Below are 53,076 nucleotides of genomic sequence, written 5' to 3'. Positions count from 1 at the left end.
GTGCAGAGAAGACCCACTTTCACACCCAACAAAAACTCTTCCCATTCCGATGACTCTGGGTCCAGCTCAAGCAACCCTGGCTCCAACAACTCCGATATTTGTCCCCTCTGTAACTGCTTCTTCACCCACTTCACTATGTCCTCATCTTCCGTGAACATCACCGGTTTCTTCCCCGTTAGTATCTCCAACAACACTATCCCAAAGCTATAAACATCACCCTCCTTTGTCGCCACCCCACTCGATACAGCCTCTGCTGAAACATACCCCAACGTCCCTACCGGAGTCGACGACGACGACGCTTCTGCCGGTGCTGCTACCGTCAACCGCTCCAATCCAAATTCAGACAAATGGGCTTCAAAATCCGCATCAAAGAGAACATTTTGAGGCTTCACATCACCATGAACGATTGGCACCGAGTGCAAGAAAGCTAGCCCTCGAGCAATTCCCAGTGCAATGAGGTGACGCATTGGCCAATTCAGAACATGGCCATCTTGCTGAGACGCCTCTTGAAGCAGTGTGCCGAGGTTTCCATTGGGCATGTAGTCATACACAAGAAGTCTCACATCGGGTGGACCTGCATAGTAACCACGCAGAACGGTCAAGTTTCGATGCTTCACTTTGCCCAGTGATTCTGCTTCCCTGCGGAAGTTAGCCTCGTCTAAGAACCCATCAACGAAGCGACGAATGGAGAGAACCATTCCATCTTGGAAGGAGGCTTTGAACACGAGGCCATATCTTCCCCGGCTTAACACGTTCTCTTCATCGAAGTTTCTCGTTGCTTCCAATGCCTCCGCGTACGTTATCTTGTTGTTGAACATAACTAACTTTGGTCCTCCGTTTTCCCCACTCCCTCTGCTACCTGCACTTGTTGAGGGGCTCCGTTTCTTCTCACCCGTCACCCCTTCTCGAAGCTTCTTCCGCCACCTCAAGAGGCTGTAAACATACCCACAACAACACAACGCCAAAAGGCACAAACCAGCCACTCCCACGCCTATCAACATTATTAACCTTCTCTTCTTTCTCCTTCTCACCTTTGCACATTCCCTCTGCAAGGGCTTCCCGCACAAACCTTGGTTCATCGCAAACACGGAAGGGTTACTGAATCTGGCACCAAGCACGTTTGGAATCTCACCCTCAAGATTATTACTAGACACGTTTAAATACTCCAAACCAGATATGTTTGACAGTTCAACCGGAATTTCCCCTTTCAAAAGATTTGAAGAAAGGTTCAACACGGTCAAATTAGACAGTTTTGACAAGGAACCGGGAATGCGACCCGTGAAGTGATTACCATCCAACAAGAGTGAACTCAAGGCAGAACACGCTGATATCTCATCTGGGATATCACCTTTCAACCTATTGTGCCCCAAATTAAGCTCCTTTAAATGGGATAGCCGAGAAATGTCCCCGGGAATGTTACCCTCTAGAAAATTTGACTGCAGCTGCAATACTTCAAGTTGCGAACAACCACCAATCTCGGGCGGTATTTCACCAGAAACACCATTGTGAGACAGAGAGAGAGTCGTTAAAAACTGAGGAACCCGTAAGTTATTGGAATGTCACCGACATATTCATTAGAGCTGAGATTAAGATATCGCAGACTAACTATGCTGCTGAACCCCTCGGGAACTTTACCACTCAAACGGTTCTCTTGAAGTGCCACAACTTGCAGGCTAGGTAACCCAAAAACCTCAAGGGGCAACTCACCCGAGAGGTTCTGCTTGCTCAAGTCTAGAACCGTTAGTCTCAATAAATTCCCCAACGAAGCAGGAACCTTTCCTGAAAACCCACACTGACTCAAATTAAGAACTTGCAAACCCGTGATGTCCCCAATATTTGACCAAAGTTGACCCGAAAACTTGTTATTGCTGAGATTCAATTCACTCACGTTCCCCAGTTTCATGATTTCCTCAGGCACCACACCGGTCAACTTATTGTCACTCAAATTAAGCGTTTCGAGCGCAGAAAGTGCTCCAAAACTAGAAGGAATCGAACCGGTAAAAAGGTTACCAGCAAGAGAAAACTCCTTCAGGTTTCTCATATCCCCGAGAAACTCAGGAATTAACCCAGAGAAGCGGTTCCCCTCAAGATCAAAAACCTTTAACAACCTACAATTCACAATGCTAGGCGGAACACCACCGGATAACAAATTATTCGCGACTCTAAGCTCTTCCAACGCCAAAAAGTTACCAATATCAGCAGGGAGAGAACCGGTAAAGAAGTTTCCCGAAAGGTGAAGCACCTTCAACGATTTTGTAGTCCGGGTCAACCACGAGGGAAACCTTGTGGGAGCAATGTGATTTCCTTGAACATCCAAAACTTCTAAAATACTATTGCATTCTTCACTTTGAGGTGCAGAAAAACCCGTAAAGGAATTGAAACCAAGATTCAAGCTTTGTAGGTGAGTGTTGCAGAAAACGGACTTGGGAACCAAACCGGAAAGTTGGTTCCGTGAAAGTGAAAGCACCTGAAGTTTTGGTATGGTAACTAAGGTAAGAGGAAGAAGTCCGGTCAGAACATTGTCCTCCGCACTAAGGTGTACCAGAGAGGAACAGTTGGCAATGGCAGAAGGAAAAGTTCCATAAATATTGTTGGAGTCTAACCAAAGATATTCCAGATTTTGCAACTTTCCCAGTGAACCAGGTATTCCTCCACTCAACCTGTTGTAAGAGAGATTCAAGAGTTGAAGCTGGGATTTGGACGAGAAATTAGCTGGAATGTCGCCGGAGAAGGCATTATCAGATAGGTCTAAAAAACGCAGGGAGATGGAAAGTTGGTCCGGGATTTTTCCGGTGAATAGGTTGTGCGCAAGGTTAAGAATTTGGAGGTTGGTGAGGTTGAGAAGCTGCCGAGGAAGGTGGCCGGAGAGGCGGTTGTTGTGGAGGTAAAGTGCGCGTAGGAAGAGGCATTGAGAGAGGGAGGGAGGGATGGAGGAGTTGAGATTGTTGGAGTGGAGGCTGAGTTTGCGGAGTTGGAGGAGATTAGAGAGGGAGGGAGAGATTTCACCGGCGAGTTGGAGACGGGGAAGACGGAGGTGGTGAACTCGGTTGTTGTGGCAGACAATGCCGCGCCAGTCGCAGGGTGCGGCGGGCGTGGAAGGGTCCCAACCGTCGAGGGAACCCAGAGGGTCATGGAGGTTGCGCTTGAATGCGGTTAAGGCTTGAATCTCCAACGCAGTGGTGTTCTGCGCAGCGGTTGTGGTTATGGTTAAGACGGCGAAGAAAGCGACGAGTCTGAGGGTGAAAAATATAACCGTTGTTGCCATTTGGGTGTTGGTGACGGTGGTGATGATGGTGGTGATTGTGAGAGGTTAAAGTGAGTTTTTAGCTTCAGGGGCTGACACCATTTGTTTGTTTGGTAGTGTTGTGTTGTGTTTTTTTGTGTACTTTGGAGTTTTGAGAATAGAGAGAGGAGCGTTTGTTAGCGAGCCATGTTCCCCGCAAATGACAAGCCTTTAAGTTATGTTATGGATTGCTTTGGTCGCCATTGCTATTTTATTCCTTAAATGGTTTGATTTGAAGGGTTTTTTGGAACCATGGTGTGTGTGTCTGGTGTGGTCCACGCTCACTCCTACTCTTACCTTACCCTGTTACTGTTTCTTAGCTGTTTTCTGCACCTCACCTCGGACTCGATGTTTTTTTTTACTTATTCATATCACACATTTTCGTCTTCCACCATAGAATTCTAAATAATATATATCACAATGTTATTTTAATCTCTTTATTCAAAAATAATTACTTTCAATGTTTTGTTTCGAGAAGGAAAATGATTTTTTGACTGCTAAATTTTGACAACTTTCTCAGAAGATGACACTTCATGTTGTAAGATTTATTTTTAATATTTAAAAATAAACTACTTAAAAGATGACACATCATGTTATAAAAGAAAGTTATCAAGATTTAGTTGTCAAAATATTATTATTCTTCTGAAAATAAAACAACTTAACGCGTTCATAATGTGAGTATTCTTCTGAAAATAAAATAACTTAACGCGTTCATAACGTGAGTTTGTTAATACTATCGTTCAAACACGTATTGCTGTTAAATTTTAATTTGAAATATATCATTAAGAGGAAAAGTTCTAAACATTTTAAAAATTTATGAATGTTGTCCAACGTTACTTTATACAAGTATTTACAACTTATGATATCGATGTAAGTTATAGTATTTCCTTTTTACTAATTAGTCGTGAATTTATTTTTTTAGAAACAGTAGTTAAAAAGTTAAAGAATATGATTTCGATAATTTGAAATATATATCACATAATTAATGTTCTTAACTGAAAACTTGTATGGATTATTTTTTTTTTCTTCTATAGATGTAATCCACAAAGTATTTTAAAGTTAGCGACTAATGATTAATATATGCCGTGGGAACGTGACTTCTACCGTCTTAACATCATTTTAACAACGAGTTAATATAATTATTTAAAAAGTAATTACTAGAGTTAAGACATCTTCTCTTAAATGTTTTCTTTTTAATTTATTTATGTTTAAACATTAACGATAAATTAAATCTTAAAAGTTATGAGTTTTGATAAATGATATTTCATATTATTTTACATTATAGAATTATTGAAGATTATAAAACTTACTGTTGTCTTTGGACTTGTCGCTTACTCGTTGTTCATAGTTCACTTTTTTAAAGTCTTTTGATTTGTCTGGTCGGTTAATCTAATTGACTAAGGTATTTCGATACTCAAATTATTACTTAATTAAAACAGGTCAAAACAAATGTAATAAATTTAAAAATATTAAATATCTTATCTACATATTTATAGACCTTAAATAAATTTTTACCTTAATACTGACCTTATAATAATCCAATAACATTTTAATCTTATTTATTATAATAATCTCATAATTAATTCTAACTATCATCTATTAGTACTTGATCGGTCCCTGCTCGGTCTAATACATAATTTTTCTAATTTCATAGACAGTACGTATATTTAATGTCTAGATTAAGTATAGATTGTGTTTAAACTATTGGATAATAAAAATTATTAAAAGTGCATTAATGATTATCACTTGTCTTTAATTAAAAATATTTTCATTGATAACAAAAATTATGATACGACCGGTTATTGGATAATGTGATAAATGCATCACACTAAATATAATACACTAATTTATATTCAGATACATGCATTAATTTAAAACTAGAAACTGGTTGATTATAGGCACGAGTAGTTGTGATGTGAATAAAATTTAATATTACGAATGGTAATGTAGAGTACCAAAATAGAAATGGTTTCGTGAAGATATGAATTAACATTCAATATCATGAATGAAGGAATGACTTAGTAGGAGGTATAGGGTTTTATTAGCTTCCGTGTGAAGGATTATATACTATGTTTCTTATTTTCTTAAATGAAATTATAAAACAATTTTTTAGATAATGTCATTAATGCGAAGAATCTAATTGTTGTTGAGTAATATTCTTCGAGAAAACTTGAGGTTTTCCTCCTAATTGTATTTTTCATCAACATGATTTAAAGCATAAACTTTATCTAAAGAGACTGAGTTTAGTAAAGTGTAAATTAGGGTTTACAAAATTTTGTATTTTACTTATTATGTTTTCTTATCATTTGTCACTTAAACTTACTTTATCTCATCGTATATGTAAATGTAAATTATAATTTTACATTATTGAATATAAAATGTTTAATTAGTGGATGGTACTCATTTTCGTTCAAATGTGTTAGTTTGGTACCCACTTTTAAAAATGTATCAATCTAGTCTTAATTTTTGAACAAGTGTCTTAATTAAGTCCCCTTTAGACAAAAAATTACCGTTAACTTAATGACTTTTACCACTAAATCTTGATATCTTGATATAAATATCAATACATAATTTTGTAAGTCATTTTAAATATCAATATCGGTGTTAATAATTTTTTATTGAAAATGACTTAATTAAGACATTTTTTAAAAGTTTAAACTTAATTTACATCCTTTTAAAAATGAATATCAAACTAACACATTTAAATAAAAGTGAGTTCTATCCAATTAAACACGTACGTGAAGATGGAAATATGAAATTGATGAAGATAGGTGGAAGAAGCGCGTGATCCGTAATATGCAGACCAAACTTTTTTTATTATGCTCGTAATTGGAACAGTGAATAAACAAAAGGAGAGAGAGAAAAAGAGAAAGGTATCTCTTCATAAAGATCGTTAAGTGAATGCATATATTACATTATCCATTGTTCATTCATTTCAGGAGAAATGATGAACCTCACTTTGCTATGAAACCTTTTTTTGGTAGTTTTATTCAGTAATGTGTAATTAAAAAAGGTACAACATCACACTCACTTTAAAGATCAACAACACAAGAGTAATTTCAAATACTAACTAACCATTCAACATTTTTAGGGTTACATTTGTTATATGATATATTATCATTTAATGCACAAAACTGTTTTTTAAATGATGATAGTTTGAGTAGTTCAAATTTAAGTTATAAATAGGGTTAAATATGTTTTTATCCCTTAAGTTTTAGTAAATTTTGGAATTAGTCTCTCTTCGAAACTTTATACCATTTTAGTCATTCATCTCTAGAAATGCATGGATTTAGTCCATTTTAACAAATTTTATAAAGTTTATTTGACATTTTAAACGCATTTTATGATAATATTTGAGTTAACGTTGAAGCAAAAATGTGTTAAACGGTGTAAATAATTCAAATACTATCATGAAATGTGCTTGAAACGTCAGATAAATTTAACAAAATTTGGTTAAAAGGACTAAATTCACGCATTTTTAAAGATAAAAGGCTAAATTGATCAAAATTTTTAATAAAAAACTAATTCTAAATTTCGCTGAAAATTAGGAGAGAAAAACATATTTAACCCTTATAAATAATTTGAACCCTCCTTTTTCAATAAAGGAAATGAGTATGGTTTTGTGAGAAGTTGGTGAGTTGACTTTATTACTGTATCCTCCAAATATAAGAGAGATGAAGACACAGACAAATAAAACTGCATTTATAGTGCAGTCGATACAATTCCATGAGCAGACATATTTTTGTCTTCAAAATGTTTGGACCACATATCTTTTATAAACCAAAGAAACACACTTCTTCTCTATTAAATATGAATATATTTGTAATTATTTTTACTTCTAATTTTAATTAGGACAATGATACTTTAATCTACTTTTTTGACTCACTTTTAACCTACCACTTCAATCACCATTAGATCATCACATCGTATCACTAAAAAAAATAAAAAAAGATGATCTAATGGTGATTAAAGTAATAAGTTAAAAATGGATAAAAAAAAGTGGGTTAAAATATTATTTTCCTTTTAATTAATATCTGACATTTGGTTAGACTAATTTTTAAAAAAATTAAAGAATCAGTAAAATTTAATACAATTGATTGATTTTCTTTACATTCAACTTAAATAAAAACAAAATTAGTGTATTGTGAGGAAAATAATCTTACCTATATCTAAAATATATGCGTAAATTTGGGGGAGGGATGGGAGACAAATATTTTATTTACACTTTTTTACATCTATGTGAAATTATTTGATAAATAATCTATTTTATTTTATTTTTTAAATTTTAATAAATTTGCACATCATGACTAATAATAAAAATAATAATATAATTTAAATTAAATTAATTCCTCTAGCAAATGTCTCATTCTAATTATGTATGGAAAATTCCTGAAATCAATGAGTCACAATATTTTAAATCATAAATGATGGCACTAATTATAAAGGAAGGGACTTCATGGTTCACCCACCAAAGAGAGGGCGTTGGTTCTTGGAGACTTGTATCATAAATATATGGGTGTAGAGGGTAGCCAGCATCGTATTCAATTCATGGATCAATCAACCCATTTTAATTGTGAACACAATAAATAAGTATAGTTGTTATATTAGGAGGTCCTTATTACTAGAGTTAAAGTGGATTAAACATAAATAGTTATATTTGCTAAAGTCAGACAACCCAATTTATATGGAGTTAAAAAAATATATGTTCAATTATTTGAATAACAAATTTTGTAATCTACTGAATCGATGGATTATTGATCTAACTTTCCTAAAAATAGTCAAAGTGTAACCTATTTTACTAAATATTATTATAAACATAGTTGAGAACTAAAATATGAATTATATAACTTAACAAACAAATAAATTAAACATCTAAATTATGTAAACATTATTGAATATCATTATAATATTTTAAAAGAATCAAATTATCTAAGAAAAGTAAATTTTTTATTTGAAATTGACACTTATCATGTATCAAATGATTCTCTAAAACAATCCTCCTTAACTCAAGATACAAAATGAGGTATTGGAAAATTGAGTTTTATGAATTGTAATGATATTTTGCTGTCTTGTAGTGAATATGAGAGAAAATATCAAGTATGAAGATGAGTCACAGGCATTAACGCTGAGTCATGGAAGTAAAAAAGACAAGACAACATATTTTGACTTTTTGACTGAGCACAACAAATTGAAGCTAAGCCACATGAGAAAATCTTCTTTACAAGGAAATCTGGAGCACTAATCCATAAGAATAAGCAACCAAGAAAAACTTCCCAAAAAGGAATAGTCAAGTGCTAAGCACCAGGACAAGAGATTGAGCTAAGAAAGAAACTCAACTGTGAAGAAAGCCATGTGGATGAGCACCAAAAGAACGGTTGAACACTGTCAAAAAATTTCTATTATGAATAAATACCTCATTTCCTGGTTCTAGGCACTGAGTGGGAAATTAGAAATGTAGCAATAGAGTATAAAATGGTATATATGTGAGACACGAAAGAGATACTCTTATTGTAAATTATGTAAATCTTATGTTTAGATGTTGTTGAAGTTGTATTGTAATATTCTACGAGTAGTTGAACTCTCTTATATTCAGGTTTGATGTAATTAACTCTTATTCTCTTTACTCCTACTTATTGGGGGGTATTTATCTATGTTTTCATTCAATAGTTTGTGATTTGATTTATGTTTAATGGTGAATTGACAACTCGTGTTCAGGTTTGATGTAATTAACTCTAATTCTCTATACTCCCATTTATTGGGTATTTATCTATGTTTTCATTCAGTAGTTTGTGATTTGATTTGTGCTTAATGGTGAATTGACAACTCACTTATTTTACTGGTTTGTATTGAGTTAGAAGACTAGTCTCAAACTAAGGTCCAATCAAACCATCACATTCTTGCTAGAGGTTTCCACAAGATCTAGAGGGTGTACTAAATGAAATAATCTTGCACCGTAAAATAAGGATTCATTCAAGTAGAAGTGGAGAAATCGTACTGGATTAGTCCTTAGATTATAGGCCCATTTATCTACATAAAAAAAGTACTTCGAGGACATTGAACGATTTACATATTGAGTAAATAAGATAGTAGTGGTACAGTAAAAGAATATGAGATGAAATATAATCATAGTCTCTACTTCACACAATCTATATAATTACCACTATTTATATTTACATGTATTCTTTATCAAAATCAAAAAAAAATCCAAAAACTAACTATGAATATACTTATTGAATTGTGGATACGGCACTGGTTGATACTACTATACACTTATGCATTTGTTGAAAAATGATTGTTAATTATAAAAAAAACTAATAAAAAATTACTTTTAATGAATCATGGGTCAAGTTATCTTCAATTCGGCTCAAATCGGTTTACCTCTTATAAATTAAAGTGAACTTAATTTTGGTTGGCTGACGGTTATAACTTATTTTTATATCTCTATATATTTATTGTACTTTTACAAATGTTTAATTGAAATTTTTTTCTTATTTAATGTTATTTTCAAATTAATATGTGGTTTTAGTATCATGAATTTGAATGAAATGTTATCTTATAAGATATCGACAAGTTCGTGTTTTAGTTATCCGATGAAAAATTTATATTTAGCGTGTATTATAATATTAAAGAAGGAAGATACGACTTTACACAGTGTTATTTCTAGCTAGAAGTGGTGAAAACTAATATTTCAATAATTAGTAAATAATCTCATTGAAGAATGGAAGACAACTCAAATAGACTTCATGAAAACACTTTAAAAAAAATTGATTCTATTTGATATGGGAAAATTAATTTTGATTGATGGAAAAACTAGAAAGAGTTGTTTCTTTTTTATGTGAATTTTTCATCTACAATTGATTTTGGATACCTCCAAACAAATTATTAACATGAATTGATTTTAGAAATTTATTTTAAGTGTTTCCAAATAAAACCAAACATGCACTAACTTTAGGATAATATTGGTTATAAAACCTATTGACAAAACAAAGAAAGTGAAATTATTGATTCAAACCTATGATGCACAAATAATATATATATATATATATATATATATATATATATATATATATATATATATATATATATATATATATATATATATATATATATATATATATATATATATATATATATATATATATATATATATATATCGGATATGACACGTATCCGATACGTCGATATATTTAATTTTAAAATAATAGGATACGATACGTGATAGATACGTGATATGTAAATCATGACAAGTGTACAATAATTCTTACAAAACATAATAAATAATAAGAGACCAATTATTTTGGTAGTCAAAACCTTGTAGCTAATGTTAGTAACCAATTTAAAAATCAATTCATTATTGAAACTATTTTAATTATCAATTTAGAGATCGATTATAATTTTTTGGAACTATTTTAGTTGTTAATTTAGTCATTATATATTGACCAATTATTTTTTGTTACTAAAATTGGTCATTATTCAAAGATTTTATTGTAATGTACTACTACTTTATAAATTAAATACTTCATTGATAAGGTATCGTTAAAGTATCCTAAAGTATCAGACACAATACGTGTTAGATACGGATACATAATCCAAGTTGAAGTATCGGTGCATCATAGGTTCAAACACTATTATTATGCCAAAATTTATAATTGTTAGTTAAGATTAGTTAAAATGTAATTTTTTTTCTAGTTAAAAACATAATACTTTAAATGTCACGATTCCATTATAATTTAATCTACGGGATTGATAGAACAACAAGATATTGTATCCTCTAATAAGAAAGAAACTTCTCTGAGTGTTATTCGGATGCCGGTAAAGAGTAGAGAGTTGGCTATAATTTTGAAAAACTTTCTTTTTATTTGGTAAAAAAGATGAATAGAAATATTTTATAATTTTTGTAGAATTATTCCATATTTATACATTAACATTAAATAACAACTTATGTAACTACAAAAAATTATAAACTTTTTACAAATGATTTTTCACCTCTTTCCATGTTATCACTGGTCTCATTTTTCATTTTTCTTTTTTCCATAAATATTATTGGTATCATTTCAATTTCTTTTGCTGAAGGAGGTATCATCGGGATTTCTTACAAATGATGTTTCTTTTTTTTTGGTATCCCACTATTCATGGTTTTGTCAGATGTGAGTGGGAAGAGGGAAAGAAAAAATTGAGATGATTGGGAGTATGGGATTTCTAGGGCTTCCAGCGGGATAAGAAGCTTAATCCAAATATTTTCCTTGAGGCATCACCCGAGTTTATAAAACCAACCAGCTTCGCAACAAGTGCAGCACTTTCCCTTACGTGGTTCAAGTCTTTTGTATTCGTCCATAAGCACCATGCCAACTGTACACTTCTGTGCTTAGATTTCAAGTCCACACCCCACTTCACGTAAAGTTCGTTTCTTTCCTTCCACGAAAACTTCTTATGCACTTGCTTGCTTAGCATTTTCCTCTCACGATTCAGTGCCATCAAACTGCTCAGTAAAAAGGAAAAAAAAATTATCAAATTAATATTTTTACAGTACTATTCATGTAAAGTTTCACATGGGATGATCAATATGAGAATCAACCTATCTGATTGATCATATTGGCAAAGATAAATGCGAATTGCATGTTTAAACTCTATTCATCAAACAAAAAGATTTTACCTTGAATTAGGTGTGACATCCGAACCATGTGCTGTACTGTTTGTTGCGTTAAAAAACGTGTCCTTTAGGAAAGACAAACGTCTGAGTTCTACATCAAAGTACACTGCATCCGAAATTTCGCCTTTGATGAGAAGAAAAAAGTAGGATCTATGTACCAAGGGTATATTACATGCATCCCAAAGTTGAATCGTATCTCTTAGCTGCGTCTCAAAATTCCAAGGCCCCGGAGTTCCGCTGAAACTGACACCTCTGACTCTGTTCACACGTTTATCGGTTCCAGATGTTCTTGCTCGTACCTGATAAATAAATAAAATTTAGAATTATTGGAGTAGTAGCAAAATGGACAGACAGCATTAGAGTATGTGTTAGTGGTTGCATCTGCTGCTTACCATAATATCATCCATGTCCTCGTCCAGCGACTTTTGCCTAGCCATTTCGTTCATCCCTACAACAAAATTTAGGATGCTGGCAGTATCCTCCACATCAGAATCCCAAAGGGATTCTACGTCTTCAACTGAAGTATTCATCTCTTGACTTAAAGATCTTTCTCGGGAAGAATTTCTTTCTATGGCTTGTAACTTTGATTTGGGTAGCTTGTCCTCATAGCAAACCGAACTATTAGAGTTACTCCTTTCAACCTCAGTTGGCAATGTGCGGGATACCTTTTCCGGCTCCTTGAGTTGAGGTGTGGCAGGTTTCTGCTGCAAATTACTTATGTGAGGATGTTTTGAAGATTCCTGATCCACCTTATCTATTTGAGTAGAAGACCCATTGGATTCCTTTAGGAGGTCCACAATAAGGTTGTTGGTATTATCTACGACAGCAGGATTTAACTCGCAATGCTCATTCCCTGAGGATGATTTAGCATCTATTTTGTGGTCTATTTCCACTTCTTTTACTTCAATACATGGAACTTCCTTGCAGTCATCTTCAGGTGCAGCAGCTCTGCTGGCCATCTCCTCCCAACCCTGACACGGATCAGGCCCAACAAACGTTGGAGAATTGCCATCCAAAAGAAAGTCGTCATCAGAATTTCCAGTATGCTGTAAACTAGATGTTGTTATGTCAAGATTCTCAGATGCGCTGTCCATCCTGCGAAGGAAATTATTAGCTCCTGACAATCCCGAGGCTGAATCTTTGCCTACTCTTATAGGTTGATCTTTTTCAGCAGACTGGAGCTTATTTTGAGCAGAAGATTGAAAGAGATCACGTTCCCGAGTCAACTCTTTGATCACATTTTCCATCTGCATGCTTTCGAATCATGTGAGAAAAAGAAAAGGATAAACTGAATAAAAATTATCAAAAATAGAATGCTCTACACCAAATGTCTCCTTCTCTATATTCTTTTCGTAAGTACGCTGTTTATGATTGTTAAGGAACTAGGGTATAAAAGGCCTCCCCTCTATTCCGTGACTCGTAAGCTTAGCGAATCAAACTGAGAAAATCAATGGCATAAAAGAATATATATATATATATATATATATATATATATATATATATATATATATATATATATATATATAATGAAACTACTCTTATGGTTCATAGCTGAAAGAAATGGTCATGACGCGTTCAGGCTATTTTTTTTTTCTGTCCCGGCAAAACCATGGAATAAATTTTCTTTAACCTAACAAAAAGTAATCAACGCTGGAAAATATAATTCAGTTGAATATACTTCGTATATATATATATATATATATATATATATATATATTTTGGTTCTATAAATTTAAATTAGTTTTTTTAATTTTGTAATTTAGAATATATATATATATATATATATCTTATTTTAATCATTTTTTAATATTGTTATTGATTTTGTTAAAGTGTATAATAAATATTTTTGGTTAAGTATTCGCTATAATTACGTGTTTTGGTACGTGCAAGATGTCTGGACAAAAAAGATTAATTTTTTTTAGTTTTAAAGAATAAAAGATTAATATTAATTTAAAAAATTGAAAAAAAAAAACTAAAAATATTAAAACGAGATAAGTGACCCGCAACAAACTAACATTAAAACAAAAGAACTCAACTTATTAAATCTGCCCTCACCTTTTGAATTTGGAGTTCTTTCTCCTTGAGTAAGATGGTATTTGGGGTGTAGTTCCTTAACTCATTCTCCAATCTGGCCAATTCCTTTTGCAGTTGTTTTACCAAAGCCTTGTCTGACTTCACTTGATTGACCCGAGCATTAGTAGTCACTTGTTTTGCGCAACCAGCGAAAAGCAGAGTATTTCTTGATTGCTCACTCTGGCTCCTTGCAGGACTAATGGTACAAATGATCGCTGTTCTGGCATTGCCACCTAAGGAGTTCTGTAAAATGCGAGTAAGCTTAGAGTCTCTGTAAGGTACGTGTTCATTTCTTCCCTTGCTGCATACAATAATTATAGTTTAGCATTTAGGGTTTTATACTAAAAAATGCAATTGATGAATTAACAAGGTGAAGAAAAAAATAGAAGGAACTGTAAAATAAGAGAACTTTCATTGATCAAAATGTTGTTCAGGAATGTCCAAGTCAAAAGATGAATCAAAACAAATATTTTTAGAACCAGATGCTCGAAAAGACACACGTGCTCCAGCGCCTAATTAAAGTAAGTCTTGTTTCTCTAGAATTAGTAAAAAGCTGGCTAGACCATGCTTGGATTAAATTTCCCAAAAATGTCCCTTTATAATTGGTAGTCCTAGTTCGTTTTATATTTACGAAAATTTAAATTTAAATAGGATTTGCATGGCTAGCAAACGAACTAGGAAACAGGATCTTCAAATGGAACACTAGTGTCATCGAAGCATTATCGACCACGCATCCATTTTACGGAAGCTTAAGTCAAGTGATGCGTTGATCAAGTTTAGCTTCTACCAATATATTTTAGTCCTCATCCGATATTTTGATTAAGTTAATATATTCTTCTATACTAGAAAAAAGTTAGTAATGCCCAAACTAATATATTATATATACAAATTGAATTAAGTTTACAATGTCCCAACTTGAAACCAGATTAGATTTTGTATTCAACAAAATAGACAAATTTAAAAATTATATATATTTCAATCATAAAATTTTGAAATAAAATAGGGAGACGCTTTATTTTTTATATAAACTCATTTCTCTTTTTTCTTTGGAAGTGTCTATTGTCACGGTGTTCATGTAGCAAAAAGATGGTAGAGTGACCTCAAGTACAATAATTGCTCTGTGAGGTACCGTCTGGGCTCATGTTTTTCTTTTTTCCATAAAGGGTGATTCATTAGAACATTGTCCACGGGCTGGACTTCATGGATCGGATCCATGTACATAATCATAATCAAACCAGTGACCACATTGAAAGATATAAGAATCTGCTCATCGTGCCTTTAGTTTAATCTGATGGATCCTTGGTACATACTTTATGTGGTCATTTTTCGGACTAATCATGTCAAGCTATATCACCTAATTTATTAAAGCAATTAGGTATAATTACCCAAATTTTCAATCAGTACGTGAGAGTAAATTATACCTTAGTTTCCGGATTACAGTTCCAAGGCTCAGTAAACTACGATTTATGTGGCTACCTTCTCTCAATCTTGTGCCAGCTGACAATGTTTGAGAAGCACGTTCACTTCCTGCTAGATCAACAAAATTCTGTACAAAAGAAACCAAATCTTGTTCATTTCATCAACGAGTCAATTAACAGAGACAATCCTACTATAATATATGTGGGATAGGACAAAGATCATACCACACTGGCGAATAGAGCTCCAGATCTTGCGGCGTCTACATAATCACGAGGATTGCTTTCAACTGTCTGCAGGAATCATCATTTTGAGAAAATTTAGGAATAAAATGAGAAGAACTCCGTCAATTACTAAGCAATTTAATGATAAAAGAAATACCAATCGAATAATTTGGTGAGATCTGGAGCTAGCTTCGTTCATCGCTGTCTCTTCCGTTGTCCTTTCAGCTGCAAGAACACAAGCATATATGGCTTGAAGTAGAGCACCGGAAAGCCTATAAAGCTGTAAATCGTAAAACAATATTGTAATGTAGCACCCAATACCTGCACATATCGAAAGGAGTTGCTGTAACTGTCCCCTATCTGTCAGTGTCTCTTCTGTAAGTTTCTCCACAACTGTTCCTTTCTGTTTGAGGTGCATATATTCTTAATCATTCAAAAGAACTAAGCAAGGAACTCTTCAACAGAGCAATGAAATTATACCACCCAACTTACCTCTGGATCATCCAGAATTCTCAGTGAAGTAGAACCTGCATTGAGAAGATCTCTAACAGCTTCATTATAGATCTCCATGGAAGAGAACTTGACTACAAATTCTCTGTCTTTTTGCTGAAAGGGAAGAAGAGATGTCAACCTTTCGGCAACTATCGAAGAACAACATATCCATTTCATTGCAAGATGAGACCAGGATATGAATTGTTCTATACCTTCTCCATGTATTCATATATGTCCCTTACTGCATATTCAGTAATGCCAGTCATTGTGTGCGTCTTTCCACTACTTGTTTGCCCGTATGCGAAAATGCTAGCTGAGATTACGTTTCACCAATGAGAATCCCCTTAAAAGAAAAATGAAACCACCAGCCGACCCAGCAGTAAACACATTACACAATCAGGAATCATCAAACAAGAAGAAAATTACTCACAGTTGACACCCCTAACCACAGAAAGGGCAACGTCCTTAATCCCTTGTTCATACACCTGCTTTGTCTTGCACTTTTCCCCAAACACCCTGTCTGTTTCCAATACACCATCAGAATAAATAATAATATTGACATAGGTTACAAATACCTGGATAACTGAAATATCAAATTGTAAAAAACAAATAAAAATTCAAAAATCCATAAAATATAACGATTCACGTGAACCCTAATGATATCAGCATAGGCTACACATGGACATGACAGAACTAGCAGCTTCATGTTTCTCACCAAAGGTATATGTATCCATTGACAGAGGTCGCTGCTCTGCATGGCCGTTGTTCTTGAATTTGATGGTGTTGGTAGAAATGCATTCCCAATCAGACACATCGTGCCTCGCTCTTTCTCTCTCGTTCAAAGGTCTTACTCTGATCGAAACGAAGATCCTCTCTTCCTCGGCATTTGAAAGTGCAACGTTCCCCCGCTCCTCTCTGGCGTCCGCCATGGACGCTCTGTCTCTCATCTTCGTCATCCACGCGAAACGCACTTAGCACTCCTAAACGCAGCGTCTCAGCCCTACAGATAGAAAGACGAAAACATGCAATAATGAAATGTATGGGAAGCAAATCAAGGATTGATTGTATTCAATTAATACGAAAATGTGGATGATGAAATAAACATAATTACCGTTCTCTGCATTCTTGTCACCGGCGAGTGACCGGAGAAAGAGAGAACGGAGAGGAGGAAGAGAGGAAGCAGAATAGGTTTGGTAATGGATGGCAAAACCGTTGTGTTCCTTTCCACGCTTCTGGATTCCGTAACCACCAGCCAGACATAAAACAGTTACGTTAACCCCGCTAAAATTTTCAAGTTCATTCGCTATTTTGACCCTCGATCAAAATCTCACTCATCTTCACGTTGTCAATGTCACCCCTCTGTGACACGTGCCACCAATTCTTCCTTTTTTTCTTATTTTTGTTAGAGCCTCCATAATCCATACATAACTTGTTATAAGAAAACAAGTTAACTTGGTCTTAAACGTTAATTAATAATCTTACTTAAATTAACTATTCTTTTTACTTGCTCTGATATACAAATTTTTATACCCATTTTATATTAATTATTTTTTTTATAAATAGTTTTTTTTAACGATGATATACCCTTAAAAATGGGATATCAAGCACTTGGTTAGTTGTAAGAAAATAATTTATCTTTCTTTACCTTTTAAACAAACAAATACCAGTACTATCCCAATCTGTGCATGCAATATTATTCTCAATCTATAATATACTATATATACACAATTGCTTGCTTCATATTTTATCTATCAAACAGTCAATAAAGTAGTTCCTTTATAACTCATCTTATGGAATGTTGTTCTAATTCTACACTCTCAATCTTTAGTAAGTACGTTAACATTTATTTTGGTTGTATATTAAAATTAATTATTTGTGCTAAGATATTTGTAAATAAGTACAACATATTTGATGAAATTGAAGAAGATATTTCGATATCTTTTATCCTTTGTTTTTAAAAATTGGAAAAGGAATCAAAATGGGAGATTTAAATTTTCTCTCCATTTTTTGTCTATCACTTGATAGATTTAAAGATATTCAACACATACATGTAGACATAATTATATCATAAATATTAGTAACTAAATAGCTTAAATCACTGACTTCAATTTACTCTATTTGGAAACCTTTGAAGTTCCTATTCTACTTAGAGCTTTCTGTCTACTTAAGGCATGTAACCACGTTGCTAACATCAAAATAAGCAGTTAAATTGCGCACAGATCTAAAAAAAAATTGTAGTTATTAATCATGGGTAAAAATGTGGACAAAGGAGCTTCAATTATCAAAGATAAACTAAAGTAAAACTTTGTAGAGAGGAAAATGGAAAAGAGGTAAGGTTAAATTTAAGACGAGCCATCCTATAATCATTTTTTCAACCACCATAAGGAACGAAAAGAATAGGAGCCTTTCATAAGAATATTATATTTAAAGTAAGATAAACTCTAAAGGTACATATCAATCCTACTGAAACAAGAAATTATAGTTATTTCAAAGCAATAAATTATTACCATAATGTTCAAGGATTCCAACACAAAAATTGTTTGAAGGCTAGAGTTAATCATAGTGATTTGTGCAGACAGAGTGTAGCCAATGTACATCTCAGTCTAGACTTCACCAAATCACCTAAAGATTATATGACTATTTAGACTTCTTTCCTTGTTTTTTCTTGATAACTTCATCAACATACATTATACCCTTGCCTTTGTAAACTTCAGGAGGCTTACAGGTCCGAACAGTAGCTGCAAACTGGTGCACTCTTTGTTTGTCAATTCCTGTACAACAAATTACATTGTTCTTGAAGCAGAAAACTCGGACAGCAGGAGGAACAGCTAATTCCACCTCATGGCTGTACCCCAATTTGAGATACAATAGACGACCTGCAGCTTCAGCTCTGGCTTTGTATCCAACACCCACAATCTTCAGAAAGCGGAAAAATTTGGCCTCCATCAATTCCTAAGCAAATAAGTTTCCTAAAATTGTCAGGGAACGAAAATTGTTGCATTTGTTTTGAGGAAGAATGTTACGTACTCAGGAACAAGATATTTCAGAATGATATTTCTGGAAATAGGTAATTAAGACAAATACTATACCCAGCAAAATATTAAATAACTCTTTTCCTCCCACAAAATCACAAAATCACTAGATATTCTTACAAGACTTCAATCATTCCTCGGACATAAATTATACCCAAAATGAATTGGTGGGAGCAATGCTCAAACTACCCACCTCAACATTTCTCGAACCCAAAAACAAAAGTCCATTATAAAAAAACTAAAGGTTTTGACAATTAAATAAAACAGGAAAGAAAATACAGGGGAAGCATATGTAATATCATACTCATTAAAACACAAATATATTAATTATCATTTACTATTAAGCCATTGCAAACAAAAGATGAAAGACAAGTAACACTTATCGAAATCATAGTATGCATTCTGCAGGAGCAAGTGTAAATTACTATACAGAGTGGAGCAGATGTATCATTGAAAAAATTGCATACCAAATGCATGAATAATAATTGAAATATGAAATGTTCCTTCCAACTGAAAATGAAACGCGCACATGAGTTTTACTAATGTTGGTTTCATTGGCAAAGAATGCTCATTTGGTGGTGTTACTTGATGGGAGTGATAAGTCCCTTATCATTGGTTTCATGGAATGATTGGAGAGGATCCTCATAAACACTTGAAGTTCATCATTGTATGCTCAACCATGAAACCGGCCAACATTTCTGAAGAAGTGGTTCAAATGAAGGCATTTCCCTTCTCTTTATGTGATGCAGCCAAAGCATGGTTGTTCTCTCAACCAAAACCGATAGCTGGATGGGAAGAAAATTTCTGGAGAAGTTCTTTCTAGCATCAAGGACAACATCAGTTAGAAAGGAAATCAGTGGAATTAGGCAATCACAAGGAGAGAGCCTCCCGGAGTATTGGCAACGTTTTAACAAGTTGTGTGCAACCTGTCCTAATCATCAAATTAGTGAACAACTGCTACTACAATACTTTTATGTGGGATTGACAATGGCTGACAGGAATTTGCTTGATGCTGCTAGTGAAGGGGTGTTTGTGGATAAGACACCAGCTGCAGGCCGTTACTTGATTTCTAACATAGCTGAAAACAGCCAGTAGTTCGGCATTAGGGGAAGTACCAGCAGGGCAGTTCATGAACTTGAAGTAAATGTTATTCAAGGACAAAATTGTTGACTGAAAATAATATGAAGATAGGCAACAAAATTTTGGAATTGATCACAGTGATGAGGAAGATAGCCTTGAATCAGTGGGTTAATGTTGTAGCTAAACATTGCGGATTATGTGCTGCAAGTGACCATTTCACGGACCAATGCCCACAGCTTCAAGATGTAGCCAATTTGGATGCACAACTAGTGGCTGGAATTTTTCAGAAGCAGCAGGGAATCAGCAGCAAGGCAACCCGAGATGGATCCCTAACCCAAACTACACTCCAGCAGATCCATCTCTACCACACGCACAGTATTTCCAGAATACCATAGCCGTACCTAAGCTTACACCTAATACTCAGCTTTTGAGAGCAATTCAAGGCCCTACTAACCAACATCAACAATCCACAATGATATGTGGCACAACAACAAAACAACAGAATTGATCCCTCCATTGAAGTAACTATCCAGGATTTGAAGACTCAAATAGGGCAGCTAGCTTCAACTGTGAATGAACTGGTCCAGCAAAGATCAAATGTTCTTCCAGCTCAACCATTGGTGAACCCAGAGTCTGGAACAAATTGAAGTTCAAAGTCCATTGTGTATATCATGAACTTAGGAAATTTTCTTTGTAATAAGTTGATTTGGATGTAAATTTCGGTGTGCTAAACATTTTTTTAGTTTTTTCCAGTTAATACACAGTAAAAAAGCATCCTTGTGAATATCACAAATAAGCTTCAGTCTATCATACATGAATAATTGATAAACTGCAAATGCTCACTGAATGGTGCAGATTTCATTGAAGGATGTGAGAAATTCATGCTGGAAGATCTAAATTATTTTTTTACTCAGCTGCAGAAAATTAGGTGGAAGAGTGAAGAAAACTCACTAATTAGGGATTAGGATCTCTTGTTCTTCTTACTGGTTTGGTTCGTTCCTGCTTTTGAACCGTTCACCGTCGCAGACAGTCGTCCTCGGTCGTCGTCGCCCGCCCTCGCCGTCGTCTGCGGCGGGTTGGGAGTAGAAGCTGCGCGAGGTTGGGTGGAGAAAGGGAGAGCACTCCCTGAACTGTTTGGCTTCCTGTAAATGATGGAATGGGTGGGATTTTAATTGAATTTAATTGCTCTCTATTACACTAATTTCATTTATGATGCACCAAAAAATATATTATATTATTTATAATATTTTTTTATTAACTTTTATAATTAATAAAATAAAATGACTTTGTAAAAAATAAAATGAAATAATTAACTCGCTAATTTATTATCCTGGATTAAGAACTTCATGAGCCACTTTTATTGGCCCAACCTAATCAATTTTATGTTATAATAATCACACAATTGTAGGAAGATACTTTAGATATCAGATAACTAAATAAAAAATAACATTATGATAATTTATTAATACTTCTATTCCACAATAATTAGTTTAATACCTCTTACATACGAATTCAGGAGAAAAAAATAGTTTATGTTATACAGTATCAACTAAAAAAATTGCGGTTTTTATTAAAATTTACAAGGATATAACCACCAATCTTGAATTATAAAGTTGAGTTGTTATTAAATTAAAATTATCTTAAGAGTATATTATGTCATGTCAGTTCTCCTGAAAAAATCAAACAATTATTTATTTATTTCTTCCAAGTTCTACTATTTCTTAATTTTTTATTTTATTTAAATTATAATTATTTATAAATTATATCACGATGGATATATTTTACATTTTAAGATAAGGTGAAATTTTAAGGTTTTCAATTTTAATCAACCTTATTTTACATCAATTATTATTATTTTTTAAATTGTCAAACTACTGTGACCTAATTTTAATTTTATCTGTATTTAATATAGGTAATAGTTATAATTTAATAATTTTGTACAATTTATTAAAATGTTAAATTATTCGCATTATTACACCGCAGATACTTTTATTTCATTTCACCCTTTCCATTCAAATAACAAAATTTGTAGTTTGAATACAATTATGCTATTTTTGAATTTGAGTATATATGTGAATATTTTACAACTTTAACTCTCAAAATAATCATCAAGCTTCCTCACTAAATCAGAAAACATATTAGTTATTGCATTCAATAAATATATTTAGTTATCCATCAAGCTGATTGCTACCAAGAAAACATTCAAAGATCATGATAGATATATCATTCATTCAGTGTGAGCAAAAGAATTTTGTCAAGGATAGTTTCTAAAAAAATTAAGTACATTTTTTTGTTTTGTTTTATTTTAATATAAATCTATTTAATTTTATTCCACTCTTAAATAAATTGAAGTTATTATTATTAATTTATAACATCTATTTTAAGGTAAACAAATAATATTTGTCTTGATACATATGTTAATAGTGGATTCAAATTTTTAAGGTGTTGGAGTATTACTCGGTCGTTATCTGGTTATTCATTAATTTATTTATTTAAATTTATGCAAATTCATGTTCGTATTTTTTCATATTCATACTTTCAAAAAACACATCCTTACAACAAAAATAGAAGAAAAATCGTGAACTATAATTATGGTAGATAGAAATTAGCTATATTATAATAGGAGACTTTGTTGAATTTGTTAGAGTGACGCAAAAACTACATGTAACAGTTAAATGAGTGGAATTGTGTGAGACAAAAACAATGATTCAAACGAAAATCATGACCTCCAAAAAATGGTTGAAGTTGATTAAGATAGCAGTGGTTGTGACGATAGGAATGTATGCAATAATATCCTCATCCTCAACAACACCGACGTCACCATCTTCAACACTGGAACAGCTTCATGACATGAATGAAGGTGATGGATTTTATGATGCAGACGATTATGGTATTTGGAACCCTTCTCCAGGTAATTGGGGAATAGGCAAGGGTGCTCCCATTCCTCATCAACAACATAAACAGAAATCACCATGATGCAAGATGTATATAGCCATCGTTATCTTCGTACCATGTTTTTTTCAAAAATTGTACTGTTCATCATATAATATAGTGTTATCTGTATAATGTGACTGTGTAAGAGTAAATGTAAATTGAATTAGACAACGGGACAACATAATTGTGATGATTTTTTTTTTTTTCATTTAGAACTTATAGTTTAAGAGCTAACTATAACCTAAAAGAAAATGTAATTTCTTTCCCTCGAAAAAATGAATGTCGTGATTAGAATGATAAAAAATATAAATGTAATTTTAATAGAATTATAAAGAAACTATGTTTAAAATAAATACAAAAATGTAATTTTTTTAAGAAAATAGGCTCTAGTTACGGCGAGCAACATGGTTTCCCGCTAGTGCGAGAGGAAATAGCACTTTTCTATCATTCATTCGTCTGAGCCAGAAGCGATTCAGAAGTTTGAAAAAGTAAAGGAAATCGCAACAGTGAGGTTTACATTCTGATCTAAGAAAAACTGCATGTTTCTTTTTCTTGTGTTTGAAGTTGTAGGGAGATGATAGATTGCGATTATTGCATCCACATTTCAGTTCAATTCACGCCTTAGTTTCCATTGGTTTTAAATGATGGAAGAAAAAACTTCGATCTTGTCGCCTACTTGTAGACACACAACAGCTTCTCTGTTCGCTTTCGCACTTCACCACTCTCAGATTCGTCCAACAAAGACTACTTCTCCCGACTCTCAAACTCATGACCCGGATCTCTGGTTTAACCAGAACTCTCATTTACTCTGCCCAATTTTTAGGTATTCATAAATAAACATAACAAAATCATTGTTGTAATATACGGGTCTTGATTCTGTGTTGTAAGATGATAATTGGATATATAGCTTATTCTACCTGTCAGTTCTCTATTTGATTCTAAACTTATTAGGTTTTTCTTTATATATATAATCTTTAATTCTGTTTTGTTCTGTTACGAGTTTCTTTCTATACTTCTTGGAATTAAATTAAGAAGCCACTTATAAGAATTCAACTAATTAGAATCGAGGGAAATTATAGATTGTTGGCATTTATGTGTATGATAATTATGATGATTGATTTTTTAAATAATTAGTAAAGATCGTATTAGAAGTGTAAGTGATATCAGGATTAAACTCGTAATAACAATATGATGATAAAAATTGACAGGTTCCTCGAAGTGGATGAAGACTCCTGGCAGGGCATAAAGGAAACTGCCTGTTCCTCTTCTTTCAGACATCACCTTGGATCTGTATGTTGTTCATTCCCTTCATTTTCATTTTCTATATTGTGGATTAGAAATGTTTCATGGCTTACATATCGCTTCTTTTCTTTCTTGTTAAAATTAAAATATAACAACAAAATGATGGTTGCTTCATTCCAGTTGTTGACATTGCTGTCAGAGGAAGGTGGTGAATCAAAGAAAGAAGCTGAGTTGACCAAAGCTGTTGATGCCTCGGCTTTGAGCTTGAATGATACTTCTACTACCCATTCTCCAAGTGGACAGAAAACTGGGAGCCAGGATGATATGTGTGACAGTACGGAGAGCTCAGCTATGCTGTTTGAAAAGAAAAAAGTTTCTGGGACACTAGAAATCGCAACGTTTGAACAATCTTTGGAGGAGGCAACCCGTATTGGTTACCAGAGGAAAGTGACAGTTCTGTACACACTAGTTGCGGCTTGTGTGGCAGACACTGACAAGTCAAGGCAGGGCTACGATGCTCGTCACCGTGTGGCTCTGCGGTTGCTTTCTGTATGGCTTGGTGTCAAATGGATTGAAATGGTCTGTGTGCTTGGAACATTAGCGTGCATTTCAAACACCATATAGTATTATAATTTATATGTTACGTTTGTGACGTGTGAATCTTGTATGTTATGTTTGTGATGTGTGAATTTCACAAAACAAAGTTCTTTCTTTAATAATGTGATGTAGATGGTCTAATGTCTCAATGGTTTGCTGGTTTTCGGCAGCTCTGTATCTCTGAAAGTTTACCTTCTTCGTGATATTTTACAGGAAGCAATGGAGGCTATGGTTGCTTTTTCTATAATGAATTCAGCGAGTAAAGAAGGTGCTAAGGAAGAAGAATCTGTAGGTTCAGAAACTAGCCAGGATAAATGGAAGCGTGGAAGTATCATAGGAGCAGCTGCTATAACTGGAGGAGCCTTAATGGCTGTAACTGGTGGCATGTATCCGATACTGCATTTCTAACTCAAAGTAAGGTGAGATAATAGCAATATCTTAATCATTGAAATGCTTTGACAGGCTTGGCTGCCCCGGCAATTGCTCATGGATTGGGTGCTTTGGCTCCTGCGCTAGGCAGTCTTGTTCCTGCCATCGGAGCTAGTGGATTTGCAGCTGCCGCAACTGCTACAGGATCTGCTGCTGGATCTGTGGCTGTGGCTGCATCATTTGGAGGTGTAAAAAAATTAAATTTGGTTTATATACGTTGTGAAATCATTCAGCGTCAATTGAACAACTAAAATTATACGTCCAACCTAATTATTTGAGGCAAAAGGGACTTTTCCAGTTTTTCAATATATATGGATTAATGCTAAGTGACTTGCTTCTTTTGTAATCCAGCTGCTGGAGCTGGCCTTACTGGTAGTAAGATGGCAACAAGAATTGGAAGTCTAGAGGAATTTGAGTTAAAAAGTGTTGGAGGCTGTAATGAAGGCGTAAGTTCCAAAATGTCATTACATTATACTAATTACTTCTGACTGTTAGGAGTTTCAGGGTTTGGCTGGATCGGGAACACTTGGTAGGTTCACTAGGAGGCATTTTGTATTGTGCTTGACTTGATGAACCCAGGAGGATCTTATTGAAGTTAATTGTGAAATACCCTAATATGATTGTTGAAATTTGAAGGGAAACCTCTATTTTCAATTTTCAGCACCTAGCAGTTAGAATCTCCATTTCTGGGCAAGTATTTACGGAGAAAGATTTCGTAGAACCTTGGGAAGGTCTCAATGATAACATGGAGAGGTATGAAAAAATATTTTCTACGGCTAGAATTTTGTTGCTGCAACGCATAGAATAAATGTGCTCTTCTGTGGTCAAAAGCTGTTTTATCTTCGGATTCCTCTTTGTGGCTTTGTTTTTCTTGAGATACACCTTTAATACATTTTCTTTTTGTGTGGGCTGGGCCAAGAAGAAGTCAATTACTTCAAAATTTCTCACACTATTTGATAATTTAGTCAAGTTTTTTCATCGGTTTCTATTTTTTTGTCCTAAAACTTAATTCCCAATCTTTAATTGGTTATTTTCATAAAAGCGCGTACGCTATAGGGAAGATTATGTAAATAGTCACAAGTCTTATTAGAACTTATGTGCTCCTCTTCAGTAAATAACTTTGTTCTAATGAATTAATAATAACCCTCTTCCTGAATTTACATTCTTAGTATTTCTAATATTTTATACTAACAACCTGTGCGTATAGGTACGTGCTCCAATACGAGTCTAAAAATTTGATTGCACTGAGCACAGCGGTCCGGGACTGGCTTACTTCACGTAGTTTCTCTGAATCCCCTGTATATGTTCGAGTAATGATTAAATAGATTTGACATCAAACTTAAGGTTTTGGTGATTATAATATTGTAGAGGTTACGATTCGGTTGATGAAAGATGGTGCCATGATGACAGTATTGAGCTCACTAGTTACAGCACTAGCATGGCCAACAACTTTACTTGCCACATTTGATATTATTGACAGCAAATGGGCAATTGCAGTGGACAGGTAAGTGCCTTTCTTGGTTGTAGTATCCATTTAAACACAGATGATGGGTTGCTTTGAATTTGAGGTGGCTTCCAGAGTACTCGTGATCTTTTAAGGATATAATATTTTTAGTATTGTTATGGACGTAATTAATGAGTCTTCACCTGCTGATTCTGATCCACTTCACCTCCTTTGATTTAGCCAACATGATCAATTAATTTAAACTAAAAAAAGCTATAAATTTCTTTTTAACACAGATGATGGGTTGGTTTGAATTTCAGGTTATAGGCTTCCAGAGTACTCTTGATCTTAAGAATATATTATTAGTATTGTTATAATCCATTTCACCTCCTTTGATTCAACCAACACGATCCATTAGTTTAAACTAAATAGAAACTATATGTTTGCAAAGATTGCATTGGGTTGTGGACATCAATGTTTCAGTTGCCACTATGTCAAATTTGTCTTCGTCGTGGCAGGTATAAACAATTTTAACTTCTGGTTTCTCTTGAACAGAAAGATGGTACTTAGTATCTTTTATGAACCATCTATTATGTCCATTTAATTTTTTTTACATTATATTTAGCCTGGTTTTCTCTTTATTGGAGCAGATCAGACAAGGCTGGTAAGGTGCTTTCTGAAGTGCTGTTAACAGGCTTGCAAGGAAACAGGTGACACCATCTAAATTGCAAAAGGTTGACAATAATGTTGCCTCATTGTATAATCCAATATATTTGGTAGCTTTCTATGTATGATCCAGGCCTGTGACACTAGTAGGTTTTTCATTGGGAGCCCGCGTTATTTTCAAATGTCTCCAATTTTTGGCTCACGCCGATGGAGACCATGGTAATCTGGAATCCGCCATGTGTTTGGAAATTTATATTGTTTGCTTTATAATTTCTTCATACCGTGTTGTCTTATGCAGCTGGAATAGTTGAAAAGGTTGTTTTGCTTGGAGCACCCATCTCAATTTCGGACGAAAGCTGGGAGAAGGCTAGACAGGTGCCTGGAATTTCTCAACAATTTTTCTTACTATTCTATCCATGAACTTTTATTATTTAGCATTTAATGATGGTGCCACCATGCAGGTGGTGGCCGGAAGGTTTGTGAATGCATACTCTTCCAATGACTGGACGTTAGGTGTAACTTTCCGTGCTAGGTATGTGCTATCCATAGGAGATATTTTAAGTCTCACTAGCAACTGTTGTATATTTGAGAAATTCTTGAGTCCACACCACACAAAATTTCATAACAATTCGAGAATAGAAAAGAGAATGTTAGTTAAGACATGTGATAGAGATAGATAAGGGAAAAATGAATTTTAAAAATTATTTTTACTGAAATTAGAACAAGAACAATAGTATATACTCTTATAACATGGGACAGCAATTCGTAAGACGCTCAGTCAGAATTTATCAAGTAACTGCTATTCCAATTGCACCACTGAGGTATACACAATTTTTTATTATTGTTAAAAACTTAATTTTGTGTAATATTTCATCGTGTACCGGAGAATTCTAAATACTGCTGCCAATTGCTCCATGTCAGTAGTTCCGTGTCTTGAGCTGAAAACAGACTTGGTGGAAATTAGATCGAAAATCTGAAATGAAAATTACTTTACACTTGTCTATTACATCAAAATTGGGAAAATAATTTATCACTCACTCTAACGCTACTTACCTTATCCGAGAGCTTGAAACCGGAAGGAAATACATGATTTCCGTCAATTTTGACGTGCTACAAATCATACTCGCCAAAGACCACAAGGTCGTAGATTTATTTCCAATCTTTTTTTAATGCACAGTTTACTCTCTAAAGGATTAGCTGGAATCCAACCTGTTAACGTTCATGGCATTGAGAATGTAAGCTATTTTCCATTTTATACTCAATGCAACAATTTTTTTGCAAGGATTTATTGCTTCAAGGTGCCATTTTTTCTTTTTGTTGCTTTGCAGGTTGATGTGACACATGTTATAGAAGGCCACTCTTCCTACCTTCAGATGACACTGAAAATACTGGAGGAGCTTCAATTGGACAATTGTTGTGCTGTTTTAAGCACGGGAGAAGTGAATCCAGAGGAAAAAAAGAGTGCCATGTGATGAGTATAATTTAAGTTTTAGTTATGAATTGTAATGTTACTATCATTTGAGGCTGCCATGTGAAGGGTAGTTAAGAATGACCCGTATTAATTCAATCGTCGTAGTGTTTTGTAAATGCCTCTAAATCATAATAAAAAGAGTTCTCGAGTTTTTTCTTTTTCCTTTTTCTCCATTCTATGAACTGTGTTAATGAGTGATACATGGGAGTTTTAACAACCTATAGTACTCCAACACCTTGAATTAGCTTCATTTTAATTATTCCCTTTTCTCTTTATTCTTCCACATTTATTTTCAACTGTTTTTCTTTTTCCGAGAGATTACCATCGGGATATTTTTTTCTTCTAGGCTTATGCTTTATCTATTCTAGACACATGCAATACGCTTACTTCTTTTTTGGCAGTTTTTGGAAACAGACTAGCTTCTAAGGAAGGCCACACCTAAACTATCAACTACCAAAATGTGGCTAGGACCTGGAAGAGTGTGTAATGAAGCTTTATATACAAGCTACAGAAAAACTTTTAATTGTAACTACAACCTTTGTTTAGAGGTTGGATAAGAACTTTTTTGTCAACCACCTTAGGATGATTTAAGATGTAACGTTGGATAAGAAAGTTTGTGCTTTTTTGTATGGTGCGGTGGAAAGAAAGATGGAAAATATGTTTCCCTTTCTATATTTTACATGAAAATTACATGGACAATAAGACATAAATAGCTTTGTTTAAATTATTAGTGGTAACTATTTGCTCACCAATTGACAAAAAAATGTGTAAATGGCTGCAGGTGGAGAGCACTGTCTGGCAGTGCATTATTGTCCATCGCGGGAAGTAAACAAAAGGAAACAGACAACAAAAGCTTACCATTACAGGTTTGATTTAAACACTGCCCAAGCTAATTAATCTAGTGTGAAAGGAGGATTGGTGTTGGAAGAAAACGGGAAACAGCTTGAGTTTAAAACAAACAAGCAATATACTGTTTACTCAACAGATTATTGGTTGCATCTTAATCTAAAATATCGTTGTTAGGTAGTGGAAGACTATCATGGCCTTTAATTAATTACTGATCTTCATGTGATGTGTAGACTTTTTTAAAAAAAAAAATTGAAACATTTAAATATATGTTAAGAAGAATTAATCAGTAATATTGATATACACGAAGATTTTGGAAAATAATTAGTTTTCCCGAACGTGATGTAGCTAAGCCAAATTACATTTGGTGCTCGAGACTTGAAATGGAATGGTCAAGATTTCTGTGCCATAACATTTTGAGTCTCAATGATCCCCAGTTTTCTTATTTAAAGCAAAGTAGGACCAAATGTGTATGATGTTCATTTCAATCTTATATTTACCATCATTTTATTTGTATTTATGATATACCTCAATGCTATAAGGTATCGATAATTTTTAGTTTGTATTGGTTTTCACGTGCATGGTGGGAGGCATGTATTTTGAATTACATATCTGGTGTGGATGGGTGAATACAGCAACCCAACTTTCCCCTTAAGCTATGCTTTAACATTCTCTCTATGAAATCGTAGGCTTAAAGGCCAAGCAATTAGTCATAACTAAATAATATATACACACACATGATGATGCATAGATTTGATTAACGTTAAGGAATATTATAGCATTACATTTAATAATTGTTATATGAATTATTTTCAATTTATTAAACATTAATTTTTTCTTTACTGAATTTATTTTGAAACAAAAGCAGAGGTTATCCTAAATAGAATATGATGGTGGCAGTTCATTATTGGAAAGCAACAAGGCAAAGGGGGTCCAATTTGCAGCGTTAGTGGGAGAGGTTTGGGAACAAACGGGCTTCGCTGCTTTCGAGGTACTACAATACAACGTATATCACCAACTGGCTCTCAAGTGGGGACAAAGTGAGGACTAAGACATTTCTCTTAGTGGGGTCCCACAGTGTTGAGTTGTTCATCCAACATCCTAATAAAATTGTCACAACCATATGTCTATATATGTATAAGTCGTATTGTGCTTTATGTGTAGTACAAAATTTTGTTTTGTGTAGTTTGTGAAGTTGAAGATGGAGACTTCGAGAACGAGTTCTCGGGTCTTCTGTCTAATCCTTGCACTGTTGACGACAATTGTTGGGCTCAGATGTGACGATTTGAAAAATGGAAACGACTCTTCAAGTCATAGTCATAGTGAAGGCAACAATGCGACATTTGTAACCTTCCCTAGTCAAGGGATAAATGCAGAAGTGAAAGGAAAACACAACAGTTCCTACGACAGTAATGGTAAAGTTCACGTCAAGAACAGCTTGTATTATGGAGGAGGAGGAGGAGGAGGTGGTGGTGGTGGAGGAGGATGGGGATGGGGTGGTGGTGGGGGTGGAGGAGGGGGTGGTGGTGGTGGTGGTGGATGGGGAGGTGGAGGTGGTGGAGGAGGAGGTGGCGGCGGTTGGGGTGGTGGAGGAGGAGGAGGTGGTGGAGGTGGCGGGTGGAGATGTGGAGGGCATGGTAGAAGGAAGGGGCATGATTACAAAGCAAAGAAGAAAGAGGTGTATGAGGATGAAGAGTATAGGTTGGGAGAATATGCAGAATGCAAGGGAAGAACACGATGCTGGGGCATGAGGTTGGAATGCCCTCTTCATTGTGGAGGGCCTTGTTACTATGATTGTCACCATTTGTGTAAGGCTCATTGCCACCAACCCTAGCTACCCAACCCCTTTTCTCTTATCAGGTTACACATTTTTTTTCTCTTATCACTTATAAATATATACATTTTTTTTTCTTATTTTCTCTTCCTATTAATAAACATTCTTGTATGAATATTTTAACTTTTCTAAATAACTTTATTTGGAATGTGCCCATAAATATATATATAAGGATATTATTTAGCAAATTTCATTTTAATTTCTAAATTGTTTAATTATTTTAAAATAAAATAAAAGCCTCTGAAACTTCAAAAGTTGTTTACTTTATTTGTGTGAGGCTTTGGTTAACCTGAGTTTGGTTACTCACGTGTGATACTCATTTAAACCACTTGGCTTTACTCATTCCATGCGAATTGGTGTTGATCTTGTTGTCCCTTCACAAGGTTACAACCCATCATCTGCGGATAGTTCCTGAACTCACAAATCTCAAGGATTGACAGCGACATCAACATGATCTCTTTTGATGTTCTCCTTGGTGCCAAACATCTCCTTCACTGTCGCCGCATCCTCGTGACGTAAAACTATGTCAACAAACTCATAATAATACCCAACAGCGTGGCTAGTACACAATCCAGCATGAAAAAAAAAAAAAAGGTGATTAGAATAACCATCTATAGAAGAAACGTTTGCGATGAATTTCACCAAAGATCACCAGAGAATAAGTAATCATTTTCTCAAGTTTTAAGATTCTAATTTAAAAATTTAAAATAAATAAAAATTTACAAATAAAAGCAAATTTTAAAAATATTAACGTCATAAAATTAAAAAGATTATATTTATTTGTTTTTAAAGTTTAAGATCAAATTATATCAAAATTTGAAAAAAAAAATTATAATTTTATATTTAAATTATAAATATATTTAATTTCATGTACTTTTTAAATTGTTTGTGTTTCGTTTTCATTCTTTCACAAATATTAGGGTAATTTATTAGTAAGGAATTTTTTGAAGTTTTTGGTGAGTGACTAGGGTGAGGACATAGGTTTTTAAATTTAAAAAGCTTTAGGAAGAATACTTATAATATATGCAGTATGTACATATACAAAGTGAATCCTACAAAGATTGTTTGATGCTATTGGGTAAAGAATCCTATAATATTTGTCTTTTTTTTTTTTTGTGATTATAGTTGGCATGCCCATCCACTATCCATAATTAATTAAGACAAAGTAAAGTCAGCAACCACGTTAGAATATTAGAGGCTTTTGGCATGGCACAACCATACCCGGAATGCGGAATCTTTACTTTTTTTTTTGTCTGAAAAAGAAAAACAAATAGTAATTAGGCTTTTTCTTTTTCAATAAAAAATGCATTTATTTACCAAACCCACTAACAAATACGACTTTTTTGTATTTTGGAGTCTGTTAGAAGTCGAATTTGTATAAATGGGTCTGTTAATTTTTTTTTGCGAAAATAGATCAAGTCGTCAAAGGGGAGGACGACATTGGAGGTGAAGTCCTCCCCTCCTGACCGGTTTTTTTATTATTTTTTTCAAAAGTGATATCATACTATACTATAACGTTTTTGCTTTTGAAAAAAGTGAAGTCGTCGTTATGCATAACGACTTCCCTTTTCCAATTTTTTGTTTTGTTTTTTTTTTGTTTTTGTTTTTATTTTCTTATTTTTTTTCTTCATAATATATGAATTTTGATTATTTTTTTAATTTAAATTTATTGGAAAAATAAACAATAAAAAAATTAATAGAATAAAAATTAACTTTAAATTAATATATTTTAGAAAAACAAATAACTTATAAATTTAAAAAACATTGATAACTTATAAATTAAAAAAAAAACAAATAACGAAAACTGAAAAAATAAAAAAAAATAATCAAAACTGAAAAAGAAAAAAATAATCAAAACAGATAAATTAAAAAAAAGGAAAAAAATAATCTGAAATATTTAAAAAAATAATGAAAAGTGAAAAACTAAAAAAAAATAAAATTGAAAAGTTGAAAAAAAAAGTGAAAAGTGAAGTACAGGAGGACTTCACTTTTCAATTTAATATAAATCGTTATAAAAAAATAACATTACTTTTTTTTAAAGAAAAAGCAAAACCGGCTTGGGAGAGGACGATTTCACCATGAAAGGCGTCCTCCCCAATAACGACTTGACCCAATTTAAAAAAAAAAAAATCAACGGACCCTATTTTATAATTTTTTGATCAAAGAGATCCTCAAATAAAAAAAGCCAACAAATACAAAATTATAATGATTTGTTTGAATGGAAAGGGAGTGTGACAAAGAAAGAAAAAGGAAAGGAAAAATGTGCTAGGTCAGTAGTTATTTAAATTAATAAAAAAAATGAAGAGAAATTAATAAAAAGATTATAATTAGTTTGATTAGTGTAATAAAATAATTATATATATATATATATATATATATATATATATATATGTATTTCGAAAATAATGTTATATTAATTTTTAGAAATGAAACGTGCAATCAATAATGTAAAAATTTTAGTCAGCACATAAAATGTCAACGTTTAGATACTCATAACAATATATATATATATATATATATATATATATATATATATATATATATATATATATATGAAATGTTGTAATTTTGCATGTTGTGCTTGATGAGGTAATTTAGAAGATATTCATTTCTTTAAGAATTTGAATTTTTTTACACAATTGGTATAAACCTTCTATGTAACCAATAAATGGTCTTAGATCAATTCAATGGTTATCACAATTTTTAAAATAGATTAATAGTACAAAAACATATAATGAATATACTCAGAACAACTCCAAATACAAAAGTTATCATGTTTTGAGACCTGAAATAAAATAAAAAAAAAAGTGTAAGAATCTAAAGAAAGTAACAGTACCAAAATAGTGTTGAAGAAGGGTAGCGAAAAGGAAGGTGAAGATGATAAATTTCAATTACTAACATTTATTTGGAAATCAATCTATGAATCAAATTGTGAATGCAAAAGGTAAAGGAATCTTCAACAGGTTCAAAATTGTCACAAGATTCCAAGAGTAGTTTTCTCACAACATTTTTCTTTTGAAGGTGATAGTTGCCACTCACTCTTTTTTTCTTTTTAAGGTGATAGTTGTCGCTTACTCTCCTTTACTTTAAATATTTTGTTTTAAGTTAGTTTCTTTCTGGTAAAACCAATAATACATAAATTATTTTAAAATTATAATAATAATTACTTAGATCTTGAAATTCTTATTTTGAACTTTTAATTCATGATTAAGTTTTTAAATAGTTATTATTTCAATTAGTATACATTTGGAGTATTGTCAAATTTAGAATATGTGTTTTTATACGATTTTGTCGTTAGAAAATGTTTAAGAAGATGAAAGAAAAAACGAGTATTTAAATCTTAATTTTTAAGTGATGTAAGATTATTATGTATCGAAAGAACATAAACTCTCAAAAAACGAGATCTAAAGAGAATGAATTGATCACCCTCAATAATTTAATGAACCCATAAATAGCTGACACGTAAAATATAACATTACGTGAAAATATCATAGAGTTTTTAACGATCTCTATTTCTTCTGAACAAACTAAATTATAAAGGTGGGGTTTGGTTTTAAAATGTATATTTAGAAATTAAATACTAGAGATTTGGTAACATGGTAACAGAACACAGGAATTCTATAATGTGGATCATGTGAAGGAGTGATGAAGTGTTTGTAAACTTTCAACACACAAAATTGAGCCTTTAAAAATTAGAGAAGGCACCACCACTACACTAGCCCTTCTTTTTAATCTTTCCCTAAAGTGTTCGGATTTTCCTATAACTTTTATCTTTTCTATTACATTTTCTTAATCTCACTTTCTCAGTCTAGCCAAAAACAATTTCCAAGCAGATCTTTTTTCACACATGACTCAGTCGAATTGTAACAACTGCCTTCCAAAATTTAAAATATTTATAAATGACAGTGCAATTTGTAATAATTTATTTGTTTATAATTTATTTTATGGAGTTTTGTAGAGAAGAAGGAGATTTGACAAGATTTGATACTTTGTTGGCCAATAAAAGATGAACAATAATTGTTGACAGCGTGATGATAAATAATAGGGCAGTGTTCATGATTTAACCAATCCTGTTTTTTCATAGCAAACTATTTTACCTACTCCTGTCGTTTATTGTCCAACGCAAACCTCAAAACAATAACAAATCCTTTCCCACAACCTTTTTCTTTTTCTTCTCAAATAAATACCCAATTTTGAAACGCAAAATGAAATTTACGAGGATACGAAGTTCTTCCTCTGCCTCCAATATTCTCTTTCAATTTCACACCAAAGATATGCTATCGCCTAAAAATAAAATAAATGTAAAACATATATATGATAATTTTGAAGATTAAATATTATTTTAAAAAATTGATATCAGTGTAAAACCGAGTAAAAAAAGATATCGCCTGAGTGTGAATATTTAAGGGAAGTGGAATTCTTGGATCCCAATTCTGGTAAACTCGTAATTCCAAACTAGACTGAATTTGACATGTATTAGTTATTTTTCAGGAATTAGTTTCCCTTCACTAAAAGTTCAACCACTTCATCCTAGTCTTAGCGTCATGCCCAGCTTTCCGACTTTCTGGGATGTCTGTCTCTAACGGAACCATTTATGAGCAGTTTTTCTCGTTCCAAAATGTGAAAACCAACTCATACAATTCAGATTCAATTTTTGTCTCTGTTCCAAAAAACAAATATGCATAATTTATTATTTTAGATTTCTTATTCAGACTTAATTATCATATATAATAGTATTTATTGAGATAATATTTTTATTTGTGAGGAATAGTTACTTGCATTTTAAACAATTTTTATCATCCTATTATATATACCACTTTAAATATTTTGAAAATATCCTTTTTAGAAAAATATCCTAATATATAATCAGGGATGCTATTTAGAGACCAACAAGCTCTTGATTAGCGCTTTATATTTCTTTTTTTCGCATAAACCAGAGTTATTTATGTTACCAAATAACAGGAATAATGATATATTAACCTATTTTTTTACTCATTTTTAATTCGTCATTTTGATTTATTTTTAATTATTTATTTTTATGTTTTTTAGTTATGTAATTAAAAATAAATTAAAAAAATATCAAAATATCATTATCCATCCGGATTATCCAGATATCAACAGCGTTGCAGTCTATTTCTCTTAATGTTTAACAGAGTATATTGTATTCAAGACTTTCTTTTCTCCAGATCTGATTAGCGTTTACTTTAAATTTTAAAAACTTGGTTCTTTTGTAAGATGCAGCAGAAACAGAACCAATTCCAAGTTTGAGCGCAGAGAGCTCTATGGAAACGTTGGTATTTACAATTTGGAAGAGATAGAGTAGTATGTAGATAACCCAAGAGAGGAGCAGCTATAGCAGAGAGTAGTAGAGGACAACGGAGAAGGAAACAAAACCAGATTAACACTATAAAGCAAGGGGAGAGAGTGAAATTCAAACCACATGAGGTGCCTCTGTTCTACCAAAGAAACCTGGATTTCTTGGGAACGTTACTGGGAGGACTCATCTGAGGAACTACGAAATTATTATCATCGCCAAAACTTGATCTAACGCTACCTTTCCTTCCCTCTCTGTACCCATTCTTTTCACCCATCTCTTCCCAACATGCAGCAGCACCCGCAGAAGGTGGCGCTTGAGGAACCCAGATCCCTCCAGAGGAGAACGAAACCATGTTTCCCTCACCAAACGCCGACAACATTTCATCACCATTCTGCAATTCAACATCACCATGTTAATCCGCAGATCCAATAAAACCAACATCAGTTGCCACAACAAAAATTCAAATTAGATCCCAACATTTGTTACTAAATTTGGTCGGCAATTAATTGATGAAACTAACCTTAGAGCAATCAAAAGTTGAATGGGAATCGAGAAAATCTTCGAACTTCATGCCTGGGATAGTGTTTATCAAGTACTCTGATATGCTGCTACCAGTGAAACCCGGTGCTTGATTTGTTTGCAGGATTCCTCCAGGCTTAGGAGGTGAGGGTGTTGAAGGAGGATTGGAAGGTGCGTGTGAAGTAACGAGAAGAGGGTTTGGGTTTTTCTTGGGTGATGATGAAGAAGAATAAGGCATGGCAGAAGTAGAGAACTTGATCCCGGTGAGAAGAAACCTGCTATGGTTCTTGGTGAGTTCGTTAACAGAATGAATGGACACGTCACAGTCTTTGCACAGAATTGCTCTATCTTGCTGACAAAACACAAAAGCTCTTTTCTCCTACACCACCACCATAACCAAACTAATGAGTAATAATATTAATGTAATAATTAGTAATTAATTAACATTTAATTAGTAATTAGTACCTGGCAAACATCACAGACAGGAAAATGCTTAGCAGAGGGGTGGGTGAGAGAGAAGCGGTGGTGTTTGGAGGCGAGCTTGTTGGCGTGGTGGACACGGTGGTCGCAGTCGTCGCAGAGGGCGGCTTCATCGGCGGTGCAGAATAAAGAAGCGTGGTTCTCGTTACAGACATCGCACTGGATCTTCATATTGTTATTATTTAGGTGTTGTGTTGTGTGACCACCTTAGATTAATAGAAAAGAGGTTTTTGATTTGAATTGAAATGAAAATGAAAATGAAGGAGATGAACACTGAATCGTTCACGGTTAAGTTAAATACACTCGAGACGAGTCAAATCAGCGAGCGAGCAACGCGAGTCAGGGTGTCATGTTTCACGTTCTTGCAAATATTGACTCGGTTAATGCGAGTTCAAGCCATTAAATATCTCCCTTAGGCCACAAAACACGTGTTCTATTCTCCCTATCCTATCACTTAATACTGTTAATTATTCATTTCTACAATTTCTTTAATTTGGATAAATGTCAAATGCAATCACTTACCACTGTTAGTAACATATAAATATTTAAAAGTAATTATAGTTATTTATCATTTATCAACTTTAAGTGGTTCTAATAGAATACTAAATACGTTATATGAAGAAAAAAACCATGAAGTAGAGAAAAAAAATTCTAAGCTATCATCTCTTCTCTTAAGTAATCACATTATTGCTTAGTAACATGTTCTGAATCACAAAAATCAACTTTGTTTTTCATTGATTTTTGCAATGTTAGTTGGACAAAAAAATTAATTAAAAGATAATCACAACTTGAAAACGTAATTAGATTATAATTTATAGATATTATAAAGAGACACTAATTTAATACATGTCTATTAATAAAATATATAACCTGGGTTTGAGTACGCGGATATGCTGCTGTAAATATTTTATAATTCCTTTAGCTATCTAACGATTACATAATTTGTTTAATCATACCAACAAGTCATATTAAATAGTTATTTAGAACAATTATTAGTCTTGATCTTGATTTTAGATCGTAAAAGTACTTTTACGACCCTGAAAGAAAAGCTACACAAATTCACATGCTTTCGAGTTTTTAACGATCACAGTGACGACATCCCTTGCATAAGCATTAGATATTAATTCAAAAGTAAACAAGAAAGATTTCTTTAAAAATATCAATTTATATATAATTTATAAAGAAGAAAACTTACATAATATTAACACGTTGGCTTATTATTTAAAAAGTAATTTATTAAAAAATAGAATATATAACAAATGATGTGATAATTAAGATGAAGAATAGAAAAAAAGAATTACAACATTTTTTCTTACATTATTATTAGTGAAGGTAAGGTGTATGGTACAAGCAGAGTCATAGTAAAGGAAGAATTGAGAGATGAGTTGGTTGGGACAATAAGACAAATAAGTTCTTTTTTTGTTAGGAAAATATAAATCATTCTCTTTGTTCTTTGAAATTAAACTGTCTTCTCTATGTTTGCATGTTAACTTTATGTTCATAAACTGAATTTCTTCTTATAATTCTTTTTGAAAAAAAAAAATATTTCTTACGTTTAACTAAAAAACTAATCAATTTTGTTTAGCTTAAACCCATATACACTTATTTGAACTAATATTTTGATAGTTTTTATTTCTTATATTTATGCATTTAAAAGATTAATATAAGCCAACCTATCACATTAAATAAGGAATGTTAAGTTAACTCTTACCTTTACCTTGTATGTATAACATATGTTCTTCTTGAATAATAGTGTTTTTTTAGTAGAAAAAAAAATTGTTGGACGTTAAATTTACATTAATGAAAATCAGTGATTAAGTTGTTGATGAACACCAAGTGAAATCTACCAAAATATTTCTACTTTAAGAAAATTTATAAGACAAATATAACATGAGATATGAGTTTAATTCATATAAAGATTGATACTATCTTTAATATTAGAGGATGAAAATGTGCGTTTATCAAATCTTAAAGTACCTGAAAATGGGAGAGAAAGTAAGAAAAAAATGGAATTGAAAAGAAGAATAAAGAGAATATATTGTGTCATAGTTTTTATCATTGTATTTTCCCTCAATCTAATATAATATCTGTATATTCATTGGTCAAAGTTCATTACTACCATTTTAGAAAGAAGAAAATCCTAAATGATGTTGTGAGTGGATTCTGGGGAAACAAAAAGTCTTAGGAATCAATATTTTATTTTTAAAGGTAGTTTTATAGATTCATCCTTTCTTAATTATGATGATGCCATCATGTGTGGGACAAATCGTAACTCATTCCAATTATATTGATGATGTATTTTTAAGTACTAATTATGTGTATTCAAAATCCTCACTATTACTCATATTTTAATAATAAGTAATAATTGTGGTTGATAAATTTTTTTTTTTGTTACCTTGTTAGAAGCCGTTTCTTCCTAATTTAAAATTTTGAAAAAAGTGTTTTTCTTTATAAGCAAGTAAATATTAATTACTAATTGTTAGCTCGTCATTAATATGTTTTTTATTTGAATTTATATATATATATATATATATATATATATATATATATATATATATATATATATATTTTATCAAATCAGATACTAGTGCGAGCACCTACCTCAATATTACCTCAATGAATATTATAGTAATAATTTCCAACTTTGTGGGAGCCTAAGATCTTCACATCTCGATTTAGAAAGAAAACAAATACTACTTTCCTCAAGAATTCTAAAAAAAACGACTCCAAATGAATATTTTATTTATCAATATCAACATCGGTTTTGATCTCAAATGAATTGACACAAAAAGCGAATAAAGAGACATTTTTTTTAAAGAATAAAATAAAACCACGAAATAATTGAAAGTTGTTGAAAAATTTCAGTGATATATTAATGATCAAAACAAATTTAAAACCAGTTATTATAATTATAACCAGTGGTTGTAATTATACGAAATCATATTTACAATAAAAAAGTATATATATATATATATATATATATATATATATATATATATATATATATATATATTCATAACCTCTTTAGTAAATTAAATATTATTATACTGATACTTATAAACAATCAATAAAAACATTTCTCATTAAAATTAGAACTAAGTTTATTCAACCATTGAAAAAGACTCATTTATCATCGTAATCGCATATCTTATGAACTAGAGTTAAATAGCATTTAAATATATCATTTTCACTTAATCTTTTGAGTAGATTTTAAGAATAGTGTCATACTAAAAGTTTGAACTCTAGAGCATATAATATCTGTAACTAATCATAACCCTAATAATTTTACTGTAACATACTTGGAAAAAGTCAAATATTCATGAAAACTATTAACATCGAAAGTGTAGCAAGGATTGAGATCCATGATTAGGAGTGTTAGGAGTTGGGGGACGACCTTAAGTTAGGTGAATGGGTGAGTCAGACAGAACCTGTCTACTTTTTAGAAACATTAAGTGTTAAAACATTGATGAAAGAAAAATGTTTTTTTTACACTGGATACACCATTTTACAATTTATTTATATGAATATTTTGATCATTAAAAAAATTAATTTTTATATTAATAAGAAAAAATAAATTAAACAATAAAATAATAAATATTCTTACAATATTTTATAATCTTGTTTTAAAATTAAGATGTAAGACGATTTAAATACATTTTTATTTTTTATCCTTTAAATCATATTTTAAAGACAAAATTATAATAAATTAAAAATTTAAAAACAGACCATACTTTTAAATATACTGGGATTAATAACAATATCGATTTTATCATGAGACTTTAAATCAAATTATTTATTATTTATTGAATATTAACATAATATCTTATAATATAAAAGGTGGGATAATTTATATGGATTATGGAAATGGGTGGTTGGAAGATGAACCCGATCCAACATCTTCGCCCATAACCCGTATTTGGTGGATCTTTAGTCCTAACCAGGAATATAGTTAACTCTAGACACCTTGTTGACACTTAAGGGGGACCATACACACTACATATTCTAATATTTCATGTTTGCATTTCTTTATTCATTGCTATTTGCTGGGGAGAACATGGGAATTCGAAAGGAAAATTATATTTTATCACCACTATTCATTAAAAATATCTACTTTACACCTATTTTAATAAAATATTATATTATAATCAAGTAATCATTTATATAGGAGTGAAAATAAGACAAAAAAAAAGAGTATTGTTGATTTTATATCATGTTGTTTAAAATAACTTTTCACTGTGATATTTGTTTCCAACTTCAGATTAATTAGATAATTATAATAAACACAAAACTTAACAAATGTTTTTATTTATCTAGGAAATACTCTTTGCTGAAAAAAGAGATACACAAGGTGGGTTATTATATTACATAAGTGATAACATACGATGCATACCATTAATTTTGATAAAGAAAAAAAAATATTGATAGTCCATATGTGACGAGTAATTTTTTATATACAACTAATGGAACTTTCAGTAATAAAATTAAAACTTTTATTGTTAAAAGTTTTCAAAAAAAAGCATGGAGTTTACTTATTTACAACTTCTTTCTCACTTTTTAAAAGAAAAACAAATTAATTTGTAAAGTTTTGTCATATTTGACTTTATTCTGTATATTTTTAGTTCAATGAATTGATTTTTCAATTTACGAAAATAAATCAAATTAATTTTTTTTTTTCATTCTTAAATTCAATATTAGTGATTTTCTTTTAGAGATTAATTCATTGCTTTGAAGATACATGAGTTAGAATCAAATTTGTAAGTATAATAGTATAGATTCTCAAAATATTATTTGAAGTAAAAGAACTTTTTTTTTTTATCAATATGTTTTGCCAAAAATTAAAATATTTCGCAAAGGACGAATGAATTCATCGGATATAGTCAATTGTGTTGATCATATGGCGAAAATAAAGATGAAGTACTTAATTTCAGTAACAAATCTAAATATTTAAGACACTTTAATAACGAATCTTAAGGTACCTTTATTTTAGTGACAAAAATGGTAGTATAATTTAATCTAATATAATAATACATTAGTTCCGATGATAATTTATGCTTCCGAAGCATTGTGGTCCAGGCTAGATAGGCTAACCGAGGTTAAAGTTTGTAAAATTTTATTTAAGATACAAACTCTTCACCGCAGAAAAAGGAAATTCCATTTGCATTTCACAATGCTGCTTTTATTTTATGTAGCATGGTAAAATATTTAGAGAAACACATTTTAGTTTACAGATTTATGATTTCACAAATATAGTTCACTAAGACAATAAAGACGAGACTAAGATTTTCTGTATACATATTTGCATCCGTTCTTTTTTCTTTTTTTTCTTCTTATCAATTGTTTATAGTAAAAAACAAGTTGAGGCATTAGGGATTAAAAAGTTTTAAAGATTGCCTGTAAGTAGGGATGTCAAAAAAATCCGTATCCGCGGGTATCCGCGGATAAAACCCGCAACGGATAGAAAATGAATATTAAAAATGGATATCCGCTACCCGCGGGTGTGAGTATTTTTGATACCCGCATGTTAACGGGGCGGGTACGGGTATCATAGTATCCGTACCCGTGGATACCCGTACCCGCTAAACTTTAACTTACTTATATATATATATATATATATATATATATTAGTAAACAACATTATGAGTCTTCATCCAATAATGGTGGTCAGATTCTTACCCCACAAATGAGTAAATTACTTCCATATACTGTGGAGGTATTGATGTGTCTTTAAGACTGGTTATGGACCAACATGGAAGGTAATAAAATTAACACTTTTACTTAGATATTTTAATTAAGTGATTGTTAGAAATTTTTACTGAACTTCTTATGTTTTAAGGCTTTTCTAGATTAAAATTGGACAACATGAAACTTTATACAATGTTGCAAGAGGTGGACATTGATGAAGTTAGTAATTTCTTTAATATTTTATTCAAAAATAAACTACAATATAAATTGGTAGTGATTTTTTATTTGTTTATTTTTCAAGAATCAATCGGAGAAAGAAGACTTGTTGATCTAAGCACTAATTATGATTAAATATTTATTTTTTTAAATATTTTTGTAAATACCTGCGGATACCCGTGGATACCCGCGGATATGAAAAAAATAGACGGGAACCCGCATAACGGATACCCGACGGATATGGGTACGGGTACGGGGCAAATATTTGTCCAGCGAATAAGGTACGGGGGAACTACTACCCGTACCCTACCCGCCCCGTTGACATCCCTACCTGTAAGGTTTATTTTTTATTTTTTTTTTACTAAAGTAGCCTTTATTAAAATCTTATTAGATATAATTCCTTATTTCAATCTCATTACAAATGACATTCAACTTAAGTTCAAGATTTCTTTAAATGAATATAACACTTACTTGAGGATAAATATTTAAAAATTAAACACAAATTAATTAACATTAAAAATTTAAAAAAATCGACATTAAAATATAATTACATTGAAGAAGAGAATCACACTTAATAATTTGCTTCACTTTAACTAAAAAACATAGCGAGAATTACACGCACTTAGTTGTAAAACTAAAATCTCTATTTGTAGCACTACCTAGAAATTACTAATTGGACTATACGGGGAACACTCTAAAAATGACGTATAATTTATAATACTACCATCGATTCGTAAGTTGTAATTATTCTTTATTCAAATTAAATAATTCTTAAAAATTTAACGTAAGTCGTAAATCACATTTGGAGCGTTTTGTTCCCATATTTCAATCTCCTTTAAAACAAAAAACAAAATAACTACTTTTTCATAGTTTTAAATTAATTTATGCAAATGTTATGAAAAAACAAACTTCTAATTTTAATTTGAGTATAAATTAATTTTAACTTGTACAATTTATTTTAGATTATTTATTCGTGTTTTTTAATTCTTCAATAAAAGCTTGTTAAAATAGACCATAAACCTGCAATCATATTTTAACACGAATGTCAAAGTAAAATAATCATAAAAGAGAATAAAATATACAAAAAATCAAATTACTTCATACTTCCAACACTCAAATAAAAAAATTATTTACAAAAACGAAAGCCAACTTACGTAAAGCGCGAGTCAAGACATGTTGCCTCCTGCTGTCAAGAACCATGGATAATAAATATTTTCGTTGATTTCTGACTAGAAATTTGGAAAACGAATATTACGACATCTATATAATTAAAAGCTTTTCTCTGAAATCGGGAAAGTTGGACTCCAGGAACAAGTTTGTAATAAAATAAAACAATAATAATAATAATAAAAAAACATAAATCTACCAAAACAATACATCCTGGTATATTTTCCTAATTGATACCTGACATTAAATTCAGTATTCCAAGTTTTAGATTTCAAGGATGTAAACTAAAGTTATCGTCTACAAATAGCTAAAATGTTCTCTCCTATAAAACATTCCGTAAGGGATTATTTGGGTGGAAACAAATATTATCATTTTCACATTATTTGAAGTCGGTAAAGGACAAATTAAAAAATAAAAAATAAAAGAGGGAAGTGATACATTAGTAATTAAAAGTGAAAATTAAAAGGACAAAACAAACATTATCTGAATATGAATAATAAACAAAAATGACAAGGTCCACGATATTTAATGAAATGATACTTATTACTTATCCAAGTCCACCCAAAATCAAAATGCTATTTTTTGAAATAACCGATCGTTGGCCAGTGAAGAAAGAAAGAGAGGTTCAAGGGTAAACTAAACCGTAATAAATAAATAAATGAATGAATAGAATTGCTGTTTCAAAGATTATATTTCCAATGAAACGGGGGCAAAAATAGAGCATGAGTCTTCATGACCTTACAAAATGAATGCAGGGTGGTCATGAGATTCAGTTTTCGCTTTCAGGGTTGGATAAATTTAGCATATAACAGAACTTTAGGTTGAGTGATCTATACTATTGCGGCTATTGCGGGGAAAAGAAATTCATTGTGGGAGAAACACGAATTCACCAATAAATGCAATGACATTGCTTACCATTTACCAAAAATCAGAAAGTGCAGTAAAAATAAGCACCTTCTGTGTTAGTGGACCTCTTGCTTCATTTACAATCAACACTAAAAGGTTTGTGAATTGTCAGAAATGTGATCCAGGTACCGCTTCACACGATTTTGATTTATCTCAAATATCAAAGGTATGCCCCTCACCTACAAAACAGACCGCTGATTTTGAGACTTATGTGAATTTAACTAAAGAAACTCTACGAAGAATTCACGTTTCCTACTAATACAGATAATCCAAACAACATCGTTTAAGTTTTGAACACAGCCAACCCTACTTACCCCCAAAAAAGTAGTGATACGAAATTCTACCTTCCGCTTAGATATAAATTCAATCATTTCATGAATCAAAATAGACTCGCTAAAAGAAAGCAGATATGGAATTGGAATAACGAAACTAGTAACATGTCATTCTAATAATTATAACACCAGCTATATCTTTTATACCCTTATTAAGGATATACAGTGGCATTGAAGTAGAAGGTACAAACAAAGCCATGATTACGTGTTTAATTCAACTAATAAATAGAAGAAAACATTTAGTAGTGAAGACAACATCTAACTGTCCAGCATACCAAGCTCCCACGATTCAATTCTGGAAAACCTAAACACTTACCCGCTGCTTAAACAAAATATAAATATAGATGTTGTAATGCAAATTACAGAAACTTGGACGTTAGGCATTATCTGGGATGCTTGGCATGTAACGACTATTATTCTAGCAGCACTAAATCAGAAGGATTCAACAACACATGGACAAGAACATACACAGATGAAAACAACAAAACTTAACCAATAAAGATGGCGATAGACCCCTATTACTGATACCGGATTGAATGCTAAAACAAAAAAGAGAAATAAAAGGATATACAGATAACACGAGGACGAGGGGACTGAATATGATATATAGGAATAATAATTTTGTTTTGGAACACAATTGAATGCCGATTGCACAAAGAATACCGGGAGGTGAGAACTCAGCTGGATAAGAAAAGACAGTATATAGAAGAGAAGTATAGGAAATGATAGGAGCCATATGATCATACCTCAATTAGATAATTGGTATGCAGTCTTTGAGACTGACCAGTGTGCACTTCTTTGCTATTTACCAGAATTGAACTCTTGCCAAAGTTTTTGATGTAGAATGACCCCTCCTTATCCATCTTGATAATTGCCTATATAAGTTAGCAACGAAAACATAATCAATTAAGTCAACCTTGTTTGGTAGTGAAGACTACACCTAACTGTCTACGCTGAACTTACAATATCTTAAGCTTATACATGAAAAAAACTATAATTCTGTACCCCTACTATCTGAATTTACATCATGTCAACATCACATCATAAGTAAAATGATCATTACAGCATGACTGGATGAAACAGTATGCCCCTTAAGACCAGATGAATAACCCGGATGCATTAAAGCATTACATAAATCCTTCATACACTATCACAAATTATATCCAATCATAATTTTTCCTCCATTAAGTTCCAGCCTGACATTGATTTTCTTTGAAGCTAAAATTAGGAGAAAAGGTATGTTGAGGTTACTAGTACAGTATAGCTTCTTTTGTGATGTAAACATTATTTTCTGAATTGAAAACGAGATGTACATTCTGCATGTTTTTATCAACATATAGTAAAAAAGTTACTGCAGCCTTGACATTCAAGTATTCGTAAATGTAACTAACCTGACGTCGAGATATTGAATTGCTATACCCTCCTTTACTCAAGTCAATGTCCACAGGAAAACCTTCCGTCGCTCGACCAAGTAGAACCTGCAGGATGAATTGAGCCATCTTAAATATCGAAAAAAATTATCCCAATGACAGACTGCTTTTAAAGCACATTTATGCTTATAATTGCAGAATAAGTCTGTCCAAAACTACTACTACTTCCTTCATTCTTTGAATTACTCACAAAACTCACTCAATTTACAAACAGATTGCTGCCTGAACTCAGGAGAACAATCTGAACTAAACCAAATATGGGCGTAAACCATATATAATGCATGTGAGAATTTTTTTTCTAGTCAAAAAATAGATAATCTCATTATGCTTTGAGTGCTTTGAAAAGGAATGAATGAAAAAGATCTCTCAAATGACAAGTTGACCAAGCAAGCAGTTTACACGCTCATATACCTCGGGTTTCTTAATATAATGCTTTGTGTGGCGACCATATAAAATGGCAAATGCTCCATGTGCATTAATGGCTCTCTGAATACAAGAATGGGCACCCTGTTCCAGCCTCATGATAGCTCGCTTACTTTCCACATGTTGATATCTTGATACTAGAGTGTAACCAGAAGATATAAAGTTAGGCTATACTGAAAGAAAGTAGATGGTGGTAGCAACAGTGAAAAATTAATACGCTATCATTGATCTTAGTGTGAATTTTGTAATTAAAAAGAATCAAAACAATACTCAATAAGTTCCACAAGCATATTTGATGGATATATATGATGATCAAGCAAAATATACAACACCAAACGCATGGAGAAATTATGGACATATTTGCAGATCAAATATTACTTTAACAACGAACTGGAAATCATTGGAAAGAGTATTAAAGGATTGTAATATCTTGGGGAAAAACGCCTCAACCCCCTCTCCCCAAAATGCCTCTCATTTTATCTTTACTTAGCAATTTGTAAAGATATGTAAAAATATGAGCAACCATAAAGAATCCCTTAGAAGCAGTCAACAACCCGAGGAACTGATGCATGCTCCCATAGCATTGATTTAGGTTATCACTTTACTTCAGGTATGTTCTCCATATCTCTTCTCCAAATAAAATGACAAATAAGAGTACAGAAAAAAAAATATGGCTTTGTAATACCTTCCTCACTATAACAAGAATCCTGATGATCATCAGGATCCAAGTCCATATCAAGTACCTGTAGGAGGGAAGAATGTGTAAGTCAGAGAATGAGAATGAAAGGCTAAGTGTTGACAGAAAGAGTGGTGAAATACAGCTTACCATTGCTTCTACGTCAGAATAAGAAGGAAGCTCATCGTCGCTCTCTATATCATGCTCTTCCTCATCTAGTGTTAGAGGGTCTGCTACCAGCTCTGACTCAAGAATATCTGAGGATCCAACTTCAGCAACTTTCAACTGGTGATTTTGAAGTGACAAACCTAAATCTTGCTCATTCTTCATGGCAGAACCATGAAGTTGGGGATTATTTCGTAAGTCGTTAGAACTAGCTGCTGATTTCTTAATGAAAAGATTTGATATATGATCGCATTGATCCTTTGCCAAGTCAGCGTTGGTAGCTTCTTCCTTTCTATTTGCACGCAGAAGAGCATTTGTAGTGTTTGCAGCATCATTTCCACCTAAGCTACCAGAAACAGTAACAGAAGTCGTAGATACTATGCGTGATGCATGACTAGCAGGCAACTCGCATTTTACCTTAGAACCACCATCAGGTACAAGGAAGCTAGGAGATCCCATCATCTGAGAAGATGATTGAGATTCTACACGGATTTTCTTCTCTGCATGCATCAAAGATTTACCTCTTTCGTTGGCTCTATGTCTATTAAATCCATAATCCTGAACAGATGATGAAATTCGTTTTTTGGATGCTTTAAAAATCAGTTTAGATGAAGGGGGAAATATGACAGGAGGCACATCAAATGGTAGGAAAACGTCTTCGTTATCTGGAATTTCTTGTTCCTCAGTGTTTAGCGAACAGAAAGGAAATTCATTAGTTAGTTCATGAAAGAGGGGATCTTCAGCCAAGGGAGGAGATGACATTTGGAATTCTAATTTGTGAACTACTTGTACACCACTAGAGGTTGACCCTGGGTTGTCTTCTAACTCTTTGTGACATGAAACTGACTGATTTAGAACATGTGCCTGTGAGGCCGTTAACGACTCTGTTCCATCTGTTTTAGGGACTTGCAGCTCTGCTTCATCCTTTTTAGGGACTTGACTTGGATTAACATCATTTGTAGAATTTAGTAGGAGCGAACTCAGACCATCAAAGTAAGATTTGTCAATCCCTTCTTCTCCATCAACATCCATCAGAAAGAGCTCTTCCTCACTACTGAAGTTCAGGAGAGAATTGGACAGTTCTTCCAAATAAGCCTCCCCACAAGCAATCGAATCATTAAAACCATCGCATGGCAAATCAGACTCTTTGATGCCCTCATCTGTACTCCAGACTGGTATTTCAGGAAGTGAAGCTAAGTTAAATGATGTTCCACACTCTAACTCAGTTGAATCAAATGCGTTTTTTTCATCAAAATCAGGACACATATTTCCAGGGTCATTGTTGATGTCATCCAATGTGGGCAAAGGTATTCTCCCTAAATTATCGTCACCAATCCACCCATCAATAGTCAATTCTCCAGGAATATCCAATTCCTCAACAGCTTCATCCAAAGGCACGTTGTCTCCAATAAATTGAGGTTCTTCCTTAAGTACATTATTTAGCTGGACAGGCAAATTCTCTTCAACTGCACTTTCAATTCCCGGGAAAAACACACTGGCAGGAACTCCATTAGAAACCACATTATCATCCATCACATTTTCAGGAGGAAAATCATACTGAACAGGGAGATTTAAAGTTCCACCTTCAGGCATGCAGGTTCCAGATAAGGGGTGACTTTCATGTTCTGCATAATTACCATTTCCTGGATCAACTAGAAAACTCAAGTCCATGGAAGTTAACATGCTATTGCGAATTCTTTTGAGTCTTGCATAATACAAATTGCGAACACTTCCAGACTTTCTCTTAGTTGAAACAACTTTCTGTTCCTTGGAATGTCCAAACCTGTAAAACTTGGACGGGAGAGGCGAAGCTGAAAGCTCAAAGTTTGTCATACCCGCAGAAGCTTCGGCAGAAATGACAGGATCATATAGGAGAGAATACCACCTATCTTGTATCTCTCTGATGTTATATTTCCGAGAAAATTGCACTGCACCTTTGGCAAGTGACTCTAGTGAAGCACCGGCCTATAAATTAAAAGTTAAACATTAATGTAAACACTAAAACACGAACAATGGACTATTCTCCAAAATGAAAACCAGAACATCATATAGATAGATCTATTTGTTCGAAACTTTTCTCTCGGAACTAACTTTTTACTCTTTCTTTTAAAGCCTATACTAAAAACAATGCAGGCGCCAATTCCATGGTTTGCTTTACATACGATTAGTATTATTATTTGTAAGAGAAATTGTGAGTGTATTGGTATACAGGCAACAAAAATGTATAAGCAAGAGAGAGGGTTTAAATTGAAATTAGAGGGGAATGATTGTGGAAAAAGGTAGCAGAATACAAGAGAATGAGAGAGGGAAAGAGAAAGAAAATGAATATAAATCGGAAATTGAAAGCGAATAGAAGGAGAAATGAAAAACCTCAACGGCGTTCTTGAGCAAAAGATCGTCCTCGGGAATCCAAGGGGCTAATGTAGCCAGGGCTCCCATCGTCACTCACCACCGTCTCCGCCTCCGCCTCCGTCTCCGCCTCGTCTTGGGAGTGTGTCTGTCTCACTCTGAAACCAAAACCCCTCTGCTATGTGTGTCACGCTTTTCGTGCAACGCTCAAGACTGTAGAAATACAAGGGTTTTAGCCTTTTAAGGCGCAAGAAAGAAACCGCGTTTGTTTGTTACGATTCACCGGGATTTCTTTTTCATTTGTCCTTTTTGGGCTAAGCCTTTAAGTTTTCATCATAAATCATAAAATAAAAAATATAAATTACTCAGTTATCGTCACAAAATACTTCATCATTTATACGTTTCGTTTGAACTTTTCATTCTTAAAATGAATGCAAACGAAATTGATTCAATTTATTAGGTTTTAATGAAATATTTATTTTTTCTTAATTTACCTTCAACTGAATTGCATCTTTATATTTATAGAAGGTAAAAGTATTTTATTATTAAAAAAAATATAAATTTAGTAAATTTATTTTAATAAGTAAAATATATTAATCATTTCCCTTCATACATGTGAAAAAATTAATAAAATATTGATTTTTTTCCTTAAATTACTTCAATGTTGATCTTTATTGAACATGAAAACAATGTACTTACATGAGTAAAAAATAATAACATGTTTATTCAGAGAATCATATTGTTTTAGTGAAATTGTTTCAAACAATAATACATTTGTTTCTCAATCCAAATGAAAACATTACTTCTACGTCGAAATAATACATATTTTTTACTTGTATTCAATGTTTTTAAAAATACTGGCGTAAACATGTATGCATGTATACACATTTTTCAATATCTATAAATTATTTAAATTTAAAAAAAAAACTAAATAGTAAAATTAAAAAAATAAAAGATATATAAAATCATAACTATAAATAAAATAAGTTTTAATTATTAAAATAACAAAATTGTAAGTAATGTTATGTAAATAATATTATGAATAATTATTTAAATTTAAAAAATAGTTACTAAAATAATAAAAGAGTACATAATTCAAATTCAAAAAAAATTGTTATTAGAATAATAAAATTGAAAAATAAATTTTATTGTAAATAATATATAAATATAATTGGCTTAAATACTTTTTTGTTCCTCATTAGAGTGTTTGTTGCAAATGGTCCTCATTTTCACATAATGTTTAAAATGGTCCTCATTTTTACCGAATGTTTAGAATGATCTTCATTTTCGCAATTCATGTTTTATTTGGTCCTTTTCTGTAACGGCATTTAAATCATTAACGGAGCATTGTACATGTGGCACGATTTATATTAGGGTGTGTTACGTGTACTGTACAGGTGGCTTAATACAAACTAACTGCCCAAACTTTCCCTACCAAAACCCTAGCTCACTTATTTATCCCCAAATATCTAATTAAGCCACCTGTACACTACACGTAATCCACCCTAATACAAATCGTGTCACATGTACAATGTTCCGTTAATGATTTAAATGGCGTTACAGAAAAGAACCAAATAAAACATGAATTGCGAAAATGAGGATCATTCTAAACATTCTATAAAAATGATGACCATTTTAAACATTATGTGAGAATGAGGACCATCCGCAATAAACACTACAAAAATGAGGACCAAAAAAATA

The 53,076-nt window shown here is 32.6% G+C and overlaps 4 protein-coding genes and 1 pseudogene across 7 annotated transcripts; 1 reads left to right on the top strand and 4 right to left on the bottom strand.

Annotated features, from left to right (window-relative positions):
- LOC114162355 overlaps positions 1–3,453 on the bottom strand; it is a 3,789-nt pseudogene extending 336 nt beyond the window's left edge.
- Positions 3,454–11,272: 7,819 nt separating this feature from the next.
- LOC114163009 (kinesin-like protein KIN-7I) lies at positions 11,273–17,455 on the bottom strand. Its single transcript, XM_028047053.1, has 13 exons — positions 17,250–17,455; positions 16,854–17,138; positions 16,569–16,658; positions 16,351–16,451; positions 16,139–16,252; positions 15,968–16,049; positions 15,804–15,871; positions 15,650–15,715; positions 15,428–15,552; positions 13,989–14,307; positions 12,326–13,180; positions 11,937–12,232; positions 11,273–11,762 (listed from the first exon to the last, which is right to left on the bottom strand). Exons 2-13 carry the CDS (start codon positions 17,092–17,094, stop codon positions 11,483–11,485), a joined length of 2,637 nt encoding a protein of 878 aa, XP_027902854.1. The 5' UTR covers positions 17,095–17,138; positions 17,250–17,455; the 3' UTR covers positions 11,273–11,482.
- A 6,128-nt stretch (positions 17,456–23,583) lies between these two features.
- LOC114196227 (transmembrane and coiled-coil domain-containing protein 4-like) lies at positions 23,584–31,345 on the top strand. Of its 4 annotated transcripts, XR_003606640.1 has the most exons (17): positions 23,584–24,007; positions 24,393–24,474; positions 24,607–25,005; positions 25,237–25,405; positions 25,486–25,638; positions 25,804–25,898; positions 26,114–26,205; positions 26,660–26,730; positions 26,821–26,956; positions 27,547–27,606; positions 27,696–27,781; positions 27,861–27,937; positions 28,024–28,094; positions 28,740–28,797; positions 28,891–29,037; positions 29,815–29,899; positions 30,748–31,345. XR_003606640.1 is itself a non-coding variant. In XM_028086804.1 (16 exons), the coding sequence occupies exons 4-16, from the start codon at positions 24,751–24,753 to the stop codon at positions 29,032–29,034; spliced, it is 1,467 nt and encodes a 488-aa protein (XP_027942605.1). In that variant the 5' UTR covers positions 23,584–23,695; positions 23,867–24,007; positions 24,393–24,474; positions 24,607–24,750; the 3' UTR covers positions 29,035–29,193. The 4 variants fall into 4 exon arrangements, 3 of the variants coding, with proteins under 3 accessions (XP_027942605.1, XP_027942603.1, XP_027942606.1); XM_028086804.1 differs by lacking the exons at positions 29,815–29,899; positions 30,748–31,345 and having other exon boundaries at positions 23,584–23,695; positions 23,867–24,007; positions 28,891–29,193; XM_028086802.1 differs by lacking the exons at positions 29,815–29,899; positions 30,748–31,345 and having other exon boundaries at positions 23,584–23,695; positions 23,793–24,007; positions 28,891–29,193.
- Positions 31,346–36,922: 5,577 nt separating this feature from the next.
- LOC114162280 (B-box zinc finger protein 21-like) lies at positions 36,923–38,405 on the bottom strand. Its single transcript, XM_028046108.1, has 3 exons — positions 38,015–38,405; positions 37,551–37,928; positions 36,923–37,421 (listed from the first exon to the last, which is right to left on the bottom strand). Exons 1-3 carry the CDS (start codon positions 38,198–38,200, stop codon positions 37,170–37,172), a joined length of 816 nt encoding a protein of 271 aa, XP_027901909.1. The 5' UTR covers positions 38,201–38,405; the 3' UTR covers positions 36,923–37,169.
- Positions 38,406–45,979: 7,574 nt separating this feature from the next.
- Positions 45,980–51,638, bottom strand: LOC114164082. Its single transcript, XM_028048588.1, has 7 exons — positions 51,397–51,638; positions 49,012–50,991; positions 48,871–48,928; positions 48,174–48,322; positions 47,724–47,810; positions 47,079–47,207; positions 45,980–46,179 (listed from the first exon to the last, which is right to left on the bottom strand). The coding sequence occupies exons 1-7, from the start codon at positions 51,463–51,465 to the stop codon at positions 46,090–46,092; spliced, it is 2,562 nt and encodes an 853-aa protein (XP_027904389.1). The 5' UTR covers positions 51,466–51,638; the 3' UTR covers positions 45,980–46,089.
- Between the last annotated feature and the right edge of the window lie 1,438 nt (positions 51,639–53,076).

This window comes from Vigna unguiculata, chromosome 9 (genome assembly GCF_004118075.2).
Source record: "Vigna unguiculata cultivar IT97K-499-35 chromosome 9, ASM411807v1, whole genome shotgun sequence".
NCBI classification, from domain to species: domain Eukaryota; kingdom Viridiplantae; phylum Streptophyta; class Magnoliopsida; order Fabales; family Fabaceae; genus Vigna; species Vigna unguiculata.
The sequence above is the reverse complement of the archived record's forward strand: the minus strand, read 5'-3'. Positions and strand labels throughout refer to the sequence as shown.

Coding starts and splice junctions, on each gene's coding strand:
- LOC114163009 (XM_028047053.1), bottom strand. CDS start 17,094: ATGACGAAGATGAGAGACAGAGCGTCCATGGCGGACGCCAGAGAGGAG. Junction 15,553..15,649: donor GAGCTCTATTCGCCAGTGTG/GTATGATCTTTG, acceptor TCTTTTGTACAG/AATTTTGTTGATCTAGCAGG. Junction 13,181..13,988: donor AAGAACTCCAAATTCAAAAG/GTGAGGGCAGAT, acceptor GAAAGCATGCAG/ATGGAAAATGTGATCAAAGA.
- LOC114162280 (XM_028046108.1), bottom strand. CDS start 38,200: ATGAAGATCCAGTGCGATGTCTGTAACGAGAACCACGCTTCTTTATTC. Junction 37,929..38,014: donor CTGTCTGTGATGTTTGCCAG/GTACTAATTACT, acceptor GTGGTGGTGTAG/GAGAAAAGAGCTTTTGTGTT. Junction 37,422..37,550: donor CAACTTTTGATTGCTCTAAG/GTTAGTTTCATC, acceptor GTTGAATTGCAG/AATGGTGATGAAATGTTGTC.
- LOC114164082 (XM_028048588.1), bottom strand. CDS start 51,465: ATGGGAGCCCTGGCTACATTAGCCCCTTGGATTCCCGAGGACGATCTT. Junction 47,811..48,173: donor ATTATATTAAGAAACCCGAG/GTATATGAGCGT, acceptor TTCATCCTGCAG/GTTCTACTTGGTCGAGCGAC. Junction 47,208..47,723: donor ATTCAATATCTCGACGTCAG/GTTAGTTACATT, acceptor TAACTTATATAG/GCAATTATCAAGATGGATAA.
- LOC114196227 (XM_028086802.1), top strand. CDS start 23,826: ATGATGGAAGAAAAAACTTCGATCTTGTCGCCTACTTGTAGACACACA. Junction 26,206..26,659: donor CTCAATGATAACATGGAGAG/GTATGAAAAAAT, acceptor CTGTGCGTATAG/GTACGTGCTCCAATACGAGT. Junction 27,938..28,023: donor GCTGGGAGAAGGCTAGACAG/GTGCCTGGAATT, acceptor GCCACCATGCAG/GTGGTGGCCGGAAGGTTTGT.